Source organism: Homo sapiens, chromosome 9 (genome assembly GCF_000001405.40).
Source record: "Homo sapiens chromosome 9, GRCh38.p14 Primary Assembly".
NCBI classification, from domain to species: domain Eukaryota; kingdom Metazoa; phylum Chordata; class Mammalia; order Primates; family Hominidae; genus Homo; species Homo sapiens.
The window spans coordinates 31,079,639-31,151,727 of record NC_000009.12 but is presented as its reverse complement, the minus strand read 5'-3'; the positions used below and the strand labels follow the sequence as shown (position 1 = coordinate 31,151,727).

At 35.4% G+C, this 72,089-nt stretch overlaps 1 long non-coding RNA gene across 1 annotated transcript; it reads left to right on the top strand.

The window, feature by feature from the left end:
- Positions 1-23,174: 23,174 nt before the first annotated feature.
- Positions 23,175-32,674, top strand: LOC105376009 (uncharacterized). The gene is made up of 3 exons (XR_929539.2): positions 23,175-23,259; positions 26,145-26,290; positions 31,716-32,674. It is a non-coding gene; the product is annotated as an uncharacterized LOC105376009 (long non-coding RNA).
- The last annotated feature ends 39,415 nt before the right edge of the window (positions 32,675-72,089 follow it).

Here is a 72,089-nt window from a genome sequence, read left to right as displayed (position 1 = left end):
ACCATTAAGTATCACGTTAGCTGTAGGTGTTTCACAAATGTTCTTTATCAAGTTGAAGAACTTCCCCCTTTATATCTAGTTTTCTGAGAGTTGTCATCATGAATGAGTATGGGAATTTGTCAAAGGGTGTTTCTGCGTCTCTTGATATGATTATGTGACTTTCCTTCATTAGCTTGTTGATTTATATTTGAATTTTTAAGCTATCTTGAATACTTGAAACAAATTTCATTTGTTCACTGCTGTGGTATGGATGTGGTCTGTTTTTGCCAAAACTCATGTTGAAATTTAATTGCAAATGTAGCAGTATTGATAGGTAGTGAGTTTTTAAAGAAGGTTTTGGTTCATGGGAGATCTGCTGTCAAGAATAATAATAAAATAAAAAAAAGAAAAAATTTATTCCAAGGGTATGATTCAACAGAAATAAACAAGTAAAAAAAAAAAAAAAAAAAAAGAATGGATTAATGCAGCTCTCACAGACTGGATTAGTTCTCATGGTACTGGGTTGGTTCTTATGACAGAATGTTGTTATAAAGCAGTCCTGCCTCTTGAATTTGGTCTTTTTGCCAAGGCTAGTTTCCCAGCCACTTCTCCACCATGTTATGATACAGCTAGAGGCCCTCACCAGAAGCCAAGCGAATGCTGGCACCATGCTTCTTGGGCTTCCCAGCCTCCAGAATCATAAGCCAAATAAGCAACTTTTCTTTATAAACAACCGAGTCTCAGGTATTCTGTTCTAGTAGCACAAAACAGACGAACAGTCATGGTTTATAAATTGTTTATACAATATTGGATTCTATTTGCTATTATCTTATTGAGAATTTTTACATCTATTTTCATGAGATAGATTGATTCTTTCCTCTAATATCTCTCTCTGGCTATGGTATTAGAGTAATGCTGGTTCATAGAATGAGTTAGGAAGTATTCCCCCATCTCCATTTCCTGAAAGAAATTGTAGAGAATCAGAATGAGTTCTTCCTGAAATGTTTGTTAGAATTCTCCAATGAGCTTCTTTGGGCTTGATTCTTTTTCGTTTGTTTTTGAAGGTTATCGATGATTGATTGAATTTTTAATAGATATAAGCCTATGCCGTTTCTTTACGGTTACTTGTGTGAGTCTTGGTAGATGTGTCCTTCAAGGAATTAGTCCATTTCATCTAAGTTATAAAATATGGGGCATAGAGTTGTTCATAATATCCCTTTATTATCCTTGTAATGTCAGTAATTTATGTTTTTTTCCTTTTTTATATAAATTTAAATTCATTTTTTTCTTTTCATTCTGAATTATCTTGTTGTGCCTCTTTGCATTTATCATTATGTTGTGCTTTATTTCAAATGGCAGCAATTGTGAAGTTTTGTTTATTGGATATTTTAAAATTTCTATACATATTCTTGAGGTTTATTCTGTGATGAAATTAAGCTACTTGAAAACAATTTGATCTTTTGGAGTCTTAATTTTTAAACATGGCTAAGTGAGACCAGCACAGTGTTTAGTTTGGGTGTTAAAATTTCCCCCATTACTGGGTAATCTTTCAGGTGTCCTATGAATTATAAGGTTTACCCCCCTCTGGCCTATGAGAATAGGACTAATCCCTTTCCTATGTGAGCACTGATGATTTTCCTTCTAACTGTTACAAAAACTTATTTCTTAGACCTCCTTTAGTTTCCAACGCACTGTTCATGTGTTGATTAGGATGCAGCTGAATAGACAAGGATGGACTTTGTAAATCTCCAGAGCTGTCTCTAGTATACTGCTCTACCCATTCTAGGCACTTTAGGATCCTGAGCTCCTGACTTGTCTTCTCAATTAACAGCTTCTGCCTGACTTTTCCCTGATTCTTCCTCCTAATGCCTTGGCCTGGAAATTCTCTTTGGGCAGTATACTGAGGCAATTATAGTTATTAACTTATTTTTTCATATCTCAGGGTTCAGGCTGTTGTCCTATATCTTGAGAACTTTTGTTTCATAAATTTGTCCATTATGTTAGTGGTTTCAGATTGGAAAGCACAGCTGGTATCTCTTCTTGGCAGAGACCAAATGTCAGTAGTATGAATCTGTTTCAGTGTTATGTTGCATATACAGGCCAGAAAAATCCACTGAGATGCATTTAGCTCGTGAGAAGAATTAATTGGTTTATGAATTCCAGGAAGGAGTTGAATACAGCTTCAAGTAAGGATACAAATTCTCCTGAGCCTCAGGGACACTTAAACTTTAAACAGCCTCTTTGTTTTCTCTAATTTCTACTTAATTCTATGTTCTAATATCATTCTCTCTCACTGTCTTAAAAAAATCAATCTTAATATTCAGAGAAGTTTACCATTGGTATCACAGCTTTTCTGCTTTTTCTTCATGCTTTTTCCATGTAAAGCTTGCAACCTGCAATTTCATTGTCTGTTTTAATTTTTATCACGCATATATATAACATTATTTTTACTTTCCTATTTCCTGAGGCACAGAAATCCAAATAACACATATATAAATCATGACAAAATGGAAACTATCTAGCAGTACTCTGGAAATATTTCAAGATTATGTAGACTAACGCAGACATAGAGACTAAAGATTTATTGAAAATAAATTTGAAAATCAAAGACACTGCATTAATTTTCATTAGTTTCATGTTCGAAAGTCAGTGATGTTTTTGTTTTTCATCTGATAGTAATATAGGGATGACTATTAAGTGAGTTAGTCACTAAATCAGGAAGAGAGTTTTTGAGGGAGGAAAGATGGGGATCACTTTTTGAAAGGAAGTAATTTATTATATCCTTGGCTACATTTCATTCAATCATATGCAAGAAATTTAGCTACCTAAAAAGCTCTTTCTAGAAAAACTAAATTTAAGTTTTAAATTTAAAAAGAAATTTTGACAAGTTAGATAATTATACACTTCCATGGTTGTTATTTTTTAGATGGTAGTCTTCTATATGATCAGATAATGGGGATCTCAGGTGTAATGAAGGATAAAGAGAAACAAAACACAATAATGTTTATTTAATGTATTTACTATAAAACTTGTTTTCATGACAAGAAGGCAGTTTAGTTGGCCAGGAATGTTTCTAATGTTTCTTACATGCAAGTTGCTCTTATAATAAGATAATTGATTTATTAACATATGGAACATACATTGTAAGCATAGTAAATGTCAGGCCATAAACTAGGCTTTTGAAATATAATTCTCTATGAAAGTATTTCAATTTCCTCAGGTGTTAGCAATCTCTAGGCAGTAATATGTATTTAAGTAAGTAAAGTTAATGATCAGTGATAAGTAACAGAATGGAGAAAAAGTAGGAGTCATCAGCTCCAGTTGGGATTTTCTCAGGAACTATAGTTGGGCTTGCATTATGAAGAGTGGAGGGGATCATAAAGCTGATGGATATGAGAGAAGCTTAGAAACTATAGATAATAGTATAAAGAAGTGAGAGCAGATGATATTCTTGTGTAATTATAACTCAATGTATATCAAATTTACCATTCATGGAAGGATGCATTGGTTGATGAGGTTAGATAGGCTGGGACCAGAAGCAGAAAGACTATTTCTATAACAGTTAAGTCTTTGGAGATAAGCTTTGAATCAATTGAGAACTACAGCAAGATTTAAGGAGAGATGTAATATAATTTATGGGATACTATTTTCTCCTAGTTAAAGATATAATGTTACCAATAATTATTTTTGGTTTTCCAGAACAAAAATGTTTTTGCATGTTAATCTCTCTCATGTTAATATTACTGAGTCATCAACTCTTTCATTTCATTATTTTTATCAAATTAATAGAAAATACAGAAATTGTGAATTAAAATGGAGATAGAAATAATCATGGGCATCATAGCTTTTAAAATTTTGATCTAGATAATTTTAATGCTGCATATTTCTGCCTGTTGTTCCTCAAATGACAACTTATCTGTTTTTTCCTTAGACAATTTGAGGGAAATGCAGAAGTTTGTTATTATTTATGTAATCATTTGATTATTGCCTTTTTAATGACACCCACTGAGTTTGATTAAACTTTTATCAAACTTTAGTTTTGCAATATATGGAGTCTAATTATCAAAAGGCATGTTTTATTATGTTTAATTTCTTATCGTGAAAAGTTGGGGGATACTGTGGCAGGGTCTTCTGAATTTCTACTCATTGGCTAGCTTTACAAATTCAATTTTGATAATTAAATTAAATTGTGGTCCCTACTGTTTGAAAACCTCTGAATTGCAGCAGGCCAGATGCTATTGCCTGATTAGATAGTGAGATATTTTAATCACCAGCTGTAGCATTATAAACCTGCTCTTTTAATACTTTCCTTTAAGTTCTCCATCTGCTTTCAGCATCTGGTCAGTTTTGCCTAGGTTGTCATTTTATTTCATTTCTACTTTGTTATTCCACATATAGAAAGGATTAAATGGAACTTCTATATTGCATTTATAACCAAATAAGATATACCATTATTCTTAATTTTAGCACACATTAACTAATAATTGTAGTAATACTCATGTTTCTATACAGTTTTCACTGTCAACACACATTTGGTACATAATATGGATCAATAATGTATTATACATAATAGAACAATATTCACTAGAAAACTAATTAATATGATTGCTTAAGATGGAAGTCCAACTTGCCCCTTCAAAAGGATGTCTTAATAAAATAACCTTGCCAAATTGTCTTTCATACATTTTAGATTACTATTGCATATAGAAAATGAAGTTAAAAGAGCCTTCATCTTTTACACATAGAATCCTTAAAAATAGGAAATGAAAGTATATAGTCAGTATGAGAAATGCCAGTTTCCTAGGTATGTGAGAAAACTGCTATTTGAAAGCTGTAGCTTTTGAATAAATTTTGGTAGGAGCAAAAAGAACAATAACAACACAAACAAAGGAGTATTTTAAAAGCATTAAAATTTGGATTTGATTTAAAAAGGCATTACAATTTGTATTTGGAGCAATTTTAACTGAGTTGCAACCAACATAGCAATAAAGTGATCAGATCAGGACATAGCTAACATGGGCTTCACTTCGTGTTTAGAGCTGATGGGAAATGAAGTGAAAGCGAGAATTTCATCAGAACTGAAAGATGTTTCCTAGTCATTACTTTTGCATTATTTTTTTTCTAATGAGAATGAGGCTAGAACGAATGTCAGCATGAACCTGCAATTAAAATAATATGTCACCTATTTCTGATGGATGATAGGATATATTAAAGAAATTGTACCTAACTCACACCAGTGTGTGTGATGAGCACTTAGTATCTACTATTTTTGACATATTTATAACACCCCAAATTAATGAAGAACTCCTTATAACATAAAGAAAAGATCCCTGAAAAAAAGAACACAAGTTATATCTTTAGCAAAATCCTCTTATATTGGTTGGGTCGATCATGATTGACTATGACAGCCTTTGATGCCAGAACCATTGCTAAGTCTTAAATACTTAACATACTATAAATCTAGGAATTGGTTATTTTATTTATGAACTTTGTTGTTTTAAACCAAGTTTAAATTACTTAATCCAAAAATGGTGCATGTAAATACAACAAGAAAAATTAAAATTAGTCTTTAATCAAACTAAAATGATATATTTGAGTGTACTCTTTTACTACTGGTAGTGATAGATAATACTTGCGGACAAAGTATTTATTTTTTTAATCAGACAGATTGAGTCATTTCTCCATCCAACATTTATTGATTTTAGCAAAGGCAAATACAAAAACAAATAAGCCAAATACTAATGGACTTTAATTGTGAAATGGCAGATTTAAGAAAATAATCTGTAAATTAGGAAAGTTAATTGATTAATCCAGATATTGATCTTAGGTATGTTATGTAAAACAAGGATAATTATTATAATGGTCAACATGAGGCAAAAAGGCAAAAGAAGGTTAAAAACACATTTAGTAATTATAACTAGATTTTGACGATGTTTATTAGAAACACCAGGTTTGTTTTTTTAGCTTCAGGGAAATAACACTATATCCTAAATATTCTTTCTTCAAAAATAAGCCATTTTACACAAATCATTGCTTAAAAAGCTCTTGCTACTATCCACTTTCCTCAAGAATGTGACTCCTTTTATTTCTTGTAAAAATCCACAATAAGAAAGAAACCAAAGCTATATTCCAATATGCAATAATAAATATGATATAAATTATACATTAGATGTTTTTCATACTACATTGTGCAAAATGTGCTCCTGTATCATTTTTTTTTCTGCAAATGAATAAATTTAGAAATGCTTAAACTATCTATTGATAGCTATTACATTTTCTCAAGATATTTGGAATATGTTTTGTGAGTCTTTTGAATAGCCTTCATAGAAAAAACTAGAAACTGCAATTCCTGATGATATGTTTTCATAAGCTGAAATACCTATTATTATTCATGGTACTGGAATTACTGTCTATTTTTATTACATTTCCAGAAACAAAAGGTGATTTGCAAACAAAATTATTAAAAGAGACAATTTTAATACCAGTATGTTGCAGAGAATACAAAAGAAAGATAAATTATTAAGATGTGCAAATCTTTTAAGAAAAGATACGACATGCAGGCAGGTATGCACCTATCTAGGAAATCAAACACATGCTGTTGAGACTATTTTTTAAATTTACAATAAGCGTTATTTTAAGGTATTTTATTTTGATTTTTTGGTACTTAGCTGCTGAACTTCTCATATATATATAATACCAACTGGAGAAAATTTTGACAACAAATATATATATGAGGAAATCACTCTTCACTATCATACTATACTCTACATGTTCCTTGCTGAAACCGAAGAAAGCAGGTAGCTATTTTCATAAAGAGTTCAATCACCTTCAGTATTACTCGGGATTCAAAACAGACTTCTCATAGTTCACCAGTTAATCTGCAGGGGATCTGGCAAAAGTTAGAAATCAGTGGATCCTGCTGAGACTTGCTGAAGAACTCTATGGATGAGAGCTCATGCAATAAGCAGCATGACAGCTGGATTAGTGCCATTTGTAAAAATGGTAACTTTGATATATGTGATATAGGCACAGGTAGAGATTGATACGTTGACTTAGATATTGAGTAAAATTACCAAGAAATTCAAAAAGCTTGATGTTAATTTAGGTCAAGCCCTTTAAAACAACCATATCTTCTGTTCTGAGTCAATATTTATTTGGCTCATTATTTAAAAAAATCAGAATTTAAATTTAATTAAAATCTATTTTGACAGAGGTAAATGTTAAACAATTTTAAAAAAAATCTTACTTGATCACTCATGGATACTCATATCAAAAAAGAGGGGGTCTTTTAAAAATAATGAAATCAGGCAACACTTTTATAATTTCATTTATGTCTGTACGTCTTGAATGGTTGATTGACAGAGGAAAGTATTCCTTTTGCAATGATTAGCCATACCCTTGAAAAAAACTCCTAGAAGGTATAAAACACACATTACCAAAAATAAATAATTCAGTTGTATGTGTTTTTCTTATTATTCTTCCCTTACTCATTTCAATTGAGAGACAATAGTAGAATCATTTTGGTAAAAGCTACTCTGCAGCCACATAAGGGCCTTATCAACACTGTCTTTGTCCTGAATAAACCCACGAGAAACTTTAATGCAGTGTTTTGTCATCACAGACCAAAACTCCCACCTTAGAGAACTATCTTCCTCTCAGCACGTTGTCCTCAATGTTTTATTATTATTATTATTTATTATTATTATTATACTTTAAGTTCTGGGATACATGTGCAGAACGTGCAAGTTCATTACATAGATACACGCGTATCATGGTGGTTTGCTGCACCCATCAACCCGTCATCTACATTAGTTATTTCTCCTAATGCTATGCCTCCCCTAGCCCCCCCACCCCCTGACAGGCACTGGTGTGTGATGCTCCCCTCCCTGTGTCCATGTGTTCTCATTGTTCAACTCCCATTTGTGAGTGAGAACAGGGGGTGTTTGGTTTTCTGTTCCTGTGTTAGTTTGCTGAGAATGATGGTTTCCAGCTTCATCCATGTCCCTACAAAGGACATTAATTCATCCTTTTTATATGACTTCATAGTATTCCATGGTGTATATGTGTCACATTTTCTTTATCCAGTCTATCATTGATGAACATTTGGGTTGGATCCAAATCTTTGCTATTGTGAACAGTGCTGCAATAAACACACGTGTGCAAGTGTCTTTATAGTAGAATGATTTATAAAACTTTGGGTATATACCCAGTAATAAGATTGCTGGGTCAAATGGTATTTCTGGTTCTAGATCCTTGAGGAATTGCCACACTGTCTTACCCAATGGTTGAACTAATTTACACTCCCAACAGTGTAAAAGCGTTCTTATTTCTCCACATCCTCTCCAGCTTCTGTTGTTTCCTGACTTTTTAGTGATCGACATTCTAACTGGCATGAGATGGTATCTCCTTGTGGTTTTGATTTGCCTTTCTCTAATGGCCAGTGATTATAAACCTTCTTTCGTATGTTTGTTGGCTGCATAAATGTCTTCTTTTGAGAAGTGTCTGTTCATATTCTTCTCCCACTTTTTGATGGGGATGTATTTTTTTTCTTGTAAATTTGTTTAAGTTCCTTGTAGATTCTGATTATTAGCCCTTTGTCAGATGGATAGATTGCAAACATTTTCTCCCGTTCTGTAGGTTGCCTGTTCACTTTGATGACAGTTTCTTTTGCTGTGCAGAAGCTCTTTAGTTTAATTAGATCCCATTTGTCAATTTCAGCTTTTGTTGCCAAAATTAGTCGTGAAGTCTTTGCCCATGCCTATGTCCTGAATGGTACTGCCTAGGCTTTCTTCTAGGGTTTTTATGGTTTTTGGTCTTACGTTTAAGCCTTTAATTCATCTTGAGTTATTTTTTTATAAGGTGTAACGAAGGGGTCCAGTTTCAGTTTTCTGCATATGGCCGGTTATTTTCTTTTATTTGCAACCCACAGGCAAAAGTGGTTTCTTTTTAGCAAACCTCTATTATTTTTATTGTTTTCCTTCAGATGAGTTGGCTTCAGAAAAGCTTGTTTATTTTAGGATTTACTGAAAGCTGCATGATTAGCTAACACAGACTTTATGACATTTTCCTGCTTCAACTACTTTTGCAGGCCGAGTAGATGCAAGATCTGCATCTTGGTGTACTATAGATTACAGATTCACAGCTGTTTCACTAACATGTAGTAAGGATTTCCAGTTTCAGTTTGCAAGGGTATAGGGTAGCGTTGGGAGTTGGGGAGTGTGGAAAATCCTTACTACCCTTTGTTCTACCCCCTTAGTTTACTTTATTCAAATTTCAAGATCTCTTATTGTCAATCTTTATTTCCCTTTGTTTATCAAATTCTGAATCAGTTTAAATGCCTTTGCTTGCAAGTAATGGTTCATGTAAATAAAGAATTCGTGTGAGGCCAGGCTTGGTGGCTCATGCCTGTAATCCCAGCACTTTGAGAGGTGGAGGCAGGCAGATCACCTGAGGTCAGGAGTTCGAGACCAGCCTGGCCAACATGGTGAAACCTCGTCTCTACTAAAAATACAAAAATTAGCCAGGCATGGTGGCAGGCGCCTGTAATCCCAGCTACTCGGGAGACTGAGGCAGGAGAATCAGTTGAACCCGGGAGGCGGAGGTTGCAGTGAGCCAAGATCGTGTCATTGCACTCCAGCCTGGGGGACAAGAGCAGGACTTCATCTCAAAAAAAAAAAAAAAAAAAGAATTTGCGTGTAGATCTTAGAACTCCTACACAAAGTTCTGATGTTCAGTCTGATTGAACTGGCTACAGTCACATTTCACTGTGACCAAGAAAATAGAATTTGCTGATGGATTTAACCAAATGCATATGAACTAGAGTTTGGACCTTGAATATAGTCAATTTTCAAATGAAGTCCCAATGAAAATGAGCAAATTCATATGAACTAGAATGTGCACCAATTTTCAAATGAAGTACCAATGAAAGTGAGCAGTTTAGAAGAGAAAAGGCAGCTTAAGAGCTTACAATTCAATTAATTAATGCACATTACTATCTCCATAAATTTTCCTGAATCTCGTGCAAGTTTTAAATTATTTATATCTTCCACAGAAAAAATACAGATAATTTTTTATATTTGTCTTATTAAAATTTAAGTCCTACAGAAATTAAAGGACAATAAAGAGCCCTAGTAAGAATAGTTGTGAATATTGCGTAGCTACCATACCAAAATTATTTTTTAAAAAAAGCCAGCTAACTTAGAGGCCATGAAAATTAAACTGGCATTTAATTTGCTTTCTTCTTTTTTGTACAAACTCTTTGAACTGTAATTAAATTTATTTCTAACACAAATACAGCAACAAACACAGTTTTTGACTAAATGAGCTTAGAAAGTGCCTAATAACCCATTAGAGAACTATTTGTGAAATTATAGTTATCCTTATGGAGGTCCGTACCTTGTCAAGACAACTGTAAATCCCAACAACACATTCTGAAAAAAAGACTATTTCTCAAGAAGGAGGTCTGGTTTCAAAGCTCTCAATCAGTATTTAGTAATGGAAAAAGGAGTATGAGTTAAAACATAATTGAATTATGCTGCTGTAGATATAAATAACTGGCAAGCAGAGTAGTTATGAAGATTAAATGAAGAAACATAAATGAATTTAGCAAACAATACATAAACAGGTCCTCAAACTCTAAGAGTGATTCAGTTGTTTAGTTATGTTAAGGACTATTTTTAAAATTTTGGTTAGAATTAGAAATAAAAATAGCTAGAAGAGAAGATTTTGAATGTTCTCAACACTAAGAAAAATGTTTGTGGTGACAGATATGCTTATTACTTGGATTTGGACATTACGTGTGGCATACATGAACTATCACACTGTACCCTATAAACATATGCAGGTATTATGTGTCAATTAAAATAATAATTATAATAAAAAGAACTGAAAATTAAATGAGTGCAGGGATTTGAATTACTTCACTGCCTTTCTCACTACTCCGTTTTCTATGCTTCTTATAAAGCTGCTTTTTTTGTCTCTGAATCTTCACCCTCCATTGCTACTATGGTTGAGAGAATAAGTAACTTTCCAATAGAGTCACATTGAAAAATCCCTTATTGTTGAAAATTTCAAACCATCATGCACATTACTTCCTTTATAATAGCATTACATACTCTTGCTCATCGTAGAGGCCCAGGCTTTAATTAACTCATTCATGACTCAACTACTACATTTTGTCTCTCCCCAGCACAAGTACTCCAAGTAACTTTATATTTCTAGTTCATACCCTAGGGGGAGCCAAAAGGTAGTTACTGATATCTTAGTTTAAAATGATCCTTGTGTCATTCTTGTGTGCCCCAAAAAATCACTGAAAAAATGTATTTGCTTTGTCAAATAAGTTATATTGTTTCTGCTTCTAAGCTCAGAAAACTACACTTCAATAGGCTCATTCTAAAATCATAATTACAAGTAAGTCTCTAGATATAATGATTGAATCTTCAAAGTCACTATTCTCCGTCTTCACATTTATATGAAGTATCTTATACCTCGTGTTTGCTTATTTATTCATTCACATTTTTATTAAATATCTATTATTTACCAGAGGACATGTTAAGTTTTGGGGGATATAGTGGTGTCTAGAACACACTTAATAATTAGCATTAGTGAATTTACGTATGTTGATAGTATCAACTATTTCAAACAGGCTTCGTGTCATGTGCATTTGATTTAATAGCCTTGATATTTTTAGCTTAACATTCCATTAGTTCTTCATGGAGTCTTAATGGAAGTTCTAAAATACTTATTTTTACTTGTGTAAATGTGTTTAATGTAGCATAAGAAGGTTGAGTCTTGACACACTTTAATGTATTCAACTTGATTTCCTTCTGACTCTATATTGATCATCCCTTTAGAATTTCCTTCCCATTCATTCAGACATCACCCCAGTTCCTCCACCAAAGCAACATCCACATATTACAGACATATCGAATGAGTTAAATTTACAAACCTGAAAAGCAAATTACCTCCATGTTTTAAAAATACTCAAATATATGAAGGGGCTTCACATAGGAAAGGAACATTCTGGATTTTCCTTAAAGAAGATATTCAAGGCAGCCATGATAGCCACCAGAAGGGACTATGTAAATGCACATAAGCATTTGCTTAGGGTAAAAGAGTTGTCTTGTGTTTGAAATGAAATTGATTGTATCTGAATGATGACCTCACTAAGCAGGTATTTAAGCCATGAAATCTAGGAGGTGTTTGCAATGCTTTATTTAAAAAGATAATTCTGTTCTTTGCATTATGAGAATCACTGAGTCAAGACTATGGAGGCGTACCAGTGAAGTTTTAATATCTTCATGGACACCTTGCCTGAATAAAATACGATTTCTAAAGAAGAAACACACAAGATCAAACAAATGGATATTTTCAGATCTAGTTATTTTTTGTTTAAAAATATAGAAGATAGGCTTTTGGTTGGGGACCATGGATTGCCTAGAAGACAGTACTAAAGAGGGAACAGCAAGGCAAGGGATCATGAAAGAAGCTCCATGATAATAAAATGGTGTATATACCTTGTTTTGCCTTTTCAATAACCACTACCTGCCTTAACTTCTCTAAGAACTTCTTTTATCTTTTCTTTTATTAAAAATAGTGTACTTCCACCCTCTAATCCACTTACACAGTGGATTAGACATAGCAGGAACCTATTCCTAACTCAAACCAATTATCTTTCAGTTTGTTTGTGTTTTTGTAATTGGTGTAATTCAGAAACTGTCAAATTTCTTTGGCTATGTGGTCTTGGAAAAACAAAGAATGTAATGAAGAGAGAAGAATGAAGTAGGCATGTAGAAAAGGCATCAAGAGACAGAAAGCAAATTCTTATTAGACTCAGAGTTACATCTCATGCCCAGCTGTCTGCATTCCTTCCCTTAATTTCTTTTTTTTTAAAACGTTTATTTTATAGGTTCAGGGGTACATGCACAAGTTTGTTATATAGATAAATTGCATGTCTTGGGAGGCTGGTGTACAGATTATTTCACCACTCAGGTAATAAACATAATACCTGATAGGTAGTTTTTTGATCCTCACCCTTCTCTCACCCTCCACCCTCAAGTAGGACCGAGTGTCTCTGGTTCTCTTCCTAATTTCTGTAAGATATTTTGATATTCTTATAACAAATTTCTGAGTTTTCTTATTTTATTTTAGGAGTGATATTGTTTTATTCATCTTAAAATTTTAAACTTTAAATTCACATTACGAAGTGATCTCTTTCAAAGTTGGTTGATAGCATTTTTAACAGCCTTTAATGTCTGTCCTATATGTATTCAGCTAATCAGAAAATTGTCATGTGATAGTACTTGTGGACCATAATTTATTTAAAGTTGATCAAATTTAAAGTCGATAATACAGTCCACTTGAAGACAATTTATTTTTTGTACTTTGGTATGCAAATATATATGTACATATTATATATATAATATTTCCAAATTAAATGTTAAGATATTAATCCTCTGACATCTTAAATAAAATAAATATCAAACATAATGTGTAAATTTCATTTGTGGTGGAAAGGTCATTAAAAAATGTAAGAAAAAAATAGCCAGCCATGGTGGCCCACACCTGTAATTCCAGCAGTCTGGGAGGCCAAAGTGGGTGGATTGCTTAAGCCCAGAAGTTCAAGATTAGCCTGCATAATATACTGAGACCCTGTCTCTACACACACACACACACACACACAAAAGTAGCCAGGCTTGGTGGTGTATGACTGTAGTGCTAGCTACTTGGGAGCCTGAGGCAAGAAGATCACTTGAGCCTGTGAGGTTGAGGCTGCAGTGAGCCACTGATCATGCCACTGCACTCTAGCCTGGGAGAGACTGAGGTATGATTGTGCTACTCCACTCCAACCTGGGTGACAGAGCAAGGTTAGAAAAAAAAAATTGAAAAAGAAAAAAAGGAAAGAAAAAAATAGTCCTGTTTTAACCGTGTAGATATGCTCTTTGCTTAACCATTTCATTCAGTTATCCCTACTGTTAACCAAGTCCCATAGTAAACAATTATTTAATGATTAAATCCTCTGATGATTTCAAAATAAAACTCGGGCCATTCTCAACTGTAAGGACTGTGGCAAAAATAATTCTCACAAAACTTCCTCTTTAGTCACATAGTGTTCTAAAGCATTTAAAAAAAAGGTAAGGGATGTTTTATTTCCATCTGGGTCAGGTGTGAAGGTCAGTGCTATAGAAAATGGTAGGAGGCACATTCAGCAATATTTTTCCTTTTCTTTTTTAACGTTCAAAAGCAAGTATAGAATCCACCTACACAAGAGACTTTGTTCAGAGTTATTTGATTTGGATTCCTACTGTGCAATGACACATTGCCTAACTATGTGCTGGGGCAGAGAAATTGAGTATGAAGTTGTGGTGAGCTGTGGTCAGGCCTGGCCACAGAAAACCCATGGGTGGACATAAAGAAAAAAACTTCTCATCACTGACGCATGAATGTAGATAAGAAGAGAGTGATACTGCATAGACGAAGCCAAAATTTCCAGGCCTGTAACCCTAACACGAAGTCTGGTAAACATGGCCTGATAAAAGGTTTGTTTTCAGTTATTTTAGTACTTAGACTTTTCATGTGTAGACATGAGTCCACAGACTTTCTGACTTAGTGGACTGAGACTCCTACAACTGAGTTGTGGAAATCATAACACTTTGCACACAGCTGCATGAGACACAAGGAAAAATGATAGCCCTGTTCAAACACCTATATGCTACCTGTTTGCAACTTTGCACTAATTTTTAGCCGCTTTAAGAGTAAGTCCGTATAAAAGTAGTTTGAAACAAATCCAAATTGACATTATTTCCTCTCCTTTTATGCGTAATGACTCTGTGATCTGCCCAAATGAAGGAGATTTATATTATATTTTTCCTGTTACACACACACACACCTTCACACAAATACATGCACACACATACTCACTGTCTTTTTACAATGTCTTTGGAAACAGGTAGAAGAAAGTATTAATACTATATGTGTCATGCCTGTAGTGCTAGCTACGTGGGAGGCTGAGGCAAGAGGATCACTTGAGCCTGTGAGGTTGACGCTGCAGTGAGCCATTGATCATGCCACCACACTCTAGTCTGGGAGAGAATGAGCTATGATTGTGCTACTCCAATGAGCTATGATTCTGCTACTTTGGGTATGAAAAATACAGTAAATGGGCTTCATTTGAAGTCTTTCTTAGATGTGTAAGTGAGATGATTCTGGGCCATTATATTTTGCTCACATGGTATCTCCTTGGCCTAGAGGGTCAGAGTCTCTAGATCACAGATGCATCTTCCTTCCATGTATGAGGATCAGGAAGAGTTCTCACAGTGCACTTATGAGTAAAGATCACAACAGTGTAAAGTGCTTTCTTCCAAGATAGGCGTTAACTAACTTCCTTCCTTCCTTCTTTCCTTCCTTCCTTCCTCCTTCCCTCCCTCCCTCCCTTTCTCTTTCTTCCTTTCTTCTTTCCTTCCGTCTATCTGTCCTTCCTTCCTTTCTTCTCTCTCTCCTCCTTCCTTCCTTCTCCGTTTCTCCTTTCTTTCTTTCTTTTTCCTTTTAAATGACCTATGTAAATGTCAAATAAGTGCCAAGTATTAATAGAGTTAACATTTATTGAGTATTTGGCATCATGCATTTTTAATTATTAATTTATTAAATAATAAAAAGTAAACCACTATTATCCTCAATTTGCAAATGAAGTTATTAAGATACTAGAAAATATATTTCTTACCATGATCAAAGAGCTAGAAGTTATTAGAGACAAAGTTTTGATGTGCTGATTAATATAAACTCAGAGAAGTAGAAGTTTGAACTAGAATTTGAAAGAAGATGCCTGCCTTCAGGATATGAGCTCCTAACCAGTATTTGATGCTGCCTTTAAAGGTTGTTGAATTCCCATATTATCAAGCAAGATATTTTGTGCCCATATTACAGATAAGGAAATCTGAAACCTAAGCGATGATGTCATCCTCTCTTTGTTACTAAGTTATTAAATAGTACAACTGGAACTTAAACTCAGGTTTGTCTGACTCCAACGAGAGCAGCAGAGTACTGTATTACTGTTCATTTGGCTAGCTGATGTGACATATTTTGATTTGTCCAATTATTATGATGATGTTGAATTTTCTTCAACTTCATTTTCCTCCCGGGACATGATTGCAATAATGCACCAGTGCAGATGAGTCAGAAAAGTAGAAGAAAAATCATTGTTTATATAAACATTTCAGGAATCTTGAGTATAAAAATAATAATTTTAATCCCAATATTAATGATTTCCTGAAAGATTTCCAGGCAATGACAATAAGGAAAAAAATAAAGGAAATTTGCTTCACTTGACATAAAATAGATGAAAGCTGTTTAACTAGGAAAAAAACATAGGCATATAGGTCAATGTGGAAAAAAAAATAGAGAACTATAAGAAAGAAAGAAATGACATTAAACATGGTACTTTAACAAGGCTTTGAAATTAATGGAACTTACACAACCTAATAAATGATATGAGTGAACAGTTCATAGGAACAAATATAGCTAATAAAGGTAGTAAAAGTTCTTAACTTCACTCATAAATAAGTAAATACAAAAGAGATACTATTTTCAGCTCTCAGATGGCCATATATTTATATGTTTCCTAGCAGCAGTGAGGGTGAGAAAATAGGCAGGAATTCTTATATACTAGTTTTCTCCTTCTTTCTCTCTCTCTCTCTCTCTCTTTCTTTCTTTCTTTTTTGAAACAGAGTATTGCTCTTTTGCCCAGGCTGGAGTGCAGTGGCATGATCTCCATTCACTGCAATCTCCGCCTCCTGGGTTCAAGCAATTCTTGAGTCTCAGCCTCCCAAGTAGCTGGGATTACAGGCATGTGCTATCACGCCCTGTTTTTTGTTGTTGTTGTTTGTTTTGTTTTTTGTTTGTTTGTTTTGCATTTTTAGTAGAGACAGGATTTTGCCAGGTTGGCCAGGCTAGTCTCAAACTCCTAGCCTCAAGTAATCCATCCGCCTCAAACTCCCAAAGTGCTGGGATTACAGGCTTGAAGTACCACGCTCAGCTCTTACCTACTGTTTTTGTTTTGTTGTTTTGTTTTAATTTTATTTTTCTGTAAGTTATTGGAGTACAGGTGGTATTTGGTTATATAAGTAAGTTCTTTAGTGGAGATTTTTGAAAACCTGGTGCACCCATCACCGGAGCAGTATACACCGCCCCATATTTGTTGTCTTTTATCCCTCACCCCCCTTCCACCTCCCCAAGTCCCTAAACTCCATTGTATCATTCTTATGCCTTTGCGTCCTCACAGCTTAGCTCCCACATATCACTGAGAACATACGATGTTTGGTTTTCCATTCCTGAGTTATTTCACCTGGAATAATAGTCTCCAATCTCATCCAGGTCACTGCAAATGCTGTTAATTCATTCCTTTTTATGGCTTAGCAGTATTCCATCATATATGGAATATATATATATATATCGGAATATACATATATATCGGAATATATATATTTTGGAATATCTATATATATCTCAGATATATATATATATCTGATATATATGTATGTATATGTGTGTATATATATATGTATATATATATGTATGTATGTATGTGTATATATATATATCAGAGTTCCTTTATCCACTGATTGATGGGCATTTGGGTTGGTTCCACGATTTTCCTATTGTGAATTGTGGTGTTATAAACATGTGCAAGTATCATTTTCAAATAATGACTTCTTTTCCTCTGGGTAAATACCCAGTAGTGGGATTGCTGGATCTAATGGTAGTTCTACTTTCAGTTCTTCAAGGAGTCTCCGTGCTGTTTTCCATAGCAGCTGTACTAGTTTACATTCCCACAGCAGTGTAGAAGTGTTCCCTGATTGCCGCATCCACACCAACATCTGCTGTTTTTGATTTTTTGATTATGGCCTTTCTTACAGGAATAAGGTCGTATCACATTGTGGTTTTGATTCGCATTTCCCTGATCATTAGTGATGTTGAGCATTTTTTCGTATGTTTTGTTGGCAGTTTATATATCTTCTTTTGAGAATTGTCTATTGATGTCCTTAGCTCGCTTTTTGATGGGATTGTTTTTATCTTACTGATTTTTTTCCATGGATATTAGTCCTTTGTCAGATGTATAGATTTTGAAAATTTTTTCCGACTCTGTGGGTTGTCTGCTTACTCTGCTGACTGTTCCTTTTGCTGTTCAAAAGTAGTTTAATTAGAACCTAGCTATTTATCTTTGTTTTTATTGTAATCGCTTTTGGGTTTTTGGTCATGAAATTCTTTCCTAAGCCAATGTCTAGAAGGATTTTTCCTATGTTATGTTCTAGAATTTTTACAGTTTCAGGTCTTAGGTTTAAGTCCTTAATCCATCGTGAGTTGATTTTTGCATAAGGTGAGAGATGAGGATCCAGTTTCATTATTCTACATGTGGCTAGCCAATTATCCCAGCATCATATGATGAAAAGGGTGTCCTTTCCCCACTTTATGTTTTTGTTTGCTTTGTCAAACATCAGTTGACTTTAAGTATTTGGGTTTATTTCTGAGTTCTCTATTTTGTTCCATTGGTGTATGTGCCTATTTTTATACCAGTACCATGATGTTTTGGTGACTATGGCCTTATAGTATAGTTTGAAATCAGGTAGTGTGATGCCTCCAGATTAGTTCTTTTTGCTTAGTCTTGCTCTGGCTCTGCGGGCTCTGTTTTGATTCCATATGAATTTTAGAATTGTTTTTTCTAACTCTGTGAAGAATGATGGTGGTATTTTGATGGGGATTGCGTTCTGGGATACAGTTAAGGTGGTGCTAAGAGGAAAGTTCATAGCCCTAAACGCCTACATCAAAAAGTCTGAAAGAGCACAAATAGACAACCTAAGGTCACACCTCAAGGAACTAGAGAAACAAGAAAAAACCAAACCCAAACCCAGTAGAAGAAAGGAAATAACTAAGATCAGATCAGAACTAAACGAAATTGAAAAAAAAAAAACAGGAAAAAAGTACAAAAGAAATGAAAAAAAAGCTGGTTCTTTGAAAAGAATATTTGATTGATAGACCAAGAAAAGAAGAGAGAAAATCCAAATTACCAGACTGGGAAATGAAACAGGAGATATTACAACTGACACCACAAAATACAAAAGATCATGCAAGGCTACTATGAACCACCTTTACATACATAAACTAGAACACCTATGAGAGATGGATAAATTCCTGGAAATATACAACCCTCCTAGCTTAAATCAGGAAGAATTAGATACCCTGAACAGACCAATAACAAGCAGTGAGATTGAAATATTAATTAAAAAATTACCAACCAAAAAAAAAGTCCAGGACCAGACGGATTCACAGCAGAATTCTACCAAACATTCAAAGAAGAATCCTTTTGAAACATTTCCACAAAATAGAGAAAAAAAGAACCCTCCCGAATTCATTCTATGAAGCCAGCATCACCCTAATACCCAAATCAGGAAAGGACACAACCAAAAAAAGAAAACTACAGACCAATATCCTTGATAAACGTAGATACTAAAATCCTTAACAAAATACTAACTAACTGAATCCAACAACATATCAAAAAGATAATTCACCATGATTAAGTGGGTTTCATACCAGGGACGCAGGGATGGTTTAACATATGCAAGTCAATAAATGTGATTTACCGCATAATCAGAATTAAAAACAAAAATCACATGATCATCTCAATAGATGCAGAAAAAGCCATAGACAAAATCTAGCATCCCGTTATGATTAAAACTCTCAGCAAAATCAGCATACAAGAGACATACCTTAATGTAATAAAAGCCACCTATGACAAACCCACAGCCAACTTAATAGTGAATGGGGAAAGGTTGAAAGCATTCCCTCTGAGAACTGGAACAAGACAAGGATGCCCATTCTCACCACTCCTCTTCAACATAGTACTGGAAGTCCTAGCCACAGCAATCAGACAAGAGAAAGAGATAAAAGGCATCCAAATCGGTCAAGAGGAAATCAAACTGTCCCTGTTTGCTGACAATATGATCGTTTGCCTTGAAAACCCTAAGGACTCCTCCAGAAATCTCCTAGAACTGATAAAAGAATTCAGCAAAGTTTCTGGATACAAGATTAATGTAAACAAATCATTAGCTCTTCTATACACCAACAGTGACCAAGAGGAGAATCAAATAAAAAACTCAACCCCTTTCATAATAGCTGCAAAAAATAAATAAATAAAATACTTAGGAATATACCTAACCAAGGAGGTGAAAGACCTCTACAAGGAAAGCTACAAAGCACTGGAAGAGAAATCATAGAAGACACAAACAAATGGAAACACATACCATGCTCATGGATGGGTAAAATCAATATTGTGAAAATATATTGTTGATTGAAGTGTGGATTGGTACAGTTATCAATGACAATCAGAAAATATCCTCTACATTTAGAAATTTCACTTGTTCTTTGACTAACAATTTCACTTCTAGAATTTTTAATGTTTGCATATATTTGAAATGCATATAAAGAAATATGAAGTTAACTGTAACACTCTGAAGAGATTTTTTAAAAAACCTTGTACACGCTGGGCACGGTGGCTCACACCTGTAATCCCAGCATTTTGGGAGGCCGAGACGCGTGGATCGCGAGGTCAGGAGATCGAGACCATCCTGGCTAACATGGTGAAACCCCATCTCTACTAAACAAAATACAAAAAATTAGCCGGGCGTGGTGGCGGGTGCCTGTAGTCCCAGCTACTAGGGAGGCTGAGGCAAGAGAATGGCATGAACCCAGGAGGCGGAGCTTGCAGTGAGCCGAGATCGCGCCACTACACTCCAGCCTGGGAGACAGAGCAGGACTCCGTCTGAAAAAACAAACAAACAAACAAACAAAAACCTTGTATACTACTTCATTTATATGTGGGTTTTTGGTTTAATAAAACAAAACACCAAAAACCCATATATAGGGTGAAGTAATATACAGTAAATAAGATATATTCACAACCTAATGTTAGTTGTTCTTTATAAAGAAAAATGTTAGCTCAAATGTGCTTATATATAGCCGTCTATATACTACACAGTATGTGAACAAAAACACCCAGCAAAATGTACAAACACGTATAGTATTTTTTCACGTTACACACACACACACACACACACACACACACACACACACACACAAATACACAGCCTGTCCAGAATCAAGACAACAGAAGTAAAACTGAGGCAAATCTAATTTTGATAATTTAGATAAAAGTAAAAATGATAAATGGGATGAATGTATAGAGATCAAGTTTCAGCAGAAGAGGTGTGTCAATATCAATCCTGGGATAAAATATTTTACTTAGATTACAATGAGAGATTCTTCACCTGGCTAGCTAGGGTGGTTTAATTGTTATTTTAATCAGTATAATACATGCACACTTAAAAAATCATGCCACTACTGCTACAAGCCTAAACTAAGTTCAGCAAGCTTTAAACCTTCCAGTCTGCCCTGCTGCCCAGAGGCAATCCCTAAAATAATTTTAGTGATTACTTTTACTAGTTTTCTCCATATTTTAATATGTATATAACTACATTTTTAACCAGTTTTAGACATTACATTTTATCTTGTAGTGCGTGAAAATTTTAACATTCTTAGATCTGTTGTTCTTGCATTTTCTTTTCTCTTTTCCTCCTCAAATTAATCAGACAGACACAAGTGACGTTTTCATACCTCTGGGTTAAAATCTCAGTGGGAAGATTAAGTGGGAAACAGCAGGGATTGAGAAAACTTCAGGGGAAGGAAGGACTATTGCTTTCTTTTCCATGAACAACTCTTAAAGGATCAAGGTAGTCTCTCAATATTTGTTGAATTCGTCACAGTAAAACTGACAGCTCAAGATGAATAGGCAGAAGGAGAACTTGAGCTAAATTTCTCAGAGCCTCCTTCAAGTCTCTGAGGTGCTCAAGGTATCAACAACAGTATTTGTTGCATATAGGGACTCAGAAGTTTTCAGATGTGAGGCTCTCAATGACGTTGCTGCAGTAGGAGCAAAGTGACCCTGATTACAAGGGTTATAAAGAAGAATACTGAGACAGCAGGTGGAATGGGAATCTAAGCTGGATCTCAGAGGAATCTGCAGCTCTGAAGAGAGCTGAGTAAGATCAATAGGGAAACCAACAGAGTATAAACATTTTTTTGCCCTGAAAGATCTGAGAAAAAATAAAACTTGAAGTGACCAAGGTAGCCTTAGCTTTCCCCTCAGCTTGAATAAACTTTGGACAGATTGTTTCCTGACTGTAGGCTCCAGATCTCCCTTCTTTAAAGCACTTCCTTTAGAAAACTCACACTTATAAATTCTTTTTATACCCTTTGAGGTATAAGTGTTCTTCTCTCAGTCACCGGCCAGTTTTACAACCCAGGAATGTTTTTCTCAATGACCTGGCAGCCCCACTTTGTAATATAATTCTCAAGAAAGATTGCACCCCTAACTCACAGTCTTTGAGAGGGTAGGAGCCTGACTTTGATAAAGTCCAAAGAGCAAATGTACATGGCCTAATCATATTGACCAACCTACCACATTGACCCTCCAGTACTTTCTTACTAGGTCACCTAGAACTTAAAAATTATCCTGCCTTGAGCTGAGTCAGGCAGCTCATGCCTGTAATCTCAGCAACTGGAGAGGTTGAGTCTGGGGAATTGTTTGAGGCCAGGAGTTCAAGTCCAGCCTGGGAAACATAGAGAGACCACATCTCTAAAAATATTTGTTTAAATAGGCAGGCATGTCAGCATGTACCTGTAGTCCCAGCTGTTCGGGAGACTGAGGCAGGAGGATCCCTGGAGCCCAGGAGTTTGAAGCTGCAGTGAGGCATAGTTGAGCCACTGCCCTCCAGCCTGGGTGACAGAGCAAGACCTAGACTCTAAAAACAAACAAACAAACACACACACACACACAAACAAAAAAACAAGAAAACAATTCTGCCTCTTGTTTCAATGTTTCTTCCCTATTGCAATGGTCTCAACCCCGTTTTGCAATTGTCTTGAATAATCTATTTTGTGGGTTTAACTCCCACCAGTGAGATTTTTCTTTGACAGAGGTCACAACTGCAAAAATTAGCACAGAACTCCCAAATGGTGAGTGTCAGCTGGTCACAGGATATAAGCATAGATACCAGAGGAACTGAATAGAGTTCACGGACCTGTACACATATAAGTGAGACTTCCTGAGCACCACTGGGTAACCCCTCTATTCCTTATACACAGGTATTCCATCTTGAAGAAAAGAAGCAAGAAAGGAAGAAAATATAAACAAATGACTATTTCCTCCCCCTCAAAGAAGTTGAATTTAAAAAGGTAATTTTATTTTATTGGAGTGAATTATTGGATTGGGTTTAACGTAGTTCACCCTTCCTATTTATGTGTTTCCATCCCCATGGCTGTGCAGTAGGATGAAGTTTTCTGATAAGACTATAAGACAAATCATAGAAATACAATATATCTACATTGTGTGTATACATGTGTGTATAAATTTACAAACCTATTGAGTAATTACAGCATTATATTGTTAACATTTAAAGTAAAATGCAACATTAAGCCTAAAATATAAAAATATTTAGTTTTTTAAAACAAATTTTATGATTGCATTCCATGGTTAATCTCTATGAATAAATTGCTTCAATTGCTAAAAATGATGGAAATGTTTATTGATTAAATAAAAAGGGGTGTTGCCTTTCTATGCCTCACAGAACACTTACAATAATGGTTTTCTCATAGCTGTCCTGAAAATTGTAATGAATATAAATAAAATTAATGGATCATGATATTACTATTTTTTTGTTATTGACAATTTTACTACATATTTTACAATTTTATTGTTAAATAATTTCTCACAAGCTTAAGTTAATGTCTAGAGGTTCAAATTAGAAACTGTTACGAAAATTTCTTTTTTTTATAGGGAAGACATTATATAAAATATTTGGTAATACCACAATTTTTTTTTTTACTTCAAAGATGCAGAAATTATTCAGCATTTTCTAGACTTAACTTCAAGAAGGTGGGGGGCATGGCAAATATTAGATCCCCAAAGATATATGTGTTTCTTATTGGTATACTTATATAAAATAAATCCACCTTATCAATGGAGGAAGTAAAATAATTCACAAATAATAGCATGTGTTTGCCATGGCACACAGTTCTCCATCAGAGTTATGTTGCTAACTTAAGTTCAAAGCATGAATGGTAAATGACTCTCTTGGGGATTGAGTACAAATAATATAATGACATTTTACTTTCCATTTGAAACCACAAATCACTTTCCTCTTCATATTGACATGTAATTTCTCAATGCCTATTGCTCTAGCTATGCTCTGGGAGTCACTTATTTAATCATTCACTTATTTATTAAACAATAAGGGAGCAGATCCTATGTGCCAGAAATCTGTTCAGAGGCTGGAGATGCAAAGAGAAAAAAAAATACAAGTTTCCTACTTTAAGTTGCAATGAGCAACGATAACCAATGAGAACGGGCTGTTTCCATATAATATGTACAATGATAGAAAGCTAAATATGGCATCATATGAGCTCTAAAACAAGTGTTTGCCTCAGACAGTGGTATCAAACAGATCATCTTATAGGAGGTAATGCTTGAGCTACATCTGAAAGGATGGTTAAGAGTGCTATGAGGGGAAAGCCAACTTACTTAGTATTATTTAATTAACTTTGGGTTGTTTTTTTATATAGGGTGAAATAAGCATACAATTTCATTCTTTTGCATGTGGTTATGCAGTTTTCTCAACACCATTGGTTGAAGAGATTGTCTTTTCACTATTGTGTGCTCTTGATTACTTTGTTGAAGAACAATCAACAGCAAATATGCAGATTTATTTCTATTCTCTCTATTAGGTTCCATTGGTCTATAATTATGTTTTTATGCCAGTACCATACTGTTTTGACAAATATAGCTTGGTAGCTTATCTTGAAATCAAACTGTGTGATACCTCTAACTTTGTTCTTTTTTCTCAAGATTGTTTTGGCTATTTGGAGTCTTTTGTATTTCCATATGAATTCTAGAATTTTTTTTATTTTTGTGAAAAATGCCATTGGAATTTTGATAGAGGTCGCATTGAATCTATAGATCATTTTGAGTAATAAGAACAAGTTAGCAATATTAAAGCTGCTTTGCCTATGGGATAACCATTTTTTGTTTCTTTGCTTCTATAATAATTTTGCTTTCAAAAATATTAATACTTAGCATTTAAGAAAATGAAGGTATACAGGCCCCTAAAAGCATACTATGTGCATAATGGAAATTAGTTTAAGTCCATTATTATTGTAACAAAAAGTACAGGGCACAAGAAGGGAAATACTGACCTAGAAAGTAAAGAGAGACTTATTTGTCAATTGTCACATGTCTTGTTCAGGAAGCTTCATTTTCTTCTACAAGAAGTGGTCATCCTCTAATATATCTTGTGTGTGTGTATATCTTTTATATATATAAAAAATTTTTTTTCTTTTGAGACAGAGTCTTACTCTGTCTCCCAGGCTGAAGTACAGTGGTGCAATCTTGGCTCACTGCAAACCCCACCTCCCGGGTTCAAGCAATTCTCCTGCCTCAGCCTCCCAAGTAGCTGGGACTACGGGAGCATGCCACCATGCCCGGCTAATTTTTTGTATTTTTAGTAGAGACGGAGTTTCATCGTGTTAGCCAGGATGGTCTCAATCTCCTGACCTCATGATCTGCCCGCCTCGGCCTCCCAAAGTGCTGGGATTGTAGGCATGAGCCTTTGTGCCTGGCCTATATAAAACTTTCATAGACATATTGGAAAATGGGCTTGGCTGCCAGAAACAGAAAAAGGGGTGGAGGGGAACAAATGTCCTGAGAAATGGTGTCAATGGCGAACAACTCACTAGTATCCAACCATCCTGTTACAAGCACCCAGCTGATAGCCCACCTATACTCAAGCATCCTGTCTGCAAGCATTCAGCCTAAGCAGCAAAATCTTATAAAATTTTCCTCCAAGCTCTGCCTCTTTCCAGAAAGCCTTCCCTCTGCTGTCCTGCCCATTGCTCTTTTGCAATGTATCTCTGGCTTTCCTCTAAATAAATCTATCTTTCTAAACTCATTTTTGATATGGTCAATTCTTTTACCACCCATGTGCCGGTCTCAGACAGTCACTGACCACAACATTTTGGTGGCCCTTATGGGGACCTCTTACCCTATGAAAAATCTCTCCCTACAGGAACACTCTCCCCACTCCCTTTCTACTTGGGATACTCCATGGACAGTGTCAAGGCACAGAGACAATGAAGGTTTCTGGTCAGGGCTACACGTGGTGAAGCTGAAAAGTGTTCGTGCAGAAGTGCCTTACCACCATCACCCATTCAGGTGAGGAACCTAAGTTCACTTTCCTTTTTCAGCATGCCAGCAGCCAGCCTCTAGTAGCTGTCTTATAATTGACAGTATCTGTCCCATACTACTCTCTGATGTTGCCTGAAGGCTATGAGGTAAACAGTGCTAGCCAACTGGCCCAGAAGGGAGGAAGACTCTCCTTTCGGTCCCCAGTCCCTAGGTGTGGTGCAGTTAGCAGTGGCAGCTCATCTAGGGCAAATCCACCCATGTTTTGGGTGACTTAAACACTCTCTCTCTCTTATTCTAATTCTGCTGTGAAGATATCCAGGCTTCCTGCTTTAGAAGTTCCCACATCAGGTGATTTCAAGTGGCCTCAGAGTCTTCCCATTCCTGTTCCCTCTTTTAAGCTGGTTCCAGTCTTGAGTTCTCCCTTCACCCTTGTTCCTCGTAAATGGACTGGCCATCCAGTGTAAGGCCCCGGCACTGTCAACCCCAGCACCAGGAGATCCTTCAAATAGGTGGGATGCCCCTTAGGAAAGTGCATCTCAGTGTCCCTAAGCAGAAATGAGTGGAACTTTTTTTCTTTTGGGATACCCCTAGAGAAAGTGTGGCTCGTGTCCCCAGCAGACATTAGCCCCAAGTGGTAGGACGTTTTCCAGTCCCACCACGGGAAAAACCCTGTCTATTCCTTCAAACTAATCTCTGGTTTGCATCCTAAAACATTGGGATAAATTTGGCCCCCAGACTCTCAAAAATAAATGCCTAATTGTCCTGTGTAATATGTTTTGGCCTCTGTATAAACTCCTGGATCAATTAACCTGGACTCTGAATGGGACTTTAGATTCTTAACACTCTTTTGCAACTCGATTTGCTGTGTCACAACTCTTCTAAATGGCCTGAAGTTGCTTATGTCCAGGCTTTCATGACTCTCTCTTGGGATCTTGATCTCTAGCAAACCTGGCAAATATTCTTGGCTAAATTCTCTAGCCCCACTGACTCTCCTGACATTCTAAAAGACCCTTCCTTTACCCTCTTCCACTCTCCCAGACTGGCTGACCTGGTTGAGGCTACCCCTTCTCAACCTTCTTCTTTCCCTGACAAATCACCTTTATGTTCAACTATACTTACTCCACCTGCTTTTTCTCCCTCACTTTCCCCCAACATCCCAACTTTGGATGTCATTTTTCAATGCCTCCTCCTTTTATTAGGGACCCTTCTCCCCTTCACATACTAGATCACATGGGGGTCACTTATGATCCCACTTCAGCCCAGTCAAGATTTTGCTGCTCGGAGAAATAGCAAATGGGGATTGAGGAACCATCAGAGTCCATGTTCCTTTCCCAGTGTCCAACCTCTCTCAGATAGAAGCTAAGCTTGGCTTCTTTCAGCAGGATGCTTCCCATTTCATAAAAGAATTCAAAATACTGTTTCCTTTGAACACACTTGGCAGAACATTTATATTATCTTTACCACCAGTTGTATTCATGAAGAAAAGGCCTCCATTTGGTCCCTGGCTCAAGAGTGGCCACAGGAGGTTCTTGCCCACAACCCTCAGGAGTCTGGCCTGGGAAGAACAGCAGTTCCTGATGTTGATCCTAGATAGGGCTACCAGAAGGGAAACACTGGCAGGGAACGTAGTAATTAAATGACTACTTATTTAATTGTAGGCATAAAAAAGGCTGCCATAGGACCAGTCAACTTTGCTAATCTAAAAGAGGTAACACAGGGGTCAAATGAAAACTCAGCTCTACTTCACTCTAGGCTGGCTGAAGCCGTGAGAAAATACCCTAATATGAACCCTCATAGCCCAGAAGGCCCCATTAATTTGACTGTTCATTTTATCAGTGAGGCTTCTTCAGATATTAGGTGCAAATCCCAGAGACTAGACCAAGGACCACAACTCCATTCCCCACTTTACTGGACATGGCTTTCAAGATCTTTAACACCAGAACTGTCAAAACCCTCCCCACCCATCTTCTGGCACTCAGGGACCACCGATTAGCTCCTGTCCACACTGCAAACAACCCAGGCATTGGAAATGGGATTGCCCCTCTCTCCCACACGCAGGAGAGTCATCCCGTAACTAGCAACCTCAATTATGGGCTAATTTGGGAGGATGGCAACAACAAATGCCCCTAACGGTGTTCCTTAACTACGAGGAAGCTAATAAGACTGAGAAGGCAGAAAGAGATAACTGATGGGACCCAGAGGCCATCCAGGCTCCTGTATTAACCATCTCTATGATTGAGCTTTGAGTAACCCTAAATGTGGAAGGGAATAGGACTGAGTTTGTAATCAACATAGGAGCTACTTCTTCAGCCCTAATTAGTTTTTCCGGACCTACGTTTTAGTCTTTGATCCTCCACACCAGCATAGACAGCCAACCACATCAGGGACGCTTCACTTCCCCCTTGTTATGCACGCTGGAGAAACATGTTTTCACTTACTCTTGCCTGGTTCTACCAAGCTGTCCTACCTACCTACTTAGAGGGGATATAATGACAAAACTCCAAACTAGCTTTCAATTCCCCAAATACACTTGCCCAATATTAACATTACTAGCTCCTGCCACCAAAAGTGCCAATCCCCTAAAATCCTTCATTTAACAACAAATTCTAGAGGTATGAGATACCTCCACTTCATGATGTTCTTAGTTTGCAGACCCTGTAAAAATCCATCTTAAGGGCTCTAACATTTTCCCTAGGAAGCCCCAATATCCCTTGAAGCCTGAAGCCCAAATGGACCTACAGCTCCTGATAGAGTTTGGCTATGTCCCCACCCAAATATCAACTTGACTTGTATCTCCCAGAAGTACCGTGTGTTGTAGGAGAGACCCAACATAGGGGGGACCCAGGGGGAGGTAACTGAATCATGGGGGCCAGTCTCCCATACTAGTCTTATGATAGTGAATAAGTCTCACAAGATCTGATGGGTTCATCAGGGGTTTCCACTTTTGCTGCTTCTCTCTTGCTGCCACCATGTAAGAAGTGCCTTTTGCCATCTGCCATGACTGTGAGACCTTCCCCAGCCAGGTGGAACTGTAAGTCCAATTAAACCTCTTTCTTTTGTAAATTGTCCAGTCTTAGGTATGTCTTTATCAGCAGCATGAAAACAGACTAATACAGTAAATTGTTACCAGTAGAGTGGCACATTACTGAAAATGTGGAAGCAACTTTGGAACTGGGTAATAGACAGAGATTGGAAAAGTTTGAAGGGCTCAGAAGAAGATAGGAAAATGTGGGAAAGTTGGGAACTTCCTAGAGACTTGTTGAATGGCTTTGCCCAAAATGCTTATAGTGATATGGACAATAAATCCAGGCTGAGGTAGTCTCAGATGGAGATGAGGAACTTGTTGGGAACTGGAGCAAAAGTGACTCTTGTTATGATTTAGCAAAGAGACTGGTGGCATTTTGCCCCTCCCCTAGAGATCTGTGGAATTATGAAATTGAGAGAGATTATTTAGGGTATCTGGTAGAAGAAATTTCTAAGCAGCAAACATTCAAGAGGTGATCTGGGTACTGTTAAAAGCATTCCATTTTAAAAGGGGAACAGAGCATAAAAGTTCAGAAAATTTGTAGCCTGATGATGCAGTAGAAAAGAAAAACCCATTTTTCTGGGGAGAAATTCAAGCCGGCTGTAGAAATTTGCGTAAGTAGTAAGGAGCCTAATGTTAATCCCCAAGACCATGGGGAAATGTCTCCAGGCCATGTCAGAGAGCTTCACAGCAGCCTCTCCCATCACAGGCCAGGAGGCCCAGGAGGAAAAATTGGTTTCGTGGACCAGGCCCAGGGTCCCTGTGCTATGGGCATCCTAGGAACTTGATGCCCTGTGTCCCAGCTGCTCCAACCATGTCTGAAAGGGGCCAATGTACAGCTTGGGCTGTGGCTTCAAAGGGTGGAAGCCCCAAGCCTTGGGAGCTTCCATGTGGTGTTGAGCCTGCAGGTGCACAGAAACCAAGAATTGAGGTTTGGGAACCTCTGCCTAGATTTCAGAAGATGTATGGAAATGCCTGGTTGCCCAAGAAAAAGTTTGCTGCAGGTAGGGAAACCTCATGGATAACATCTTCTAGTCCAGTGCAAAAGGGAAATGTGGGGTCAAAGCCCCCATGCAGAGTCCGTACTGGTGCACTGCCTAGTGGAGCTGTGAGAAGGGGCCTACCATCCTCCTGAACCCAGAATGTTAGATCCACCAACAGCTTGCACCGTGCACCTGGAAAAGTCACAGACACTCAACATCAGCCCATGAAAGCAGCTGGGAGGCTGTACCCTGCAAAGCTTCAGGGGTGGAGCTGCCCAGGACCATGGAAACCCACCACTTCCGTCAGCATGACCCGGACGCAAGATGGGGAGTCAAAAAACATCATTTGAAACTTTAACATTTGACTTCTCCGCTGGATTTTGGAATTGCATGGGGCCTGTAACTTCTTTGTTTTGGCTAATTTCTCCCATTTGGAATGGCCATATTTACCCAATGCCTGTATCCCCATTGCATCTAGGAAGTAACTAACCTGTTTTTGATTTTACAGGCTTATAGGCAGAAGGGACTTGCCTTGTTTCAGATGAGACTTTGGACTGTGGACTTTGGGTTAATGCTGAATTGAGTTAAGACTTTGGGGAACTGTTGGGAAGGCATGATTGGTTTTGAAATAGGAGGACATGAGATTTGGAGGGGCCAGAGGCAGAATAATATGGTTTGGCTGTGTCCCCACCCAAATCTCAACTTGAATTTTATCTCCCAGAATTCCCACATGTTGTGGGAGGGACCCAGGGGGAGGTAATTGAATCATAGTGGCTGGTCTTTCCCATGCTATTCTCGTGATAGTGAATAAGTCTCATGAGCTCTGATGGGTTTATCAGGGGGTTCTGCTTTTGCTTCTCCCTCATTCTCTCTTGCTGCCACCATGTAAGAAGTGTCTTTCACCCTCTTCCATGATTGTGAGACCTTCCCCAGCCAGGCGGAACTGTAAGTTCAGTTAACATCTTTCTTTTGTAAATTGCCCAGTCGCTGGTATGACTTTATCAGCAGTGTGAAAACGGACTAATACAGCCCCTAATAGAAAAATCAGGCACCACCTCAGCCCAGAATTCAGTACTCATTGCTCTAACTCTAGCCTTACAATTGGGAGCAGGCATGAGGCTTAAAATTTACAGACTCAGCCCATGCTTTCATGTAGTACATGCTCATGATGCTATTTGCTGGAAAAGAGGATTTTTAACAGCCCAAGATACTCTAATTAAACATGCTCCTGAATTTATGGCCCTATTGGAGGCAATTATACTTCCTACACAGGCAGTATCTTTCACTGCAAAGCCTATCAGAAGAACAATGATGAAATCTTCATTAAGAACAACGGGGCTGACAAATAAGTAAAAGTGGCAGCCAGGCTCCCCCTTCAGGCAGTTTTATTTCATACCCCAACTCCCTGTCTCTAACTTACCCTGGTTAAATTTGTTTCTTCCAGAATGCAGCAGTTGCACACCAAGCTTCTAAGGATGCAAGAGTATCAGCCAATGATACCCAGACACCTCCACGATTCTCCTTTAGACTTCGCTGGACGTCAGTTCCTTATGGACATCCTCTTCTCCCTGAGTCCCATCCTCCAGCTATGCCCAACAATTTAAGTACCATAACCCAAGACAATGACTCAGAGCATCCCCTGACAAGCCAACAACCTTAGGAATGGTCAGTTCTATGCCCAGGGTAGCAGAAAGTAGTTGGAAGATGAGACCTCTACCCAAATAGCACAGATTTGTCACTGTTGTTCTGTCAGGAGGGAAATGTGTAGCCCTAAGGAGTTAAAAGAAAATTGAAAAATGGGTTTTGCTGGCAGGAACAGAAACAGGGTAGAGGGGAGCAAATGTTCTAAGAAACAGGGTCAACCTCAAATGGCTCACTAGCATCTAAGCATCCTTTTACAAGCACCTAGCTCACAGCCCACCTGCATGCTGTCTGCAAGTACTCAGCTTAAGCAGCACGACCTTAAAAAATTTTCCTCCAGCCCCTGCCTCTTTGCAGGCAGCTTTCCCTCTGCTGTCTTGCCTACTGCTCTCTTGCAACATATTTTCCCCTTTTCTCGAAACAAATCTGCCTTTCTAAACTCATTACTGTCTTAGTAAATTCTTTTATCACCTATGTGCCGGCCTCAGACACTCAGTGACCACCACAGCATATGCATGTATTATGTATATGTATGTATCTTGTGTATATTTGTATCTTATGTATTTATGACATTATATAATCTTGCATATATACCTAATAAATATACAGTAAGTACTCACTTAGTGTCATCAATGGGTCTTGGAAACTGTGACTTTAAGTGAAGTGTTGTATAATGAAACGAATTTACTACAGGCTGATTGATATAAAGAAGAGTCAAGTTACTCCGGCATATTTCTAGTCAAAAAACATCATGAAACTTCTAAATAAAGGTGAAAGCCTTCTAATATTTAACACTGAAATAAATGGGAGCTATACATATATTTAAGAAAGATAAATAAAAGCAAGTAGGATGATTATTTACCCAATTATTTCAGTTCAGAATTGTGGGTGGCCAGAGCCTAACCAGGCAATTCGAGACACAAGAGAAACCAATCCTGGACAGGACACTATCCCATTGCAGAGTATACTCTCACACACTTCCACATTCTTACATGTGGGGACAATTTAGACACTCGTCCAATTAACTGAATGTGCATATCTTTGGGATGTGGAAGGAAATATAAGTACTTGGGTAATGCCCATGCAAAGATAAGGAGAAGGTTCAAACTTCACGAAGACAGTGGCCACAGCTGAAGACGATATTTTTTATCATAAACATTCTATCTTAATAACGTTGAACAATATGAGGTTGAGGACCTGCTGTATATATTTTATAAATATAAGTATATAAACACACACATGTGCACTTATATATGCACACACAAAAACACGTACACACATACACACTTACAGCTTATAAACCAAAGTCAACATCTAAAATCCTGAATCCTTTCCCAATCAATGCCACTGATTACCAGCAGAGCCTAATATTTTTTTCCTGATGTTAGCTTAGCTAATAATATCTCAATTAATAAGAAAGGAAAGGAAAGAAAGCCATTTTGTAACCAAGAGATTTTTCAAAGTTTTGATAATTTTTCTTTGACTTTCTAAAAGTAAACAGAATAAAATCTGTCTTAACAGTCTCATTACTAAAATGTCTTAATAGCCTCATAAGCCATGTGATGTTCCACATAAGCTGTCTCCAGTTTATTCCCTTTCATCCTGCCCTGCATTCACTAACCTCAGAAATGCTTGACATAAACGAAATTCAACCCCTACTAAGAGTTTTTGCAGCCCCATTTCCTTCATTTTCCACCCTATCCCTCCAATTTTAAGGCTGTCCCCAAATTTTAATATTACCTTCTCATGGAGATCTTTTGCAATCACCTTGGTAAAAGCAATACACCCAGGGATTTCCTATAACACTATACTATTTGACTTACACAACATTAATTAAGATGTAAAGTAATCTTAATTCACGTATCTATCATCTGTATTGACAATAAAGGATAACTGAGTAATTTTTTTAAGAATGGTCTCTTTATATTTTGTTCATTATTCTATCCCAAGTCTCTAAAATAAGGTCTACCACTTAAGAGGATTTGATAAACATAATTGACCAACTTCATACCATTTTGGTTTCCTAGCAGAGAAACTGAGAGGATGGAAAGGTGAAAAAGAGAGCAATGTTGGAAAGTGTGCTGCCGTTCTGAGAGTTCAAAGCTAATTCTATTTTTATGCAATCACCGTATCTATTTTATATCTTGGATATCTCTGATGTTTTGTTGATTTTATACATTAATGATATCATTTGTTTATCATATGCCATATATATTTTAAGTGTTTTCCCAGGTTGCTATTTTTTAAATGTATGTTTATGGTACTGTTTGTTTTATAAGGGTTTTTTAAATTTTTGTCTTACTCGTGTCTTTAATTCATTTTAGGCAAGTTTAGTGATATATAATTTATAAGCCATTAATTTCACCTAATATGTGTGACTTAATAATTTTTAGTAAATATATTGAACTCTGCAACCATCAGCACAGCAAGTTTTAGAACACTTCGCTCATCCCCAAAATGTTCCATTGTACCCACTTGCAAACAATACTTTCCCACTCTCAGTTCCATGGTGGGAATGTAAACTACTTCAGCCACCATGGAAAGCAGTTCAGATATTTCTCAAAGAACTTAAAACATAACTACTATTCAACCTAGCAATCCCATTACTGGTTATATATCAAAAAGAGAACAAATTGTTCTACCAAAAAGATACATGCACTCATATCGCAGCACCATTCACAAGAGCAAAGACATGGAATCAACCTAGGTGCCCATCGATGGTGGAATAGATAAAGAAAATGTACATATACACCATGGAATACCACACAACCACAAAAAAGATGAAATTATGTCCTTTGCAACAACATGGATGCAACTGGAAGCCATTATTCTAAGCAAAGTAATGCAGAAACAGAAAATCAAATACTGCATGTTCTCAATTATAAGTGGGAGCTAAACATTGAGTACTGAGGAACATAAAGATGGCAACGACAAAAACTGGAGACATTGAGTACTAAGAACGTAAAGACGGCAACAACAAAAACTGGAGACGGGGAAGGGAAGGAGTGGGGCAAAATCTGAAAATCGAACTGTTGGGTACTATGCTCAGTACCTGGGTGGCGGGATCATTTGTACCCTAGATTGTTATACAAGTAATAAAACTGTATATGTACTCCCTGAATTGAAAATAAAATGGAAAAAAATAAGATGAACAAACACTAAAGATATATTTTAAAAAATAAATCAAATCATGGAATCAATCTAGGTGCCCATCAGTGGTGGATTGGATAAAGAAAATGTACAAATACATCATGGAATACCACACAAACACAAAAAGAGAATGAAACTAGATTCTTTGCAACAACATGAGTGTCTGATTTGTGCCCCAAGTTATTTCCCATTATTGGGCATACTATGTAAATTCCATGTAGGATCCTCCACTTACACAATATTTTGGCATTCATCCATGAAGTAACCATGTACCAGTATTTCATTTGTTTTTAATGCCCAATAGTATTCCATTGTATACATACATACAAAACATTGTTTTTATTCTCATCTCGAGTTGAGAGAGTGTATTCAATTTGTGGGTATAATGAAAAAAATGCTGCTATGAAAATTCACATATACATCTGTGTTCTTAGGTATATACCTCATTTCTCCCTTTTAAAAAAAAATTTGAGTTCTTGGATACATGTGCAGAATGTGTAGGTTTGTTACATAGGTAAACATGTGCCATAGTGGTTGGCTGCACCTATCAAGCCATCACCTAGGTATTCAGCCCTACGTGCATTAGCTATTTGTCCTGATGCTCTTCCTCCCCTAACTCCCCTAGACAGGTCCCAATGTGTGTTTTTCTTCTCCCTGTGTCCATGTGTTCTCATTGTTCACCTCCCACTTATGAGTGAGAACATGCGGTGCTTGGTTTTCTGTTCCTGTGTTAGTTTGCTGAGGATGATAGCTTCCAGGCTCATCTACGTCCCTGCAAAGGACATGATCTCATTCCTTTTTATAGCTGCATAGTATTCCATCGTGTATGTGTACCACATTTTCTTCATCTAGTCTATCATTGATGGGCATTTGGGTTGGTTCCATATCTTTGCTATTGTGAATAGTGCTGCAATAAAGATACATGTGCATATATCTTTATAATAGAATGATTTATATTCCTTTGGGTATATACCCAGTAATGGGATTGCTGGGTCAAATGGTATTGCTGGGTTGAATGGTGTTTCTGGTGCTAGATCCTTGAGGAATTGCCACACTGTCTTCCAGAATGGTTAAACTAATTTATATTCCCACCAACAGTGTATAAGGCATTCTATTTCTCCATATCCTCGTCAGTATCTGTTGTTTCTTGACTTTTTAATAATTGCCATTCTGGCTGGTGTGAGATGGTATCTTACTGTGATTTTGATTTTAATTTTTCTAATGATCAGTGATGTTGAGCTTTTTTTCATATGTTTGTTGGCCACGTAAATGTCTTCTTTTGAGAAATGTCTGTTCATGTCCTTTGCCCACTTTTTGATGGGGTTATTTGTTTTTTCTTGTAAATTTGCTTAAATTTCTTGTAAATTCTGGATATTAGACCTTTGTCAGAAGGGTAGATTGCAAAAATTTTCTCCCATTCTCTAGGTTGCCTGTTTGCTCTAATTAGACCAATGGAACAGAATAGAGACCTCAAAAAAAAATAGACTTTACCTTTAGACCAGTTTTAGGTTCACAGCAAACTTGAGCAATGAAGGTAAAGTGATTTCCCATATAGCCACTGCCCCCCAACATACATAGCCCTTCCCCATTATCAATATTTCCCACCAGAGTGGTACAGTGTTTACAATTGATGAAACTGTATTGATAACATCATTATCATCTAATATCTCTAGGTTAGGGTTAATTCTTGGGTGTTGTATATTCTAGAAGTTTGGGGTAAATTTATATGTATCTACCAACATAGTATCATATAGAATATTCTTGATAGCCTAAAAATTCTCTTTGCTCTGCTTACTTATCCCTCTCTCCTCCTAACCTCTGGATCTTTTTGCTCTCTTAATCATTTTCTCTTTTCTAGAATGTCATATAGTTGGAATCATACCATATGCATATTTTCAGATCAACTTCTTTCACTTATTAATATGCATTTAAGTTTCCTCTATGTCTTTTCATGGCTTGGTAGCTCATTTCATTTTAGCACTGAATAATATTCTATTGCCTGGATGTGTACCAGCTCATTTAGCCATTCTCCTGCTGAAAGAACTTGGTTGCTCCCAAGTTTTGGCAATTAGGAATAAAGTGTTATAAATATCCATGTTCAGGATTTTTGTGAACATAAATTTTTAACTCATTTGGGTAAATGACAAGGTGTGAAATTGCCAGCTTGTATGGTAGAATATGTTTACTTTTGGAAGAAAATGCCAAACTGTCTTCCAAAGTGGCTATATGATTTTGCGTTTCTACCAAAAATGAATGAGAATGTCTGTTGCTCAAAATTCTCATCAGCATTTGATGTTTTCAGTGTTTTAGGTTTTGGCCATTCTAATAGGTGTTATTGGTGTCTCATTGCTATTTTAATTAATTCACATACATTTTTAATTCAGTGTGCCAATCTAAATAACAACCAGAACAACAAGCAAAACCTGCTTTGGTTTTTAATAAATAATGTGCTGAATATAGTAATCAATTAGGAAGAACTGTTAACAATATTGAATTTTCCCATCTGTGAATATAGAATGTCCCTCCATTAATTTAAATCATCTTTAATTTTTCTCAGCAATATTTTGTAGTTTTCAGTGCCAAGTCTTGCACTCCTTTTGTTAAGTTTGTTTCTAAATGTTTCATTATTTTTTACGTGATTTGGGGATTTCAAATTGTTAATTGCTAGTATTTAAATGATAACTTATTTTAATGTGTTAGCCTTGTGTCCTGCAACTTTGGTACTCTCATATATTTGTTCCAGTAGTTGTGTGTGTGTGTCTGTGTGTGTGTTTGTGTGTGTGTGAATATGAATACATATTTTATGTTAGTGAGGACAGATTAACATCTTCCATTTTAAATGTTATGTCTTTGATTTCTTTTTTATTTGATGTTTCTTTCTTCCTTTAAACGATAGAACCATTATCATAATTGTATTAGATAGAAACTCTACAGAAACACAACCTTTAGAAGTAAGGAGGAGAATTATGGATAAATAGAGAAAGCATAGGGCTTTTATATATTTAATCATATTTATTATCTGAGATTTAAAACAGTATAAAGAATAAAGATTATGCCTCATAAAAGTAAGGAGTGACTATTAGATTTAGTTCCTGACAAAAGATATTAGGGATGAAATTAGAATATTTGTTAGAATTGAATTCATACAGCATGAGGGATACCTTGAATCACTGTGGCAAAAAATAATTAAAATGGAAATACACGACATTATCATTTTGTCATTTTAACCCATATTAGATTTAAAACAAAAAATCGTTTAAATGAGCTCTTTTACAGATGTTGATAAAGAATTTACAAATAAATATATACTCAATAAAACATTTCCAGGTGTTGTTACATTTCTAATTTCATCCCCTATTATATACAAGTAGGTAGATAACATTCAATTAAATAGAAGGGGCCAAAGAGGGCACCTGTGCTCAGTAAAGGGATCCCACTCTCTTCAGGTTTCCATGGAGCCTGAAAATGAGGGTGAGTATTCTGAGCTTTACTGCTTGCACAGATTGCTGCTGGCATAGTCAGTAGAAAGAGATATAATGATGGCACTTCGAGAGGTTGGTAATGATCCTAACACCAGCAAGCAGAGCAGCATCCAGGACATAAGGGTGGAAATTGCTGTTCCCATTTGATTGCCACCTGTATACTCATAAAATCAGAGATTAATTTTGAAAATTCTTCACACACACAAAAATCAAATAATGTGAAGAAACAACTTAATCTAGATATTTTTCAAAAACAAAGTACTAATCAAAGGACTTCTTATCCATAATAATCCCATTTTGCAAAATACATTTATTGCATCTTTATGATGATTTTTGCCTTGGACATAAGTATAATATCTATAGCAGAATATTAATGCAAACCATGATAAGTTGAAATTTGTGATAATTTAGAGAATGATATCAAGCAACTGCTTTAAAATCATAGACTTCAGTAACTAATGGGAAACAGATGTTTAGCTGGGCAAAAAATAGAAATTCTTATTCCAGATTTTATTTTGGCCTCATCTTTTTCAAAGGTTAAGTGTTTTGGAATTGAGTTGGAAAGGGCTAAGTAAATCAAGCAAATAGGCTATTAAGAGGGGAAAGGATCAGCTCAATAAGCCCCTAGTGAACAAAGGTGGCTTAGAAGACTGTAATCTTATTCATTGCACCCAACTCTGTCAGCATTGACACTTTTCCCAGGCACATAAGACTGTTGACAGGAAGATAGGAAGCACAAATGTATTTAGCCAGTATGATAATCACAGCATTTCTTTAAGGTAAGTGTTAGTATTTTGATTTTAGCAAATCAAGAAAATGAGGGTAAGAAGACTAAAATAGCGCGACCTTACATAATTAGAGGAAAAAATGAATGGAGGAAGGCCAGAAGGAAGACAGGTAGGAAGACAAAAAAAGAAAATGATGCTGGCATTTATGAATAATGAACATATTCAATACCCAAGTGATTCAATGTTGTAATCCCATTGTACCAATAAAAGAAAGAGAAGAGGGTAAGGAGTAGGAAGGAAAGAAGGAAGGAAGGAGGATGGAAAATATCCATAGTAAGTAATTTGTGATAGTTGCCCCACTTGTAAACATTGCTGACCTGAGATTTTCAATTCAAACATTCCAATTCCAAAATATACATTCAATCTAAAACACCAAGCTCTGGGCTCAGTGAAGTCCTTCCTGAACTGTATTTTAAAAAATCGTTTAAGGTTTAGTTTTCAGCAATACCACAAAAATAGTTGGCCTTTTTAACCAATTCCTATTACTGCATTCATATTCCCTTCTACATTAATCATATTTAATGGTAGCCATGTAATACATATGCATTTTAACTTAAAAAAATTTCACAATCATATTTTTTTCTTACTGAGAAACTGAGGATTTTTACAAAAATAGATGACCCATGCAAACCTTTCACAGCATGTCTACCGTATTATTTGTATGAGAAGCAACCTACGTGAAATGACAGACAGATCCTGCTGTGGAAAATTAAAAGATGAGAGCTTTTTGTTTCTACTTATGAGTGCTTTAATTCTATATAAAAATAATCCCCTCCCTTTCTCCAAGACACATGTATTTTCTTTGTGAATAGCTTCATTTTCCCACATCCAGAAATTTGATTTTCTCTTTGCAAGATGCTTTTCCTAGCATGATAATGACAATATTTAGGGCTGGCATGTTACGCTGGCCTAGGTTTCTAAATGTCCAGGAACTAAGCTTCAGAATGAGACTGTCAGGAAATATCAGACTAACAGATTCAAAAGGGGCTGATTTATTGACTACTTTGTGAAGGTGCTGACAAATTAGATAAGTGAAATTTGCCTATATTGAGTTGTAAGTAGTCATTCTGCTGTGCTCCAAATACACCTAATTTGAAAAGAAGTATGAGTTACCTGAATGAAGAGGCTCCATAAGAAAGTATGCACTGTCTTTAGTGCAAAGTAGAATGGATTTTCCTATGTGCCCATGCATAGTCCTAGATTTAAGAATTCTAGGGCTAGTTATTTCTTAAAGAAACAGTCATGAAGTATAACTTCATGTGTTAATTTAGATGATACTGAAGAGTATTTATTAATTCTAATTCATCTTTATCACTAATTTGCAAATGAATTTTCCATGTTTACATAATTAGCCTAAGTTTACATACCACTGTTTCTTTATTAAGCTATAATTTATACCCTGTTACTAACCCATTGTAATTTGCTGGAGAAAAGCTCAATCAGAATTTATATTGCTGGGTTACATTGACAACCTGAACACTAATCAGTTTTTGGAACTTAGTCACTCTGCTTCTCATTTCAGTTGCAAGGAAAAACTGTTACTTATTAGAAGTATTTATCAATTAGTGATGCAATTTAAATTGTATACAAGAGTAGTAGTGCTCAAATTTTCTTCTAAGAACAGTTTTAGAGTCTTAAAAATTATTGAGAGCCCAAGATCTTTGGCTTGTATGTGATATATTTGTTATTTATTATAGTCAATATTAAAACTGGAAAATTAAATACATATATATTTAATTGTTAACTTTGTATGACAAAGATAAACTCATTCATTTTAACAAAATAAACAATTTTATAAAATATATTTTCACACTAAAAATGGTAAACAGAGTGGCCTTTTTAAAATATAACTTTATTTTATTCAATTATCATTTCCTCTTCTGTATTCAATCTATTGCAGTAATATATGTTATGTAGTTCTTGGGGAATTTTGCTCTATAGTGAAAGAGTGATAGTAAAAACAAAAAATAATATTTTAGTATAATTATGAAAATGGCACTAATTTCATTGACCCCTTGATAGGGTTCCAAGTCACACTTTGAAGACAACTGGGCTGTAGTATCATCAAACAGAACTTATAATCTACTAATATAAAACATTCACAAGTTTTGTTTATAATGTTGAAAAGCTAGTACTAAAATAAAGAAAAATAACAGAAAGTTTAAATATTGTGTTCATTATTAACTTCATTTTAGCCTACTAGAAAACCCTCTGAATTAAAGCCCCAACACCAATCCTGGACAAAGACTGAAAGATCTCTTTGCTGAGCAAAAATTCAAGAAGACGATCTAGATAGAGTATTTTTTTGACATTGGCTAAAGAAGAAATTGTAAAATCAAATATGGTTGTGCGCATGGCTTAACAAAGGCACATTCTGAGAAATTCATCATTAGGTGATTTAATTATTGTGCCGTATCACAGTGTGTACTTACACAAACCTAGATGGCATAGCCCACTACACATCTAGGCTATATGGTACAGCCTATTGCTCCTAGGCTACACACACACCTATGCAGCATGTTACTGTACTGGATGCTATAGGCAATTGTAACACAATAGTATATATTTGTGTATCTATACATATCAAAACATAAAAAGGGAATACTAAAAATATGGTATTAAATTAAAAAAATAGGATATTAAAGATAAAAAATGGTACAACTATACCGGGCACTTCCCATGAATGGAGCTTGCAGGACTGGAAGTTGTTCTGGGTGTCAGTGAGGGAGCAGTGAGTGAATGTGAAGGCCTAGGTTATTACTACACACTACAGTAGACTTTATAAACACTGGACACTAGCCTACACTAAATTTATGAAAAATATAGTAACTGTGCAATGATTTTATGACAGCCACATTGTCATTAGACAATGGGAATGTTTCAGCTCCATTTTAGTATGTACGGTCCATCACTGATCACAACATCATTGTGTGGCATATGACTGTAAATACATTTTTCTAAGAAAAAACTAGAGTGTCCAGTGACAAGGCAAAGACTGATATTCTGACTAGAAACCACTGATAATTTACATCAAAGAGGCTGAACAAAGGATAGTCAAGGCATGAGACATCAGGGGTATACTGGAGGGATGCTTATTTTGAGCTAGTGTGCATAGGAGCATTACTCCAAGGCTAAGAGCCTGGAAGGTTTCCCAAAAGTTTTAGAACAGCCTCACAGATCTTTCTGTCTTGACACTTGAGTAAGAAGATTGATGAGATTAGCATAAGGAATTATTTAACATAATTATTTAGAAATGTCTAGAATTATATTATTGTTTTTAAGTTTTTGAAAGCAGCCTAACTAATGATTACATTAACACCACAGCTTCAAAAATAAAAACTGGAATTTTATGCCAATTGGCATGACATTCATCACTAAAAGAATATTCAGAGAAATGAAGAAAATTTTACCTTGTTACATGTAACAATCAGCCAGAAGAATCTGCTTGCTCTGTTTTTACCCATCTGTTCCAATTCCAAATAAAATTACTCATTAAATTCCAGAATAAGATTATTATGTTTTAATACCAGAAAGTTTGCTTTTGCTATAAGGTGCCATTTGTATACAGAACAAGATTTTGGCTAATGTAATATTTGTCACAAATACCACAAAAACAAATGGTCGGATTCCTCAGATTGCAAAAAGCTTCTAAGAGTAATTCAGAAGAGATAGCGTTCCTACAAAGCATTAGAATGTAGAAATAATTGGACAGACACCCAGTGATTTTCTTTGTTCATTTATTTCACAGTAAGAAATGTGACTGGCATTACCATATTACTGAGAATGCCTATACTACTTTGAGAGTGCTTAACACCCCACTAGAGTTGTTATCAAGTTGCAAACAAGGATAGATCCAAGAAGATTAATTATCATCTGTAAGAATAAGCATTAACAAAGGACCTACAGTGTGTAGGTTCATTGATTTAGTAACTAGTTATAACAGATATAAACCTACCTTGACATGATCACCACCTGCTGCTTGTAGGTTAAACTGGGTATGCTTAATGCTTGGGAGGCCTATGACCATAGTCAATGTATTCTGACTATACTTTGACTATGATCAAGATATTTTTTATGGAAAATATGATCAAGATATCTCCTTCTGTGATGGGATAGATCCTTAAGGTACCCTTATTTTTAAAGCATAATTAAATTCTGTTAACATGTTAAGGAAAACATTTCTGAGAAACTGCTTTAGGCTTTGAGAATGAGAAAAACTGGATCAGAAGAAGGGGATATGATGTAGGATTGGGTAGGAATGGTGTGAGTATTGTGATATGGGCAGTGGAGACAATGTAGGCAAAAGCACAATGGAGAAAATGAGCAAAGCAATTGAGAAATAAAATAAAAAGAGCTGCTGACTAACACAGAGAAGTAATATGTGTGTGCTGGTAAGGAGCATGAAACAAGAAATAAATTTGTATTCGCAAAGAAGAACCTAAATAGAGAAATGTTTAAATCTCCACAGAGAATAATCTAAATTGAGCTTAACCATTATACATTTCTGATCAGAAAGCAGTATTTTAAGAAAATTTTGGAGTGCTGAGTGCACAGGAGACTGGGAGAAATTAAAAAAAAGCAATCAATCACTTAAATCAGTTATCTCATAAAATACTTTACATTCCCATACAGTGTGTATTAAAATTCATTAATGGAGAAATAAATTTATTTAAATTTATTTTCTTCTCATACTTTGATTATTTCCTTTTATTTAGATTGTGTGTTACAAACTAGTTGATTAGTACATGTTTACATTTTTAAAATAAATACACATATGTAAAATGGATGATTAGTGAAATATTTAATAATAGTGATATAGGATAAAATAGATGTTAGATGACATTAGGATTAAGCCAGCCTAATATGGTAGAATTGATATTAAATTAGGAAGCCTAAAAATAAAATCGGGAGGATGGAAAGACCAAATTTGACAAACATCATAGAGGAAAGTACAGAAGAATTTAGTGACACATGGAGAATGGGTAAGAAGGGTGATACAGTGAAAACTAATACTAAACATTTATGCCTGCAGAACTGAGATCATGATGGTGTTTACCAAAATTTAGGTATCTGAGGGTTAATTCTAACTGCAAATAGTGGTCAGCTTGATTTAGAGTTTTATTGTTTTTCATTGTATTTATTGTCAAATGTGTGATAAACACCTTACTTTTTGTTTTTATTTCATATATAGATAGAAAATGTTATGTGCTAAATAGTACTGAAAATACAGAAAAAGAAAAAAGGGTCTCTGAACCAATAGGAAACTCAAAATATTGGGTGAATACATGTATAAGCGTATATATTTGCCATACAACCCGTTTAGTGTTATAAATTGTTGCCTGCATAAATTCCTATAGCCACATGATGTCAGAGCTATTGAATCTGCCTGAGAGGACATCAGAGAAGAGCTGGTATTTGTACACAATAATTCAAATCCTTCATCTATTTCATCTATTCGTTATTTTGGATATTTATTACTTTTGACAAAACAATTAAAAAGAATAATTGCTACCTGCCTCAAGAAAATAAAACAGTTTTCTTTTTCTTTTTTTTGAGATAGAGTTTCACTCTGTCATCCAGGCTGGAGTGCAGTGGCATAATCTCAGCTCACTGCTGCAACCTCTGCCTCCCATGTTCACATGATTCTCCTGCCTCAGCCTCCCAAGTAGCTGGGATTACAGGCGTGCACCACCACACCTGGCTAATTTTTGTACGTTTAGTAGAAATGGGGTTTCACCATATTGGCAAGGCTGGTCTGGAACTCTTGACTTTGTGATCCACCCACCTCGGCCTCTCAAAGTGCTGGGATTACAGGCATGAGCCATTGCACCCAGCCTAAAATACTGTTTTCTATCATTATAATATTTAATATTAAACTATTCATTTTTCCTGTAATAACTGTGGGTTGTGATCTTGAAAATAATAGGTGATTAAAAATGATATTGTACAGGTACTTGATACTGTTTATAGATAAGCATGATCAACTAATTAGGTGATGTTAACAAGCCCCACTATAATAATACACAGAAAAAAAAAAACTATAACCTTCAAAGGCAAGTTGCAACATTTTATCAGAGCTTTGCAATGTATTTATAGCTGTTAGTAGTAGCAATAAAATATCAAACACTACCATCAAATGATTCTTGTCACCTTTTATAACATTAATGCCATCTTCATATGTCATTTTTGGATTTATTTAAGAAACCTAGGTGTTAAGTTTTTCTCTTGCACTCTCTCTCTCCAGCTCCTCTATATATAGAAAAAAAATTGAAAAAAATTAAATCTCATAAAGGGAGCCAGGCATTTTATGAACCTTTCATTACTAATATTATAATGGTTTAATTTGCATTTTATTTAGTGTTAATTCTAATAAATGAATTTTCATAATTTTAGAGAAAAATATGATGCATAATGAAATAATAAAAGTTTAAATGGCAGTGGAGATGCATGCTTAACTTCTCCTGCTATTCTTTTAGGTGTTGGAGTAGACATATGGTATAGAAATTTTAAGTTTCAGGCTGGGCGCTGTGGCTCACACCTATAAATCCCAGCACTTTGGGAGGCCAAGGTGAGGGTGGATCACCTGAGCTCAGGAGTTCGAGACCAGCCTGACCAACATGGTGAAACCTCGTCTCTGCTAAAAATACAAAAATAGCTGGGCGTGGTGGTGGGCATCTGTAATCTCAGCTACTTGGGAGGCTGAGGCAGGAGAATCGCTTGAACCCGGGAGGTTGCAGTGAGCGGAGATCGCATCATTGCATTCCAGCCTGGATGACAGAGCATGACTCTGTCTCAAAAAAAAAAGAAATTTGAAGTTTCAAATAGGTATTTCTAAGTCAGTGGAAGACATATTAACATGCTAAAGACACTAAGTTAAATTATAAGAATGTGCATGATTATACAAGTCTTTATACAGTTTTAAGAGCTATGCAGGCACTCAAATATTATCCATATATCATTTTCTATCATTTGAGGCGATTTTTTTCCTTTGTATGCACAGCTAAATATACATCAACTTTGTGATCTTACGATTAGCCACATATTATTGGAAATCAAAACTAAAGTTCCATGTTTGGCTACATCTTTCTGATGTTTTTCTCCTAAACATCCAAATACTTCTATTATTTAACTAAAAATTTGATCTTAGATTAAAGATGCAAAGGCAGGTGTAATAGCAAATACTCAAGATTTATTTAGGTACATTTGTGGGTGGAGATTAATCATGAGTTAATGACACAAATGAAGAATTTTATCCAAAGATACCATCATAAACAACCTAATTAAAGGTGTCATATGTTTGCTCTGATGAACTGCTAGTTGTGTACTGGAGAGTCCTTAAGGAAAATTATGAGACAAATTGTGAGTGCAATAGCAAAGGGTCCAGAACTGACAGAGATGTCTTCCATAGATGGGTTTGGGCTAGTGCTAGCATGGATACCAATTTGCCACTTTGGATGCAATGGGTATCTATTAACTTTGATCGTCAATATTAAAGAAATCTTCCCCCAGTAAACAGCATAGAAATTCTTCTCTGGTCACCACATAATCCTCTAATTTTAAATCATAAATTTCATGTACAGTTAATTCTGCTTCCAAACTCCAGGAAAAGACAAGAGCTATGGGCTTAATGAAACAAACAAACAAAAATTATTTTCTCCAGCACTAGGGATTGGATTCAGATATGAGCATTATGACCTATTCAATGACAAGAAGAACTACCTCGATTTTAGCTGGATCTTTTAAAAGAGAAGCTTATTATCTTTTGGGGGAAAGTGAACTCGTTGGAATATTCACTATAGTCTATAGTTGCAAAAAAATCATCACATAGAATCCTAGACTAAAGCCATGAGCTAAAATGACTGAAATAGAATAAAACAAAGTCCTAATTTTATAAATTAGAATAACCCAAATCTGAAGCTTAGATACACATAAAAATCTGTCATTTCAGTAAATATTTGTGTGTGTGTGTGTGTGTGTAGGGCAGTTTGAGTTGGATTTTTCCAGTTACTTACCAAGGAGAGTCAATATAAGTAACATGCTCCAACTGCTTGGTCACGATCAATGCCACTACTAATGTCAGTACCAGAATGTGTGTTCATTACACACCTGGTAGCTCTAACGGTGGCCCGCATATGTATCAGATTATGGCCAAAGTTCAACATGTGGCAGATTCACAATTAAATGAGCATAGAGGTGACATCTTTTTGTTTAGGAGAAGTGAATATCTTTTTGTATTAAGAGAGGGTGCTAATTAAGGGGCAGATACACACACAACTCAGCATATTCATGTCCAAAGAGGCAACTGCTATAAGAAGCAGCTGGGTCAAGTTTTGTCTAAGAAGTTGTCTGACTTGGCTTCCATCCAAAACCACAGATATCCTCAAAGTGCCTGTATGCAAAATGCAAATATTCTGGAATGTTAACAGCTAGTAATCTATTTTCTTCCTAGCAGGAAATAAGTTAACAACTAACAGAGAGGCAGTTGGAATAAGTACTGAATTGGAGGAGTGAAGGAATACAAATGTGTGACTTGTCTGGGTGGGAGGGAGTGTGAGGGCAGAAGTTTGTGTTGACAGAATGTGGAAAGATGTACACTGTAAAGTTATTTTCACTACTGTGAAATACTGTGTCATATTTATTTTATTTTCACTACTGTGGAGGTTTGATAAGCATGCCCTAAAGTTCCAGTTCTCAATTTTTATAAAACATGCCATTAGAATATATGAGTATAATGAACAATATTATGGAAAATTTGTTTATGAGTATACACATGTATGTGGAGGTGTGAATTTTTCACTGCAGATTTAAAACAAAGAAATGAATACATATCCTTTTTCACTTAAAGTTTTCTTCCTCATACTCAACTGCATAAGGTATGCACAGAAAAGCATTTCTGTGTGTATGTGTGTGTGTTCGGCTATGTATGCACGTGAATGTGTCTGTGTTTAGAGTGAGAAGAATTTGACAAGTTGTGTGTGTTGGGGGAAGGAGTAGTGGTGACAGAGGATATAACCCAGATAAAATATTTGGGCATTTGAAGTTTGAGGTCTATCAAAGGGTATAAATTAGATTGTCCAACAGGTAGAAGAGCACAGACCTTGTAATTTTTAAGGATTACAGAGATGTGTAGGGGTGTACTTTTTAACAGGAAGTGAATTTGGGTATTGGATGGATTCTTTGGAGATAGACAAGGTAGATCAAAGTTTGTAATTTCTATTGATGGTGCATAACTGAATAATATTGAGTTCCCAGAAGTAGACAGGTGCTTAAATGAGAATGGTTGTGTGTGTACCTATGGAAACTAGATAGTACGTACTGAGACTTTACAGTGGAGGAGAAGCTACTCAAGGCTAAATTTATACAAAAGTTCTCTATTGTGAAGAAAATAATCATAAGCCCTCTGCCCTGAAGTCAAAGGTAACACTAAATACCCGGATAACTCAAATACAGGGAATATATCTGCACTTAATGCTTATCAAATTCTGATCCACACATTGGTGACTAAATAAAAATGAGGACTTCCACCTCAGAAGTATCAGGGCACTTTTCAAAGAAATTCCTCAAGACATGACAGTAGAAAGGAACTCTTTTCAGGAAAAGAGAACTTCTACTACCACACACTTAACTTTTTTCCACATTATGGGGTATAATAACCAGTTTCCATGAACACTGGGAAGTCGAATTCGAGCTGTGTGCACCTTCCCTTCCATGTCTTCTTTTCTCAAACAGAACAACAGTAAACAGAAATATCTCCCATACAAAATTTAGCCTTCAATCTGTAATTCCACATTTTTTTCTTTGTAAATTGAAAAGATGCCTTTTTTAAAATCAAAGTTCCATTTTCCATCCCCATGATTTTGATTTCAGGAAGTTTTGTGAGTTTTGGAGTCTGCATTTTTTTCTTACTTTTATTTTATTTTATTATTATTATTATTATACTTTAAGTCCTGGGATAAATGTGCAGAACGTGCAGTTTTGTTACATAGGTAACATGTGCCATGGTGGTTTGCTGCACTCATCAACTCGTCATCTACATTAGATCCTTCTTCTAATGCTATCCCTCCCCTTACCCTCGATCCCTGAACAGGCCCCCATGTGTGATGTTCCCCTCCCTGTGCCCATATGTTCTCATTGTTCAGTTCCCACTTATGAGTGTTTGGTTTTCTGTTTCTGTGTTAGTTTGCTGAGAATGACGGTTTCCAGCTTCATCCATGTCCCTGCAAAGGACATGAACTCATTCTATTTTATGGCTGCATAGCATTCCATGGTGTATATGTGCCACATTTTTTTTATCCAGTCTAACATTGATAGGCACTTGGGTTGGCTCCAAGTCTTTGCTATTGTGAATAGTGCTGCAATAAACATACATGTGCATGTGTCTTTACAGAATGATTTATGATCCTTTGGGTATATACCCAGTAATAGGATTGCTGGGTCAAACGGTATTGCTAGTTCTAGATCCTTGAGGAATTGCCACACTGTCTTCCACAATGGTTGAACTAATTTACACTCCCACCAACAGTGTAAAGCGTTCCCCACATCCTCTCCAGCAACCGTTGTTTCCTGACTTTTTAATGATCCCCATTCTAACTGGCATGAGACGGTATTTCACAAGTAATGGGGAAATGACTCCCTATATAATAAATGGTGTCGGAAAACTGGCTAGTCATATGCAGAAAACTGAAACTGGACCCCTTCCTTACCTCTTATATAAAAATTAACTCAAGATGGATTAAAGATTTAAACATAGGACCTAAAACCATAAAAACCCCAGAAGAAAACCTCGGCAATACCATTCAGGACATAGGCATGGGCAAAGACTGCATGACTAAAACACCAAAAGCAACTGCAAAAAAAGCGAAAATTGACAAATGACATCTAATTAAACTAAAGACCTTCTGCACTGGAAAAGAAACTATTATCAGAGTGAACAGGCAACCAATAGAATGGGAGAAAATTTTTGCCATCTATCCATCTGACAAGGGCTAACATCCAAAATCTACAAGGGACTTAAACAAATTTACAAGAAAAAACCAAACAACCCCATCAAAAGATGGGTGAAGGATATGAACAGACACTTTTCAAAAGAAGACACTTATGTGGCCAACAAACATATGGAAGTCTGCATTTTTGACAAAGTTCTCTGGTGATTTGGTGAACAGATAGGTTTAGACAGGCTGACTTTAAAACATGGATTAGTAAAGAAAACAAAGATAAAACATAGACTCTCAGTTAACAGATGAATTAGAAATGAAGTAGAATATAAAGCACTTCTTATTTGAAGAAGTCAAGATAAATGGAAACTTTTTAGATGTAGAATTGCACACAGTTTTTACAATTTTGTTGTTAAAAAAACATGATTCATCATGTTGGAATTCATTTCAATTTATTAACATGCCTAGAAATACATTTTTAAAAAGTTCTGTTCTCACTTTCCCAATTCTCTGTTTCACTTCCCCAATTTTTATAAATTCCAGTCAAAAAATCACAATAGGTAAAAGAATAATTGGATTAACTTTTGATAAATATATATCAACTCTCCATTTGAATTTAGAATTCATTCCATCTGTTTGATGCTTTATATCACAGTTAAAAAGACAACATAATTTTAATTTGTATGTTTCTGAGAGTATCACTGGGCTTGTTTTCTGTTTGAATTTGTTGATGCTGTTGTTGTTCCATTAAGTTAGGACCTACCATCCTACAGGCTCTGCTTTGGGTATTACTGAAATTGCTGCTCTGAGGACTAACCAATTTCACTCAATTGTTTCCTTACTTCAGTCAACACACAAAATCAGCTCAAATGAATTGGGAGATTAACGAACACTCTACTACTGATTCATCATTCTGGTAAACCTATCACAAGAGACTAAGATTAAAAGCCTCTGTACTAAGACTGAAGAAGAAAAGCCTTCTCTACTCCTTTGTAACAGTTACTTCTTTCAGCTCTCTATAAAATAATGAATGAATTTTTGTTTCAAGAACATCTATGTGTCATTATTAAAAGGAAAAATAAATCTATTATGTATTCATAAAATCTCTCATGCAAGTTATATAGCTCTAAATGAAGCCACAGATATAATAATATTATTTGTTGAAATTACAATTTGTGCTCTGTGTGTTTCTTTTTTGTTTCTCATCGAAGCTTTACAACGGTGATTAAAGCAGAATGAAAATAAGATGAAAAATTGTATGTTTGACTGTATAGTACTTAGAGTTCAAAAGTACTTTCATATAAATAAATATTTAAAAGTAAATAACTGCATAACATCCCCAGCTACAAAATCAGCTTGAATTTTTTGAGTATACTGCTAAATAGTTAAAAACTATGGGACAATCCACTGTTAACTAAGTGTGTGTTAAGGGGAAGGGAATTAGAAAAAAAGAGTTAATTTATTATTATTTCAAAATTAGCCATCTGAAGCCTAAGGTCATGTTATATGTATGTCACTGTCTATATAAAGTTTATGTCCACATTTTCGGTATTTATATACATAGCTGCAGTAGGGGATTAACAGTTTTGTAACTTCAGTTAAAGGGATTACAACAGGACAGAGTAATGTGACATGTGAATGGGTGATTGAACTAACAGAGAGAAGACTTCATGCAAGGCCATAGGGCGGGGAAGAAACAAAACAAGCAAAAAATCTAATACCACCACCAACAATAAAACAATACAATGAGGGTTTGTGGAAGAATAAGGTGGTGATAATATGAGTAAACTTAAGTGAAGATATATGGAAAGTGAGGAACTGAAAGGTTACCAAAAGCTAAGACTATGAAGAGCCACCCAAACACAGAACTGAGGGGCTATCATCAGTAACAGAGACACATATGCATTCTGACACCCTGGTGATGATGTTTTCAATGGGGTTTAAGAAAAAGCTGATGCAAGAAGTGCTCTATATATTCAATTTGGTATATATGTTGATGTCGGGCTATTAGTTTCAATTTTCATGTTCGCTCACAGCTAATGTAATGGTTATGATAATTTCTAATAATTATTTTTATACTTTAACCACTATGGTATTTGTGGCATACTTAATATATGCCCAAAAGTACTGGGAGAAGTAAATCTCTAAGCAATAGCTATAATAAATAAAATCAATTACTTAGGAAATTCAGGATTCATAAAAATCCATTCAAATATTGCCAGGTACAGTGGCTCACACCTATAATCCCAGCACATTAGGAGGCTGAGGCTGGTGTACCACTTGAGCCCAGGAATTCGAGACCAGCCTGGGCAACATGGCGAAACTCTGTCTCTGCAAAAAATACAAAACTCTTCTGGGTGCAGTGGCAAAAGCCTGTAGTCCCAGCTGCTTGGGAGGCTGAAGCAAGAGGATGGAGTAAGCCCAGCAGGTTGAGCATGCAGTAAGCCATGATGGCACCACTGCACTCCAGCTTGGGTGACAGAATGAGACCTTGTCTCAAAACAAACAAACAACAAACAAATAAATAATAAATAATATTTAACAAAATAAAATGAAAAGTAAAATCTAGTCAAATAGACATTGTTTTTCAATCTGTGCATGTGTATACTTGCTTAATATCATGGACATATTTGCTTCTATTTTGTATTTTTTACACTAAACTTTTTATTTAGAGATAATTTAAATTAACATAAATTTGTAAGAAATAATAGGAAGAGATTCCTTGTACCATTTACCCAGTTTCTCTAGAAACTCTGGTATAATATAGTTTTGCACATTTATGATATAGTATCACAACCAGAATATTAACACTGGTACATTATAATTCCTTGATCAGAACATCACTCGTGTTTCCCTTTGATAGCCACACTCAGTTCCCTCTTAACTCACTAATTCCAATCGTTAATATATTACTTATGTCTTTAATTTTTGTCATTTCAAAATGGTATAAATTGAAGTTATGGTATGTTATCTTTTGAGATTGATGTTTGCCACTTAGCATAATTTTCTGGGGAATGTATCTAAGTTGCTTTCTGTATCATTATTCATTTTAGTGTTCAGCAGTATTCTGATATGATTTGGCTGTGTCCCCACCCAAGTCTCACCTTGCATTGTAATAATCCCCATGTGTCGGGGTGGGGCCAGGTGGAGATAATTAAATCATGGGGGATGTTTCACCCATACTGTTCCCACGGTAGTGAATAAGTCTCATGAAATCTAATGGTCTTATAACGGGAGCTCCCCTGCACAAGCTCTCTTGCCTGCTGTCATGTTAAGACCTGACTTTGCTCCTCATTCGCCTTCCACCATAATTGTGAGGCCTCCCCAGCCATGTGGGCCTGTGAGTCAATTAAACTTCTCTCCTTTATAAATGACCCAGTCTCGGGTATGTCTTTATTAGTAGTGTGAAAAGAGACTAATACATATTTCACAGCATGGATGTGCCAGTTTGTTTAACCATTCATCCATTGTTGGACACAAAGTTGTTTCTAGTTACTGACTAACAAATAAAGCTGCTATAAACATTCATGTACAAGTTTTTGTGTAAATTTTCATCTCTCTAGGATAAATGAGCAGAAGTACAATGGATGTATCATATAGTAAGCATAAATTTATTTTTTAGGTAAACACTATGCTATTTTCCAGAGTGTCTGGATCATTTTTATTTCTACCAGCAATGCATGGGTGATCTAGTTTCCCTATATCATTGTCAGCATTTGGTTTTGTTACTATTTAAATTTTAGCCATTTTGGTAGGTGTGAGGTAATATTTTGTTATATATTTTAATTTGTATTTTCCTAATGGCTAATAATTTTGGACATATTTTCTATGGGCTATTTGCCATCAAGATATTGTCTTTCTGGGAAACACCTTTTGTCAAATTTCTAATTGGCTTTTTTTTTTTTATGGGTGTATTTGCAGAATTCTTTATATATTCTAGATGCCACTTCTATTTAAGACGTGTAGTTTACAGATATTTTCTCCAAGTGTTTAGGTTTATTCTCAACAGAATATTTCATAGAACAAACATCTGTAACTTTGATGAAGTCCAATTTATATTTTTTTCATTTAATAGAGCTTGCCTTTGATGTCAAGTCTGTGAAACGATTGCCTAGTCTGAAATCCTGAAGAATTTTCCCTATGGCTTTTTAAATAAAACTTTTATGTCTTACAGTTAAGTGCATGATCTATCGTGAGTTCATTTTGGTAGAAGGTGTTATGCTTATGTGAAGGTATATTTTTTTCACCTGTGATTGTCCAGTTGCTCTAGCGTCATTGCTGAAAATGCTATTTTTTCCTCCACTGAATTGGCTTTGCACCTATTTGCCTTTTTTTCTACGAATTCCACAAATTCATGATTACTGCAACTGCGTAAGTCTTGAAATAAGGTTACATTTTATTCTCCTTTTTCAAAATTTTTCAGATATTCTAGTTAATACATATCCATATGTATTTTAAAGTTTTCTATACATACAAAATAAGTAAAAAAGTTCTCATTCACATTTTGATAGCAAATGAATTGTCTATTTGTAGAGAATTGACAACTCTACCATGTTGAATCTTCTCATCTATGAACACAGTATATCTCTACATTCATTTTATATTATTTAATGTCATTTATCAACATTTTGTACTTTCAAGAACTTAAGTCCTGTCCATGAATTTTAGATATACATTTAATATTTCTTTTTTCTTCAGTGATTGTAAATAATATTATGTTTTATTTTTGTTGTCCATCTGTTTAATACTAGTGTAAGTAAATAGAATTTATTTTGAAACTTTATCTTCTACTTAGCTGAACTGAATAATTAATTCTAGGAGTATTTTTCTTTTTAGATTTGTTGTGATTTTTCTACATAGTCATGATCTCTTCAGTTCAGGTCATTTTTTTTTTTTTGAGATGGAGTTTTGCTCTTGTTGCCCAGCCCTCAGGTCAGTTTTATATTTGATGTAATTATTGACATGTTAGGTAATAAGTATGCCATTTTATTTAATTCTTGTTGTTGGTTGTTTGCTTTCTGTTTTGCTTTCTTTGGTTTCTTCTTTTCTACTTTCCTGTGGAGTACTATTTTTAAAAAATTCTTTTTTCATTTTTATCTATAGTTTCTTTTTTCTTATCTTTTTAACTTTTAGTTTAGGTTTGGAGGTACCTGTGAAGATTTGTTATGTAGGTAAGCACATGTCACAGGGATTTGTTGTTCAGATTATTTCATCACCCAGGAATTAAGCCCAATACCAAATAGTTCTCTTTTCTGCTGCTTTCTCTCCTCCTATGCTCCATCTTCAAGTAGACCTCAGTGTCTGTCGTTTCCTTCTTTGTGTTCATAAGCTCTCACCATTTAGCTCCCACTTATTTGGTTTTCTGTTTCTGTGTTAGTTTGCTAAGGATAATAGCCTCCAATTCTATCCATGTTACTACAAAATACATGATCTTGTTATTTTTATGGCAGCATAGTTTTCCATGATGTATATGTACTACATTTTTTAAATCCAGTATGTCACTGATAAGCATTTATTATGGGTTGATTCCATGTCTTTGTTATTTTGAACAGTGCTGCATTGAACATATGCCTGCATGTGTCTTTATGGTAGAATGATTTATTTTCCTCTGGGTGTATACCCAGTAATAGAACTGCTGGGTCAAATGGTAGTTCTGCTTTTAGCTCTCTGGGGAGCCACCATACTGCTTTCCACAATGTTTGAACTAATTTATACTCCCACCAACATTGTGTAAGTGTTCCCTTTTCTCCACAACCTTACCAGCATCTGTCATTTTTTGACTTTTAAGTAACAGACATTCGGACTGGTGTGAGATGGTGTCTCATGGTTTTGATTTGCATTTCTCTAATAATCAATATGTATTTCTTCTTCTTTCTTTCTTTCCTTCTTTCTGTCTTTCTTTCTGTCTTTGTTTCCTTCTGTCTTTCTCCTTCCTTCCTTCCTTTTTTTATTTCTTCCTTTTTCTTTCATCTTTTTCTTCTTGAGATGGGGTCTTACTATATTGCCCAAGGTAGTCTCAAAGCCACCCTCCCACTTTGACCTCCCACAGTGCTGGGATTATAGGCATGAGCCACCGTGCCTGGCCAGTATCTATTTCTTTATATAGTTCTTTAGTGGTTGCTCTGGATAATATATATTTATAATTTATTCCAATCTACTGTCATATACATTTTACCAGGTTTAGTGACACATATAAACTTTAAGTCCCTTAACCTAATTTTATCCTTCATAATATAATTCTTTGTAATATAATCATCTTAAATATGTTATCTTATACATTTAGAATCACATTAAATAGTGTTGTAATTTTACTCAAATATTCAAACTTTGTTTAGAAAACAAGGGGAGAAGGGAAATTTAACATAATTTACCCATAAATTGTTATTTTCATATTTTACTTCCTTTCTGATGCTCCAAGATTAAATATTTTGTATTTCCTTTTAGTCCAGAGAACTTTTTTTTAGCCCTTCTTTCAGGAAAAATCTGCTGGTGATAAATTTCTCAGTTTTCCTTCACTTGAGAATGTCTTATTTCCCCATCATTCCTGAAGGATATTGTCACTGTATATCAGGTTTGATTTGACAGTTCTTTGCTTTCAACACTATAAAATGCTGTGCCACTTTCTCTGGCCTCCTGGATTTCTGATGAGAAATACCTTGTCATTCAAATTGTTTTCCTTCTGTAAGTAAAAAATCCTTTCCCTCTCATTGCTTTCAAAAATTTTCCTGTGTCTTTAAGTTCTAAAAGTTTGACTGTGATATGTCTTGGCATTTATTTCTTTGGGTTTATTTTATTGGGTTAGCTCATCATTTAAAATTTGTTGATGTGTGTGTGTGTGTGTGTGTGTGTATATGTATACATATAGCTAAATTTAAGATGTTTTAAACCATCTTTTATTTTTAGTAATTATCGACTACATCTTCTTTCTCCTATTCTTTCCCCAGGACTTCAGTGGCAGTAAAGTTAGACGGTTTGTTATGGTCCCACAAGTCTCTGTGAATCTTTTTATTGCCCTTTTTATCAGGTTACTTTTTCTCTGTTGTTGAGATTGGGTGATGTACATTGTTTAATCTGCCAATTCAGTGTTTGCCTCATTCATTTAAAAATCTCTCTTTGGTTGTTCATTATACGTTTTCTATATTTGCTGAGACTTTTCAATTCTTTGCTGAGCTTTTTTTTTAATTTGTTTCAAGCATGTTTAAAATTTTTCAGTGAAGTATTTAATGGTTACCACTTTAAAATCTCTGCCAGATAATTCTAACACCTTTGTCATCTCAGTTTTGGAATCTGCTGTCTTTTTCTCATTCCTGCTGAGATTATTCTATTTTTTATATGTTAAGTGTTTATGGAATTAAACCTGGGTATCCATGTTTTTATCAGACACTGGATTCTTTTAAAACTTTCTGTTTTAGCTGGCTTCCTCTGACACCTCTTCGGTAGTGTAACTTGGCCACTGCCTTGTTACTACTGTATGCGGAATTAAAGTTCAGGTTCCTCACTTGGCTTCCTTTGATACCAGAGGGAGAAAGGAGATCGTCATTATTGCTGGGTGAGAGTGAGACTTTCAGCTCCCTACAAGAATCCACACTGTGGGAAGTGGAGGAGTGCTCATTTATTACTCCCTACCAGGCTTCCCCCTGACACTATGTAGTGAGGGGTAGACTCCTTACTGCTGGGTATTTCTGAGAGTCCCTACTTTTCTCTAGGCCTCCTCTGGCACCACCTCAGCAGAATAAGAGTGTGTGCCTCATCAATAGCAGTTGGGGCTGAAAGTGCAGGCTCCCCACGCAGGCTTCACAGACACCACAGGTACAGTGGAGCATGTTACTTCTAACCTACCAAATGTATGTTCTGACTCCCTGCTTACCCTTCTATGATATCACCTCACTGGAGAAGGTTTAGGTTGTGATGCCTGAATAAAATCTGGCATTTGCAGAATTGTAGGATTCCCTTTCTGCTTTTGCTGGCATGGTTGGGTTGGGGGCCACAATTTTATTTGTAATGTTTGGCTAGACTAGATAGGCTATTGTCTAAAACATTTCTGTCTTTCTACACTGCTTTTTCCTTGGTCTTTTGTTGTGACTTTTCTGTCTGTTCTCTTTGTTGTTTCCAGGTTACTGTCTTCTTCAGCAACATGTCTGAGATATTCGAACCAAGAATTCCCAGGAGACTCACCATTGTGTTGTTCCTTGGGTTCTGAGGTCCCTAGCTAGTGTTCTTCTTCTTATTTCAGTTTTATATATAATATCAAGGGAGTTTTAGATATTGTTAGTGGGAAGAATAGAGAAAAGCATATCTACTCAATTTCTTTGAAGCAGATGTCTCTCTTTCACATTTCTAAAACTACTCAGTACTATTATGCTCTTTTAAAAAAATTAAATTGGTTTTCTGATCCTGTGTTACTGTGCTAAGAATAATGGCCTCCGGCTACATCCATGTCGTTGCAAAGAACATGATCTAGTTCTTGTTTTATGACTACATAGTATTCCATGGTGTATATGTACCACATTTCTTTATCCAGTCTATCATTGGTGGGCATTTAGGTTGATTATAGATCTTTGCTATTGTGAATAGTGCTCAATGAACATACACAGGCATGTGTCTTTATAATAGAATGATTTATATCCCTTTGGGTATATACCCGATAATGGGATTGTTGGGTCAAATGACATTTCTGTCGTTAGGTCTTTAAGGAATTGCCACACTGTCTTCTGCAATGGTTGAACTAATTTACATTCCCACTAACAGTGGATAGGCATTCCTTTTACTCCACAACCTTGCCAGCATCTGTTATTTTTTGACTTTTTAATAATGGCCATTCTGACTGGTGTGAGATGGTGTCTCATCATGGTTTTGATTTGGATTTCTGTAATTCAGTGATGTTGAACTTCTTTTCATATGATTGTTGGTGGTATGTATATCTTCATTTGAAAAGATAGACTGAATAAAGAAAATGTGGTACATATAAACCATGGAATACTACTACATATACACCATGGAATGCTCCATCCATGCACATACTCTATCCATGCAAAGGACATGATCTCATTTGCAGGGACATGGATGGAGCTGGAGGCCATGATCCTTAGCAAACTAACACAGCAACACCAAACCAAATACCACATATTCTCACTTATAAGTGGGAGCTAAATGATGAGAACACATGTACACATAGAGGGGAACAATACACACTAAGATCTTTCAGAGAATGGAGGGTAGAAGGAGGGAGACATTAGGCAAAATAACTAATGGTACTAGGCTTAATACCTAGGTGATGAAATAATCTTTTCGACAAACCTTCATGACACAAGTTTACCTACACAACAAACCTACGCTTGTACCCCTGAACTTGAAAGTTAAAAAAAATTAAATTGATGTTAAACATAATATAAAAAATATGCTCAATACTTTTATATTTTTATAAAATAATATTTTGTGTTAATGCATTTTAACATAAAATCAAGCCTCAATTTCCTAGCAGTATTTAATGTTGAATAAACTAAAATTCAATGAAATGCTTTTATAAAATATTTTCAATTTTTCCTTTGGTTTTCACTATAAAAACATTAAACTACATGTGACTACATACTAATTAATGCTAGTGATTCATTAGCAATTTTTGGAATTTATTTTCAAAGTCATAGTTTAACTTTTACATAAGCCACAACAAAGATACTACATTATAATAATGTATTTCCATATCATCATAAATCACTCATTTAACATTAGTTATTCTTCCTTTATTTTTATGCTTAATAATAAATTGACACATTTCTTGACTATCCCCATACCCCTTGTTAAACTAAGTCTCTGTTATTCTTTCAGGATGAGATTCTTCAAATTACTGAGCAAAACACTACATAATAATAGGTGAATTTTATTTTTATTTCAGGTTAGTTCCAAGTACACATTTTGAATCATTTCTAAGTACATCATGGGTACTTTGACAGTTCAATATATTTTGGAGTAATAACTACTGGTCTTTTAATCTGGTTATTTAAGACATATGCTTTTTTTTTAACACAACTCTTAAAATAATATTTAACCCCATTACAAATATTTTAAACATTTTTCTTTCCTGCATCTTATTGGGAACTCTTCTTTTCAATCTTCTATGTAGCAGGTAATCTTTGGTAATTTTGAATTTAATGCTTAATAATAAAATCAAACCAAAGAAGCTTGTGAGGATATATGGTAAACAGAAGAGTTTTTTAGAATTCAAGACTGTATTATTCCTACTGATATGTTTGCAGAAAAATAAATCTACAATAATGAGGCAAAAAGTAAGGAATCTGTCATAAAATATCACCAGAGGTAATAAGGAAGAATTTAAAGTTATTGCAATGGATGTTATATACCATTTTTTATCATTCTATAGAAAAAGAAGGGCATTTTGAGGAAAAAAGAATATGTGAATTAAAAGAGGAGGAAGAGATACTATAAATTGGAATATTTAATGACATTAACGTTACTAACATTTCCACAAATTTAGTGTAATTATTTGGGTCATAATATTAATGTCCAACCTTGTTGTACCAACTTCTGTAGTGCATATTTCACAGTTGTTCTTCAACAGAAATCTATATGTACATATTTCTTCTTTTTTCTTGTGACCCTTCTGCTAAGACAAACCGTACATATGTCAGATTGACAATTATTTTTAATGTGACAATGTCAATTAATAAAGAAGATGCGGATCAACAGAAATGATCATTCACTGCTGGTAAGAATGCAAAAGAGTACAGCCACTTTGGAAGAAAAATGAAAGGAGTGGCTGCTGAAAGGGGAAATTGATGCTGTGAAGAGAGACAAGGAAAGGTGGAGAATGATAAACCATAAATTAAAAGGTTGGTGTCAAAGCCAGTGAACATTTTGGGGGGCATATAAGTAGATCAGAGATGCCTCAAACCTAGAAGTCAGGAAAAAATTGAGAGTTGGGTTCAGAACTTAACCATAAGTGTAGAGAGAGCTCTACAAATTTTTTATTCTCTATCTAGACAGGTCTGCAATGATCAGGGCAGCACTGTGATTAGGAAAGAAAGAGACCCCGCACATGAAATCAGGCCATCTGTATTTATACAACTGAAAATCTTTAGTCTCCAGATTCCCCTGAACTTTCTGAGAATGCAGAAATGGCCAGCTTCTCCTTGGTAAGGCCAGTGCTCTCTCTAGCTTGAAGATGATGCAGATGGTTGTGGTAAAGAAGGCAATGTGACCATTTTAAGATCTGTCTCCATCTCTTATCTTGGCTAGTGAGTTAATAACTTGGTGGTTCCTCCTTGCAATCCTATCTCAAAAAAAATATGAGAGTACATGGACCTCAAGATAAATGAGAATCTAGCTAACAACTGTGTACTGATGCCTGCAATAGTACCATATCTTAGGAATTATTTATTAGGTAAAAAGTAACCAGGATTGTTAGCTGCAGCAGAGAATGGAAGCTAGTCATGTTTTCATTAGCTAGACATGTTTTCATGAGTCATCAGCCACAAAGTGATGGCTTTTGGGGGCTGACATAGCCATGCTCACTCAATCCTATCTGGTGAGTGACTCAGGCATTTATTATTATTATTTTTTTGTTACATTTCTGGTAAGAGAAACCACTAAATATAGTCTTTTAGGGAGATGAAATTTTTAGTTACTTAGCTTTGTTAGAAATTAAAATTTATAGAAAGCTTATTTTCATTCAGGAAAGACTCAGTCACTTATCAGATCACCACTGTCCTGAGTGCAGAGGGACTATTCATCTATGCAATACTGTCCATGCATCTATTTTCCATGCTGTGTTGATCAAATGTAATGTTGCTTGCAACCTCTCAATATCTCCCTAATATTTGATCAAAATTTTCATGGCCATTTCCCCACTCAGAAATAATTAATTGAGATGATTTTTCTCAAGCTGTTTCTGAATAGATGAATACTTTAAAATTTAACCAAAGTTAGAAATTATTTTCATTGAAAATTTCAAATACATATACATATATGTAAAATATACCATTTCAAAGTTATATATCGATATCAAGATGATTTAGCTTTTTGTATACTTTATATCTCAAAGTCATATTTTTTCTTTCCAAAGCTTATTTATAGAGCATCAGAGACATACCGAGCTATATCAGGGCTCAGGCTGATATCTCTTTCTTTGGAAAAAAAAATTTTAGCTATGTATTTTGTTCCCAAGACATTAAGGAGGTGATGAGCTCATTGTGTTACTATTAGAAAAGATGATTTAGTTAATTGGTCAGTAAGAGAATATGATTAGTGTAATTTTCCTTAAAGGTACGAGTGTCACACTTAAAGTCTGTTTCCCACATAGCACTTTTGTATTTAAATAAAGGTTAACAAAGAAAAGAATGAAAAGGAGACACGATAATAATTTCTAGCAGTCTGTTTAAAATTATTTGTCATACTGAATTACCAGTTTCTTGATATTATTATTTTAAGGACCCTCCAAAGCCTTATAGTTTATTAACTTGTGCATTGAAAATGTACTCATTGCAGTGAATATTTCACTGTAAAGACATTTTCATAATAGAATTTGACCCAATCATTATATGTCTTTTTTAAATAATTTAACAAGCATTGACTTCCTAATGTGAAATGAGCCAATTAAATTCATTTTAAAAATTCATAAGTTTCACTAGGTTGCTATCAAATTTAAGTAAGAATAGTATATGATATACTGCAATTTCATTTTTTATATTTGAAAATACAGTTAATCTCACCACAATTATAGTCCTCCATCACATTTCCCAATTGAATTGATATTTCAGGTCATCTCTGATCTTCCTCCCTAACTTGGTTTGCTAAAGAGATAAGAAGTCATGCTGAAGAATTCCATCTTCTGGTCAATTGGGAAAGCTCTGAATCAAATTTACTTGTGGCTTTTATTCCTTTTTCTTTTCTATTAGGAAATTAGAGAAGCATCAATTGCACTAGAACAAATATGTATCTTTAGTTTAATGAGCATAGTAACCAAAGAAGATTCCAGCTTTAATAGGTCTCAGAGACTGGTATTTAACTTAAAAATAAAAACATCCTAAAAAAAAACTGGGAAAAAAACATCCTAGAGGAAAAAAGTCAGTTAACAAGACTTGACTCAGTAATTAAACTCCACTCCTGGAAGAGACATAAGAATTTTAGTAGGACAATGAAATTGTGAAGACCACCTACCTTTGAGACTCTGCCTAAATCCCCGGATCCTTAAAAGCTAATGTGTTAAATTTAAAAATCTTAGGTGTCTAATTGAATCATTCCTCCCACTGATAATATATTAATAGAGTGACAGAGAATGGACATCAGGATATGCCTACACAGGCTTTTTCTGGTTGTGTGTCCTCCCTGGAGCTGGTAGAAATAAAAGGGATTCAGTCACCAGAACTAGCCCAGAAAGTAAGTTTAGCATACTTTTTCGTTTGCATATTGAAAGCTTCAGAGTCATGGTAACAACATCCTGTTGTCTTTCTTTATTTCAGCTCCAGCAATGTTTGAATAAAGCAAGTACAGTATTTTTCCCTAGGAATACAGCTAAATACAGAGATGAAAGACCTCTACAATGAGAACTACAAACCACTGCACAAAGAAATCAGAGATGACACAAAAAAATGGAAAAATATTCCATGCTGATAGGTAGGAAGAATTAATATCATTAAAATGGCCATACTGCCCAAAGCAATTTGTATATTCAATTCTATTCCCATTAAGCTACCATTGACATTCTTCACAGGACAAGAAAAAACTATTTAAAAGTTCATATGGAACAAAAAAGAGGGTCCGAATAGCCAAGGCAATCCCAACCAAAAAGAACAAAGCTGGAGACATCATGCTACCCAGCTTCAAGTTATACTACAGTGCTATAGTAACCAAAACAGCATGGTACTGGTACAACAGACATATAGACCAACAGAACAGAATAGAGAACCCAGAAATAAGACTGCACACCTACAACTATCTGGTCTTCAACAAATCTGACAAAAACAAGCAATGGGGAGAGGATTCCCCATTCAATAAATGGTGCTGGGATAACAGGCTAGCCATATGCAGAAGAGTGAAACTGGATATCTTTCTTATACCATATACAAAAATTAACTCAGGATGGATTAAAGACTTAAATATAAAACCCCAAAGTATAAAAAACCCTGGAAGACAACCTAGGCAGTACTATTCCGGACATAGGCATAAGCAAAGATTTCATCATGAAGATGCCTATTGCAACAAAAGCAAAAGATGACAAATGGATCTAATTAAACTCAAGAGCATCTGCACAACAAAAGAAACTAGCAACAGAATACACAGACAAGCTACAGAATGGGAAAAAATTTTTGCAAACTATGCATCTGACAAAGGTCTAATATCCAGCATCTATAAGGATCTTAAGCAAATTTACAAAAAAAAAAAAAATCCCATTACAAAGTGGGCTAAGAACATGAACAGATGTTTCTCAAAAGGAGACATACATGTAGCCAACAATTATATGTTTAAAAAGCTCAACATCACTGATCATTAGAGCAACGCAAATCAAAACTACAAGATACCATCTCACACCAGTCAGAATGGCTATTATTAAAAAGTAAAAAAAAAAAAAGATGCAGGTAAGGTTGCAGAGAAAAAGGAATACTCCCACACCGTTGGTGGGAATGTAAATTAGGTTCAACCATCGTAAAGGACAGTGTGATGATTCCTGAAAGACCTAAAGACAGAAATATCATTTGACCCAGCAATCCCTTTACTGGGTATATACACAAAGGAATATAAATCATTCTGTTATAAAGACATATGAAGGCATATGTTCATTGCAGCACTATTCACAATAGCAATGACATAGAATCAAGCTAAATGGCCATCGATGATAGACTGGATAAAGAAAATGTGGTACATGTACATCATGGAATACTATGCAGTCATCAAAACGAACTAGAGGGTCATGGATGGAGCTGGAGGCCATTATCTTTAGCAAACTAACACAGGAACAGAAAACCAAATACTGCATGTTCTCACTTATAAGTGGGAGCTAAATGATGAGACCACATGGAAACATAGAGGGGAACAACACACAATGAGGCCTATTGGGGGGTGAAGGGTGAGAAGAGAGAATGAGGAAAAATAACTAATGAGATTTATACCTGGGTGATAAAATAATCTGCACAACAAACCCCCATGACTCAAGTTTACCTATGTAACAAACCTGTACATATACCCCTGAACTTAAAATGAAAGGCTTTTTTAAGTACGGCATTTTTCTAAAATTAGAAGACCCATATGATTCATTTCTGAAAAGAGCAAATCAGCAGTAAGGCCCTACCTGGTAAATGGTCCCTGATGTGCAGGCAACAGATGCATGCTTTGGCTTTATGTGTGTGTCACATGCTATCATGTAAACTGGGTGACACAGCTTATGTTGTAAACTTCAGGAAAATCACTTAACATCTGACACTGCTTTGCCTCTTATTTAAGTCCTAATAAATCCATTTCTATGGCTTGAGAAGTACTAGGGTGGGAAGGATTTATTTTGTAAATAAAGGAAATGGAGTTTCATTACTTTTGTGTATTTGGCAGTTCTACCATTACTCCCTGGTAGGAAGTAAAACACATTTAAAACAGTGGTAGGGAAAGACGAAGCTATTTCTTCCACTTCACCAGAGTACACAACAGAGCCACAGGACTGCAGATTTTGCAGGGGATCATTGGCAGAAGTTAAGTGCAAGCAGCAGGGTACCAAGAAAGCTGGTTGGCAGAAGGACCTGAGTCAGAGAGTTTTGCTTAAGGAAGTAATATTACTGAGCATAAATAGTGAGACTTATTTGGATGAACAGGATCAAGGAGAAGCAGTAATTGCAACAAGCAGAAGTATCTGTCTATTTCAGGAACCACAGGATTCGGTGAAAGTAACACAATTGACCAGTTTTAGCGGTGATGATGTTTAGTAAATGTGGTGGCGTGTGATAGTCAGAACAAGGGAAGGTCAAGTAAAGAAGAGAATTAGGGTGGGGAGACCATAGAAAAACAACACTAAAGTTCTATGGTACACTTAACTAGACTTCATGAGAATGTGAAAAACTTCCTGTGGCAGAGGCTCTGCAATATATTGATTCTAGTTGTTTTCCCAAATTTAAATTACCTTTCTCAGTTAAAATCTTCTAAAGAAAAATTAATATAATGACCTTATTTTTTTTTCATTGACAGGGATTAATTTTAGACACATACCACAGACTTCAGGTGTTTCAGAAATGTTAAAAAAAAAAGTCAACTTCTGCTGCAGCGTCTGATAACAAACCTCTATGTATCTCACTCTCACTGGAAATTATCCATTTCCTATTGTCTAAAATAAGCATTTACGTTTTTCTCCTGATTGAGCATGGAACGCCAGTTATCATTTACAAAATTATGATGATAGTTTGAGTACAACAAATAAACTTAAGTTCCAGCCTTTAAGTTTTGAAACTGCTCTAGTAGGTACTATAAATATGTTTTAACTTTTATTGAGCATCTAAATCATTAGATAGCATTGAGTTTCTGTACATTTTAACCCAAAATCTATGAATAATCATAGAAAATATTAATATACATATTTTGTATTTTAGGAAACAAATATTCAGACACATGAAGTAACTTGAAAACTGAAGATATATATATTTATATATATATGATAATTTGGTAATAAATACAAGGTTCACAGTATATATATACACACAAACACACACACACACACACACACACACACGGAAATTTCTTATAATTGCCTCACATTTTTACTTCGCTTTGATAGTGAAAATCTAGCTGAGCCCAGTTTGCATGTGGCTGTACATTTTCTTTAACTCTCCATTTCAACTGAACTTAGCTAAGCCGTTTTAGCTGTCAATGATAGGAAAGGAGTTACATGTGAATAATTCATTAGGCTGAGTGGGCAAAGATTCCAGTTTTGAAACAGTGCTTCTGTTACCTAATACAGAATTTCATGTCAGCTGCCCACCTACACAGGCATTTGTTCAATCTGGTTATAGCCAGTTTTATTAAAGAGCTTTTTAAAAAATAAAACTAGCCCACTTCTTTACATGTTTAAATTTCCTTTATAATTACTCTACTGAGAAAATCGTTGTGCAATTCTATTACTTTGCAGAACTTTCTCCCAAATGATATGGTGGAAACAGTTTGCTTTAATCCTTCAGTCTAAGGCCGTATAGCACATTTCATGGCGTGTGTCCTGTGAGAAGAGTAATATGTACCAAGTATCATGAGCTCATTTTCTCATTTGCTTTGTCAGCTATTCTAACTGAATAATTTTATTCACATCAGTTTTCTCTTTTCTTTTTGACATACATGAACAAAAATTAACTTCTGCATTTATTTAATTTTAAAGTTAGATGTCGGAATGCCTTTGCCAAGATCAGCAAGCCCTGTCCTCACTTCAAGGCACATGTTCTTTTACCGCTCAGAAAGAGTGCCATCATCCTGTTCTTAAAAATATCTCATTAAAAAGCCTGTCATCCTACAACATACACTGGACATTCTGAATTTTTTATCTTATATTTCTTAAAATGCTGGCTTCCTTACCCTACTGCAGACTTACTCAGCCTTTGTACTATTGATATTTTGGGTCAGATAATTCTTCCATATAGGGGGCTGTCTCGTGCATGGTAAACTATTAACAGCAGCCCAAGCCTCTGCTCTCTAGATGCCAGTAGCACCTGCTTTCCCCCAAAGTTATGACAAACAAAAATTTCCTCCAGAAATTGTCAAATATTCTTTGGCCAGGCAATTCCTCCCAGGCTAGCTAAGAACCACTAGTTCTAGTTATATGGATTATAAGGCATTTATCTGCTTGTCTAGATGAATAGATATATGTTTTTTTGTACCTGTGTTCTTCTTCAATCTGTATTTTATTTTAAATATAAAAATAACATTGCAATTTTAAAATTAATATAATTTATTCCATATTATACATGTTTTATGATCTGTTTTCCAGAATTAATTATATAATTAAACGGTGTTTATTTAGAAGCACTCAACACGTTATTAGACTCTATCTCAGAACAGCCTTTGAGAAGAAAACACCTATGAAAAAAATGCATTGTTTCAATCATTCAGTCACTGAAATTATTATTTGTTATAAGTTAACCATAAAATGGATACTATAATAGGTCCTTATATTCAAAGCTAAAACAAATATTGTTTATGACCCAATGGAGAGTATTTAGTGTTTTAAAATATTAACATAAGAAAAATATAATGTGAAATGTGACCGCATATTAAATACAACTAATCTAAGTGAGTCTAAGAAAGTGTTGCCAGAGAATTGCCAATTGGCACTTAAACTGAGGTGTAACAAACATGAGAACCTAGCAATCAAAAGGTTTGAGCCTTTCTGAGATGGAGAAGTCAATGCTTGAAGATGATGATTATGATGAAGAGAGCTACCCACATTGGTTAATGAATTTGTGCTGGGTAGTTTGCCAAGCACTTTCAGAGCCATTATATCTCACTTTGTGCTTTCTAATTAACCTTTCTATTTAGATCTAATCATTAAACAACTCTTTGAAGTAATTTTTCTTATTGTGATCTTAGAAATGCAGATAGCATGGTATAGGGAGGTAAATAATTTGGCAGAAGTCATGCAGCTTGAGTTGTATAGTTAGGTATCAGTCCCAAATATGACAGCCTCCTGGGTCAAGGTCCCTAATCCTTACACTTTATTATATTATGTTGCTACATTAAAATACTTTAGAAAAGAAGTGAACAAAGTTCATAATTTCTGGAGCAAAGAGGGTAGTTAAGACAAAATGAGTAGGGTCTATGAGATAAAGAGATGATTCAAAATAGCCTTGAAATGTAATATAACCAGGGACCAGATCATGAAAAGCCATGTTAGAGAGACTGGACATCCCAAAGGCATGGGAAAACTAAAACCACATTTTAATCCATGGAATTTACATAATTAGCTTAATTTTTTAAGGTCCACTTTGTTTGAAGAAAGAACTGATTAGAGAGGGGTGAGAAGTTCAGTTGGAAAGCAGAGATCTGGACGAGAAATGAATGTAAGTAACATCTTTGGGTGAGGGAAGTCGATTTGGAGAAGAATTGAATACACTTGAAATTTAGTTGCGACATTTAATTGGCAGATATTGCACATAGACTTTCCCAAGAAGCCAATTTTAAGATGACAAGGAGCTTTAGGAAAGTAATTAGAAAGCATTATTGAGAATAATTAACACTTGTGGGGTAAGAGAAAGAGGGAGGATTGGGCAGAGAGTAAAGTTAGGCTGCAGTTCCACATCAGGAAAGGATTTAGCTGTAACTGAGTTGGCCATTCAGAGTTGTCCTGGGTTGGACACAAAGTGCCAAGTCTTTGGATCTACCCACATGGAGTAGTCACTGGATGAAGGCTGCCCACAGCAAAAGGGAGAAAGCATAGGGAGGTCTTTTCAGCTGGGAGCAATCCCTGAAGAGAGATGACAGCTGATGACTGACAACTGGCAGCACTTATTGCTACTAGGTCTTTCAGCCCTGAAGAACTCTGTGGATGGAAGCATCATAATATCCAGAATAGAAGGCCTCCTGAAAAGGCTGGAAGGTGATGGTAAAGAGGTATGAAGGATTACTCCCAGGTTAATGAATAGAGAAATAGATGGTATGGCCCTTCCAAATAGTCAGATAATCATCAAGAATGGTCAGGTATGTAGAGAAAGGTGACCAATTCAATTTTGGACAGGTTTGAAATTGAAGGACCCATAAAATGAAACATTTCAGTTGCCACCAACATACATGAGTCTAAAATTTAGAAGAGAAATATGATAAAGAGTTGACATTCATCAATATAAGAATATAATTGACCACATGGACTGAATCAAATTACCCAGGGAGAATATTTTGAGAGAGAAAATGGTGTCTAAAAATGCAATCCTAGCACAGTTTCATTTGATATTATTTACTTTTAAATCTGGGATATAAATTAATGTCTTCAGTTTACTTTATTCATGTTTTATTCACAATCCATTATAGGAAAAAAGAGGTTATCATTCCTCAGAAATATCCTACAATTATCTAAGAAAGAATAGATGGTAAATAAATAACATACAAAATATATCCATGAAACACTTTTAAGTAGTCAAAATGGGGAGAGAACATTATCATGGCATTATAGATTATATACAGGGATTTTGGTGTAGACGGAAAAAACATTGTAGTTTATGCCTGGTAACTGCATCTACAGACTTTCCTGACAGGATAGCTATGTTTTGGGTCTTGATTTCTGCTGATTATCTGAAAATTGTTAAAGATCATAGGTGAATTATTTCTGTTTTGTATTTTTTTCTAAATACTTGTTCCATTTCATCTACTTTTTTATTTACCTATTTATTTTGAAATAGCATTGTCTCAGACAAAATATTGTGATCTCTAAAGCAGTTTGGGGTAAGATGAAGATAAAAATTTAAAAATTATACCATATATTTTGCCATTTTCTCTTTGGTTTCTTTGCTTATTTTTCTTTTTGCATGTCTCCATAGACCTTTAAAATGGAAGCTTCTGTGCTGGATTTTATAATTTCTTCTGATTAATATAGCATCCCATTAAGCTTATTAAGTCTGCTCATTTCTTCTCACTAAAATTATTCAATTGTCAAACAAATAATGATAAGGTTGAGGGGCCATTTTATTATGAAAGTTTGAAAATCACTATTCAAATATACATACATCAGCTGTTATGTGCCACACTGAACCCCTGGCTTTTGGTAACAGGTATTAAAATTGTGGTAATTAATATTAGAGTAGTTGTTTTGTTATTAAAAACATTACCTATTGTAGTGTTTGCTTGAATATATATTAGACTGAAAAATAACTTATCTGTGAAGACCTTTGTCAGATCGGAACTCGAGTATTGGACCAATGTAGCATTCATTTTATATTTTGAGCCATCACATATTCTTTGTCTTCAATTCATACCGCTTCAGTTTTTTATATTAAATAGATTTGTAAGCCACCAAAGATCACAATTTCACCATGAATTTCATAGTACAAATCTACTTTTAGTGCTATTTCTTGAACAAAGTCAAATATTTAATGAGAAACTACTGTGCAAATCGTGTATATCCTCCAATAAAATTAGACAACTCTATAGCAATCACCCTACTCCTCGCACTCATATCTCTCCTTTTTCAATTTTTTAAAATTTGAAATCTGATTTTCAAATGTTAATGTAAGTCAGACAAATTAAAGGGACATGAAATAATTTTGTAATTATTTTTATTAATATTCAGTAGAGAAAACAGAAAATGAAACAGTAATTCAAGTAAATTTATTTCTTGAAGCTCATTTCTATTATCTATTTTATTTATTATTTAGCAGAGATGATTTTGAGTAAAATAAGGATCATTTTGCAAATTTTTAAAATCTTCAATCTAGGAGCAAGAACATAGTCAATGTTCCCTGGGTGTCGTTCAGATATTAGCGAAATCAGCAGCCTGTGGAGGCCTAATTAGACCTGATTTTGAATTATTTTAACCCCCTTAGCTCTATATGCTTATTTTTGAGCCCCCAGGGTCTAGCTCATATTTTTCTTGAGCTATACATCTAAGACTTTAGAAGATCAAGTTTTATTCTTAAAGAAAAGTAATTAGGATGCTTGACCTAAATCAGAAGATTACGGTGTAGACTAAATTAGAAACTGACATATAATATATGTTTTACTCTTCTCTGTATCTTGGTTTGGATTTATGGTTACATCATGGTCTGCTGTATGACGAATTTGTAGTCATCATAAGGCAAATAGAGTTAAGATTTTCTTTTGACTTAATTTATTTGGATTTTCCTTTTTCTGATTAGCTGTTGCT